General features: G+C 39.9%; 2 protein-coding genes across 2 annotated transcripts; one reads left to right on the top strand and one right to left on the bottom strand.

Moving 5' to 3' along the window:
* Positions 1 to 1025: 1025 nt before the first annotated feature.
* ubl3a (ubiquitin-like 3a) lies at positions 1026 to 45593 on the top strand. The gene is made up of 5 exons (XM_047379799.1): positions 1026 to 1741; positions 38283 to 38391; positions 41573 to 41659; positions 43166 to 43243; positions 43900 to 45593. Exons 1-5 carry the CDS (start codon positions 1715 to 1717, stop codon positions 43950 to 43952), a joined length of 354 nt encoding a protein of 117 aa, XP_047235755.1. The 5' UTR covers positions 1026 to 1714; the 3' UTR covers positions 43953 to 45593.
* A 9663-nt stretch (positions 45594 to 55256) lies between these two features.
* On the bottom strand, positions 55257 to 56994 carry or30bu1 (odorant receptor, family 30, subfamily BU, member 1). The gene is made up of 4 exons (XM_047379918.1): positions 56658 to 56994; positions 56399 to 56576; positions 56012 to 56315; positions 55257 to 55938 (listed from the first exon to the last, which is right to left on the bottom strand). Exons 1-4 carry the CDS (start codon positions 56878 to 56880, stop codon positions 55699 to 55701), a joined length of 945 nt encoding a protein of 314 aa, XP_047235874.1. The 5' UTR covers positions 56881 to 56994; the 3' UTR covers positions 55257 to 55698.
* Positions 56995 to 60948: the final 3954 nt, after the last annotated feature.

The following is a 60948-nucleotide window of genomic DNA, read 5'->3' as shown; positions in this document are numbered from 1 at the left end:
GATTACAAGGGCAAGTTAATTGTGAAAAGGGGCTGCAAATGTTGGTGTAATGGTATCGAGCCATTCCTGAACAAAGAAACAAGTATCGTGGGCTAAAGACTAAGATGACTGGACTGTTGCTCATGGTCCAAAGACTTATTTTCAGATCAAAGTAAGTTTTATCTGTTTTGATAATCAAGATCCTAGAATCTAGTTGCTTGAGGTCCAGAGTGAAGTTTCCATTTATGTTTTGGGGAGCCATGTCATCTGCTGGTGTTGATCCACTGTGTTTTTATTAAGTTCAACAATAGCCCAGCTGCTACCAGGATATTTTAGGGCAATTTGTGCTCCCTTCTGCTGAAAAGCTTTATGGAGATGCTGATTTTATTTTCCAGCAGGACTTGTTACTTTCCCACACCGCCATAAGTACTAATATCTGCTTTAATTATCGGGGTATCACTGTGCTTTCTAAACCTCACAGAAAATATAGGAAGTATTGTCAATATGAAGATTAAAGATACCAGACAGAACAATGCAGATGACTTTAAGGCTGCTTTAACAGCAACCAAGGGTTCATTATCACCTCAGCAGAGCCACAGGCTGATTGGCTCCACACCAAGCTGCTCTAAAGCAGTTATCTATGCTAAAGGAACCCAACCAAGTATTGAGTGCACATAATTTACTGCAAATGGAAATACTTTTCAGTAAAAACAGTGTTTTTGTTTATAGGTGTAATATTCCTATTTTTTGACAAACAGAAGTTTGGGTTTGCATTAGCTGTAAGGCGTCACCTTTAAAATGAAAAGAAATAACTGCAAAACTATAAATTGTGCGTAATGGAACTTTATAACATGAGTTTCATTTTTTGTTTAATTCTTACAATAAAATAACTTTTTGATAACATTTAATTGACTAATAATATATATTAGAATATTTATATTATTCGGTACGATTTTGCGTCCACTTTTCAGTGAAATAAATAAATAAAAAAAATCTCCATGTATACCTTATTTTGAAAGTCCGTACCGGAAGCACTATTTCTGGTTACGTGACGAACTTGACGTTACGTTTGAGGCAGAATGACAGCTGAGTGTGTTGTAAAGGTGCAGCAGTGCGGTCCATAACGCCACCGACAATTATCCGCGCAGCCTAAAAACAAGGACCGACAACATCTAAGCCTCTCACGCTCCTTGTCGGTCTCCCCCGGACGCTTCAGGGTGAGACAGGAGACAGCAGCCGTCATTTCTATCCTCTTTCTTTGCCGTCAGACAGAGAGAGAGAGAGAGAGAGAGAGAGAGAGAGAGAGCGAAGGGGGAAAAGATCCGGATGTAACAGCAGAATTGGTCTTTTTTCGCATGGCGTAGACACCTTTCCTTCAGCGGAGTATTGTTGATGATTGGAGGGTCGAAGGAGGCCCTCGGGTCGACAGCTAACACCACTAAAAATATCCTCAAACCGACAGACACCTATAGTGGGATTAATTAACGAAATGATTGTGCAGTCCTATTGAGGAAGAAGGCTTTTAAAAAATATATTTTTTCTTGACTACCTCAGTTTTGTGACTGGAGAGAGAAAGAAAGAGCAGAAGTCAGCAGGAATAATACATTGGGTGTCTGTCTCCTGCCACAAACCCCACTGAGGACGCGTTTCTTCTCCAAGACCGAGGAAAAGAAGGGGACATTTGCTGTGTGAGATCGGGGGTGTATGAACGTGTGATCACCAGAAAACCTTCAGGATGTCGGGCAGCACCTCAGCGGACATGGTGAGATAAATGCCTGAATGTTGGTTCTGTGTCATATAAACCCAATCATTTCCAGAGGGCTCCTGACTCTAGAAGCGCAACCCCGAAGCAGGGCTGATGTCTGGTTTTATTGCTCTGGTTTCCAGCACAAAGCTCTGCTTTGTCACTTAACTTCCCTGTTAGGCTCAAAGTTTGGATTAGGATTTTTATATATATACAGTTCCTTGTAAAATAAACTTTGTCAACTTGACTGATGGGGAAATATTAGTTTCTTTGTATTTTGCAGTTCTAAGCAGCTATTAGGTCCAGCTGTAAGGCTCTCCACAGGTCTTCTGTTCTTTCATTTATGATGTTGAAATAGACTTTTGGTTGGACCTTGTCGTGTCAGGCTCATAAGAGATTACACAAGGCACACATTTATAAGGAAACGCTGTTCCTCAAACTATTGGGTTTTACTTCTCTGTTTAAAATAGCTGCAAATTAAGTATACAGAGCCTGCAAAAATATGTATTCCCACTTTATCTTTTCCACATTTTGTTGCATCACAACCTCAAACTCCTGTGTATTTTGTTTGGAATTTATGTGGTGGACCGAAGCAAAATAGTGCAAAATTGAGGTGGGAAGAATATGATACAAGCATGAAAAATCCACGTAAAGTGTGGTGTGCATTTGTCCCCTTTACTCTGATACCCTTAAACAAAATCCAGTGCAACTGATTGCCTCTAAAGTCAAGTAATTAGTCACAATAGGGTCCATTTGTGTGTAATTTAATTGTCCTATAGATACAGCTGTTATGTGAAGGCCCCAGGGGTTTGTTAGAGAACAGTGGTAAACAAACATGACAGAGAAAACTGGGGAACACCAGGCTGGTCAGGGATGGTCACCTAAACCGACAGGCCTGGTAAAGAGACCTTTAATTGTATAAGCAGCCAAAAGGCCTATGGTCACTCTGGAGGAGCTGCAGAGGTCCACGGCTCATGTGGGAGAATTTATTGACAGGACTAGATGCCACAAATCTGGCCTTTATGGACGAGTGGAAGGAAAAAGCCACCGTTAAAAGAAACCCAAAAGCCCTGTTTGCAGCTGGCCACCCGCTATGTAGGGGACACCAGAAACACGTAGAAGCATGTAGTGTGGCCAGATGAGAATAAAACAGAGCGTTGTGGCCTCCATGCAACAGTCTGTATGTGCCAGAAATGCTAACACTGATCAAGACACTAAATATTTCATCCCCACAACGGAGTATGGGGATGGCAGCATCATGCTGTGGGGATGCTTTTCTTGCCAGATGGTGGGGTAATGGATGAAGCTAAATACAGGGCGATTATGGAGCAAAAGCACTTCAGTCTCTAAATGTCTTGAGACTGGAATGAAGGCTCACCTTCTGATAGAACAACCACTCTAGACACAGCAAGAGCTAACATGGTTTGGTTTAGAGTGGACCATTTTCATGAGCTTGAGGGCCCAGTCAAAGTCCAGAACAAAATCCATTTGAGAATCTGTAGTATACCATGAAACTTTATGTTAATAGATGCTCTCTGAACAATCTGACTGAGCTTGAGCGACTTTGCAGCCAAAATGGGCAAAAGTCTCTACCTTTCTGTTTCTTGATGAGCAAAGCTGGTAGAGAAATACCTCAAAACACCTGCAGCTGTAGTACAACGTGGGTCTAGTATTACAAAAACCCAGGGGGCTGAATACAAATGCACACCACAATTTTTAGATTTTATTTAGTTAGAAAATTTGATCATTTTCCCTCCAGTTCAGATCTAAGCACCACATTGTGTTTATCTGTGGCATAAAAGTGCTCCTGAAATACATTAACGTCACAGGAACATTAACACTTTCGCAAGGCATTGTGTGTGAGTTATGAACTGCTAGTCACCTAAAGTAGTTGTTTTTAACTTCAGTTGTAATGATTTATCTTGGACATTTTCTTATGTTTTATTTTTGAAAGATTTATAAGTGACATTCCGAAAAGGGCAACGTTACTTAGAGGAGTATGGCAGTGACATCTCTGCTACATAGTAAGAAGGATGGCCAGAAGGTTGTATTCACCATTTAGGTTTAATAGACTATGATGCTGCAACGTTGTTTTAGTGGGAGGAGGGTGTTTTTTTTTGGGGCAACTGTTATATAAGCAATGCCAGTTCAGTTTTTCAGTTCTACCGTTAGCTTTAACATTTAAAATGCCAACAGAGACTTTTGGAGCCTGAAATGGACTTCTTTGACTTTTACACTTTGTATTGCAAGATCTGATGTTTACCCACAGAGATAAATTGTGGGTCCAGTTCATATGGAATTGACCTTCTAACTTCTGAATAGTAGATAAGATCATTGCTGTCATCTTTCCACCTTGACATTGTGTTAACACCCAGCACCTGGATGCAAATCAACCTATTTCCCGTGCTTTCACTATTTCAGATTTTCTTTGAGATTTGACCCGCCATTTTCCAGTTTGATCAGTTCTGTTACATATAACGGGAAAAATAGGCTACAGGCTTTTTGATAAATAGGAAAAATAAGGAATTACAAAATCGTCCCTCATAAAAGCCCTATGTCCTTAACGTTTATCTGATGTTTTTTTTTTTTAATTGCAGCATACAGTTCAGGTAAAATAAGTGGAAATGAACAGAAAATCCAAATGTTATTGTATATGCTACTTATTCAACATTAGCAGTGCTTCTATAATTTTCAGGATCTTTTTCTGTGTTTTATGTTTGACATGTTGTGACTGTTCAGGGTTATTTTACTGCCACCATAACAATGGCCGATTACAGAGTACTGTTTGTGAGGCTGACTCTTTTGAATATAACATAGGTTCCCCAACAAAGTGCTCATTTTCCCCTGTTTTTTGGGCAGGGGGCATTTGTACGCATGCATATGTTCAAAGAAAATACTGCCTACTAGTGGTATGACAGGTTAATTACACCGTTTTCAACGTTTATGCTAGTTTGTTGTGCGTTAAGATGGCTTTAAAACATTGTCATGTAGATGTGTTAACAGAACCGGCAAAACAATCCAGTTTTTAAGGATCGTTGTCATGTGCACAGGGCCACGGCTGTCACGTTACCAGTAAGACGATGTAGTGACAAGTTACACGGAGGCCTCTTCAGACCATGGTCATCATCAGCTGACCTAAAAAGCATTTTCAGACTCTTTTAATCACCATTCTTATGTGACATATTAACTCATGTCACACCAGCTCACTAACAGTGGTTTGTTTTTTATGAGCTCTCGTCATAAAGATTTATGTCAGGCTCACATGGGTAAGAAATTCCACAAATTATGGTCATAAAACGCATCTAACTGGGTTGAGGTACTCTAATTCCCCTGAGGTTGTTGCATGTCCGTCATCTTTGCTCCGAGTGGACGTTCGGCACTAAGAATACTGCCAGGTCTATGTTTAGAAAGGATAAACCACGTAATGTGCCCCTACGTCGAGTTTAGCTATGCCAGCTGTGCATGTGTTGTTGCCCGTCCACACTCAGCTGATCCCCCCGGCCCCACCTCCCACTGAACAGCAGGTCCTTTTTGCCGCCATAGCCGTGAGCTGACCTCTGTCCATACACGGTCCAGTCGGTGCAAATGCATCTAATAGCTCAGCATGTGGAATTCCCACAGATTATGAGCTGCATCTTTCGTTTTCTGATCCTTCCTGACTGACAGCCTGATCCCGGTGACTCTGCAAGAAGATTGCTGGAAGGTTTTGTTTTATGCTGTATGGAAAACTATAAGATTTGACTGATGTGTCCCTGGTCCAACATACCTGAATCCAGTAGCTGATTGCAGCCAAATTCTACAGAGTCCTGCCAATGACCTCATTATATGACCTCGAGTGTGACATCCTTGAATTAATCCATTTAACCTTTATCAACTCCTCCATCCATCCATCCATCCATCCATCCATCCATCCATCCATCCATCCATCCATCCATCCATCCATCCATCCATCCATCCATCCATCCATCCATCCATCCATCCATCCATCCATCCTCTCCTTTCCTTAGTCTGTAATATGTTTCTAATTATTAACAGTTTAGGTGGTGACCATGGGGGGAGCTTTGTGTTTGAGCCTCTAGCGTTTCATTAAACATCCCTCCAACTCACATTGTTATTACATAATTTGTCATCAACATCAAGCTCAATGTTAATTTACTTTGTGGTAAATTCCAGATTTCCCCAACTTCCTAGTTTCAGACGTTTCTAATGGATTTTATTCAGTCCAGATCATCGTGTACCTGGCTCATGCTTTTAACATCCCCGTGGCAGAAACATAAAGGTCACATTCTGCACATAAGTAAGACATTTAAGACTTCCTAATCTCCAGAACAATTACTTCCCTCCATAGTGGAGCTCTGTCTATACATCAAATGAGCTCCTTGTGTTCCCCAAGGAAAGTTAGGCTAATATCAGCGATCAGAATCTCACTGATCCTGTGCTGCTGAAATCGACAGCAGATGCACATTCTCTTTCAATTTCCTCCAACTCTCTCAGCCGGTGGAAGGACCTTGTTGTATACACATTCTTAGAAAGACTCTATGGAGTAGGAGTTAGAGTAGGAGGAGAGGAGACTGCTGGTGCCAAACACAGTGGGTGAATGAATCTGAGAGAAAGAAAAGGAGAAGGAACAGTCATTTCCCTCAAGAATGGAGGCAGGGTTCCAATGGAGTGAAAGGAGGGAGGGGTGAAGGGTACAAAAACTGTGAAGAATGAGAGGTGGGGGGAGGCATACCCCAGAAGTGCTGACAGGGTCGAAATGTTCCCCATGGTAACACTGGGTCGCCTGGACCGCAGGTCGGAAGGCGAGCATGTAGAGGAGGCACTGCAGGTATGTGGCAGGTATGAGAGGAAATATCAAGACTAAAACCTGATGAATGAACCAACAGGAGACATGGTAGACTGTGCATTTAGTGTACAACCCAGCAGATAAGGCAAGGAGATCCAGCTTCAGAGACACCTCTGACATTTGGTTTAAACATTTGGTTTAAAGTTCGCCCATTTACAGTTAAGCCCAAAATTATTCACACCCCTGGCAGATTTATATTTAAAGTTGTATTAAATTAACTGAGTTTATTTCTGACAGGAAATGACAGCCGTGTCTCACAAAAGATACTGAGACAATATGCAAGGGGTAAGATTTTTGAAAAAGGCAATTTATCTGTTTTTGTGTATGTTATAATAAAAATGGCATGTTAAGAATTATTTATACCCTTCGCAATAAACAGTAGAAAATACTTTATTGGCATAACAGCAATCAAGCTTCTGTTATATTTGCTGACCTTGCTTTTGCACGTTTTCACTGGTATTTTGATCACGTTTTTGAGGTTGGAAGGTTTCCTTGCAATCACCCCAATCTTTTGGTCCCTTCACAGTTTCTCTGTTGAATTTAAGTTGGATCTCTGGCTGATCTCTTCAAAATGTTAATATTACTTCCTGTAATAACAAACAAATTGGTAAAATTTAAAATTTTTAAATTTTAATGATGTATACCGTGGCTGCAAGACATGCTTCTGTTTACCTTAAGTTTGATGGAGAAGTTGTAAAGCACAAAATTAAAGAGAAATTGCCAAAGTGACATTAGTTTGAGACTATTTTAAACGAAAGAGAAGCCATCAGGCTTTACTGTAAACAGACTTTGCATGGCACAATAACGCAACATCAACAACTCTGCAGACGGGTGCTTTACATTCGTAATGTGGTGTTTCCTTTGGGCATATTCAGTCTTTTCTATAAGAGCAAAGGGCAGATGCAGCATCCCAAAACGTCATTTATAAGCTGGAGTACAATCAGCCTGTGGCACTGCTGAGGTCTTATGGAGGCCCAGGATGCTTCAATAGCGGCCTTTAGCTCATCCAGAGTGTTGGGTCTTGAGTCTCTCAACGTTCTCTTCACAATATCCCACAGATTCTCTATGGGGTTCAGGTCAGGAGAGTTGGCAGGCCAATTGAGCACAGTGATACCATGGTCAGTAAACCATTTACCAGTGGTTTTGGCACTGTGAGCAGGTGCCAGGTCGTGCTGAAAAATGAAATCTTCATCTCCATAAAGCTTTTCAGCAGATGGAAGCATGAAGTGCTCCAAAATCTCCTGATAGCTAGCTGCATTGACCCTGCCCTTGATAAAACACAGTGGACCAACACCAGCAGCTGACACGGCACCCCAGACCATCACTGACTGTGGGTGCTTGACACTGGACTTCTGGCATTTTGGCATTTCCTTCTCCCCAGTCTTCCTCCAGACTCTGGCACCTTGATTTCCGAATGACATGCAGAATTTGCTTTCATCCGAAAAAAGTACTTTGGACCACTGAGCAACAGTCCAGTGCTGCTTCTCTGTAGCCCAGGTCTGGCGCTTCTGCCGCTGTTTCTGGTTCAAAAGTGGCTTGACCTGGGGAATGCGGCACCTTTAGCCCATTTCCTGCACACACCTGTGCACGGTGGCTCTGGATGTTTCTACTCCAGACTCAGTCCACTGCTTCCGCAGGTCCCCCAAGGTCTGGAATCGGCCCTTCTCCACAATCTTCCTCAGGGTCCGGTCACCTCTTCTCGTTGTGCAGCGTTTTCTGCCACAATTTTTCCTTCCCACAGACTTCCCACTGAGGTGCCTTGATACAGCACTCTGGGAACAGCCTATTCGTTCAGAAATTTCTTTCTGTGTCTTACCCTCTTGCTTGAGGGTGTCAATCGTGGCCTTCTGGACAGCAGTCAGGTCGGCAGTCTTACCCATGATTGGGGTTTTGAGTGATGAACCAGGCTGGGAGTTTTAAAGGCCTCAGGAATCTTTTGCAGGTGTTTAGAGTTAACTCGTTGATTCAGATGATTAGGTTCATAGCTCGTTTAGAGACCCTTTTAATGATATGCTAATTTTGTGAGATAGGAATTTTGGATTTTCATGAGCTGTATGCCAAAATCATCCGTATTAAGACAATAAAAGACCTGAAATATTTCAGTTAGTGTGCAATGAATCTAAAATATATGAATGTTAAATTTTCATCATGACATTATGGAAAATAATGAACTTTATCACAATATGCTAATATTTTGAGAAGGACCTGTATATTGATCTCTGTTGATTTGCACCACCAGTAACAATGGGGTGCCTTCGAGTGTTTGCTTATAAGAGACAAAATTAAGTCCTGTTTTAAATACTCCTACACGCTTTGGTGGACTTGTCAACAGGTTATTTATAATATTCTCTGAAACAATAATATAAAAATAGTTTTAATCAAAAAACCAAATTCCTGTCGAATCTCTAAATTCTTATGGCTTCAAACCTGCTGATTATTTAGCATGGGAAAAAACTGTTGCTTTGTGTTCGAGGGGCTAAAATGTTCTGTCGTACCTCCTGGTCTGCCTGAGTCAGGGCTGTCGCTGTCACCAGCAACACAAAGTAACATGTTCTCACCACTGCACAAGTGACACAGTGTCTGACTACTAGCCACTGAGTGTGCAAAGACTGAGAGCCAAAATGCTTTATATCCTTTTCACAATCATGCTTCAGAGTAGCTTCTTCAGACTTCACCGAAAACGTACTTCAATAGAGATTTATCATGTTGACCGCAGACATGTTTTTTGGATTCTGTCATGTTTCTAATCTGATTCCGTTACTGCTTGGCAAATTATTTCTCTTCTTTTTAACTGCCAACACAGCTCATAAAACTCATAAAATGAGTTGCATGCTCTAAACTACATTTACAGAGGACACATAAACCAAATAAAGTATTCCATGAAAAGTACCTAATATCCACTGTGAAGCACAGGGCTAGAAGTGTCATGGTTTGGGGATGTTTTACCGCAGCAGGACCAGGTCAGCTCCCCTTCATAGAGTCCACCATGAATTCTTTATCAGAGGGTGCTTGATGAAATTGTTAGATCATCTGTAAAGAAAAATAAAGCTGAAGGACTTGACCCTGTAACATGACAGTGACTCAAAACATACCTGTAACTACACCAAGGACTGGCTGAGAATTAAATAACGGACTGACCTGGTCCGAGTCAAACCATAGTTTTTGTTTTCCGTTAGATGCTGTAGGCTGACTTGAAATGGGCTATACATGCATATACATACACTTGTCAGCATTATTTCCTACTTTCTGCATAAGGACTTTATGTGGTTTTAGCTTTAAACGAGTGTTAGTTTTAACCTGGACGTACTTTAATGAACTTAAAATCTGTTTCGGATAACATATTACTATCAACTGCATCACTGTGGGGCTTCAAGCTTCTCTGTGTGTGGCTCAATCTCACTTTGACTCTGTAGGCTGCACAGAAACACACAAAGAGGCCAGAGGTCAGGGTCAGAGGTGAGCAGTGTGTTGGTCTCTGGTGAAGAAACAATGAGATGGGGATTCCTTGCTGCTGAAAACAGCCCTTCGTGTCCTGAATGGCAACTCCAGCTTAACTCAGCATGCATGACACGGAACAGCCAGAGACAGAGAGAGGTCTTCAGCCTCGGGCCGACGCTGCTAACCGGACTTTGACTGACACATTTTAAAGAGGGATGGGGGTTGGAGATCCACAGAATCACAAGAATGCCAGTTGGATGAAGCATGTTGGTGGATGTGCTTGTATTACTGATGCCATGTGTTGGCAGTCTGAGTCACACATCAGGATTACGTCATGCTGCCCTAGTGGCGCAGCTGATATATTGACTCTGACACTGTCACATGTGGGCCTCGCAGAGCCACGGATGGTCTTGTTGGCAGTTCTGAAGGGGCAGGAGCCGCAGTGATTCATATTCATTAAAAATGTGTTAGAAAATTGGTGACATGATTGTGAAACACTAAACGGAAGAAAACACCTGAAGATTTTTGGTGACTAACACCATGCTGCATCTTTACAAGATGATTGCATTACCTTTAGTTTTTGTTTGACAGTAGCTGTTATTAACAAATAAGTTGTCAGTCCAGCAGTCCTCTTTAATTGTTCAGAGTTAATTCAGTCTCGTATTGATGCGTGTCCACAGCACCAGCAGGAAGTCCCATTGACTGCTTGCGCAACAGTTTTTTTTCACATGTGTTTGTCATTGTAATGTTCATGTTCTTATGTTCCTTCGGAAAATGAAACCATGGTGCTTGATGACCAGGTTCAGAATAAACTAGTGAAAGGATTATGGTCTCTATTTATTACTTACAGGGGTTGGACAATGAAACTGAAACACCTGTCATTTTAGTGTGGGAGGTTTCATGGCTAAATTGGACCAGCCTGGTAGCCAGTCTTCATTGATTGCACATTGCACCAGTAAGAGCAGAGTGTGAAGGTTTAAGTAGCAGGGTAAGAACACTGTTTTGCTCAAAATATTGAAATGCACACAACATTATGGGTGACATACCAGAGTTCAAAAGAGGACAAATTGTTGGTGCACGTCTTGCTGGGGCATCTGTGACCAAGACAGCAAGTCATTGTGATGTATCAAGAGCCACGGTATCCAGGGTAATGTCAGCATACCACCAAGAAGGACGAACCACATCCAACAGGATTAACTGTGGACGCAAGAGGAAGCTGTCTGAAAGGGATGTTTGGGTGCTAACCCGGATTGTATCCAAAAAACATAAAACCACGGCTGCCCAAATCACGGCAGAATTAAATGTGCACCTCAACTCTCCTGTTTCCGCCAGAACTGTCCGTCGGGAGCTCCACAGGGTCAATATACACAGCCGTGCTGCTATAGCCAAACCTTTGGTCACTCATGCTAATGCCAAACGTCGGTTTCAATGGTGCAAGGAGCGCAAATCTTGGGCTGTGGACAATGTGAAACATGTATTGTTCTCTTATGAGTCCACCTTTACTGTTTTTCCCACATCCGGGAGAGTTACGGTGTGGAGAAGCCCCAAAGAAGCGTACCACCCAGACTGTTGCATGCCCAGAGTGAAGCATGGTGGTGGATCAGTGATGGTTTGGGCTGCCATATCATGGCATTCCCTTGGCCCAATACTTGTGCTAGATGGGCGCGTCACTGCCAAGGACTACCGAACCATTCTTGAGGACCATGTGCATCCAATGGTTCAAACATTGTATCCTGAAGGCGGTGCCGTGTATCAGGATGACATTGCACCAATACACACAGCAAGATTGGTGAAAGATTGGTTTGATGAACATGAAAGTGAAGTTGAACATCTCACATGGCCTGCACAGTCACCAGATCTAAATATTATTGAGCCACTTTGGGGTGTTTTTGGAGGAGCGAGTCAGGAAACGTTTTCCTCCACCAGTATCGCGTAGTGACCTGGCCACTATCCTGTTAGAAGAATGGCTTAAAATCTCTCTGACCACTGTGCAGGACTTGTATATGTCATTCCCAAGATGAATTGACGCTGTATTGACCGCAAAAGGAGGCCCTACACCATACTAATAAATTATTGTGGTCTAAAACCAGGTGTTTCAGTTTCATTGTCCAACCCCTGTATATTCTCAATATCAACGTAACTTAAAAAATAATGTATCTTCTGTCCAACCAATGAATCTTTCTTTGCTTTGAAAAAACATTTCTAAGGCCTGCCTGTATGGAAGGGCTTCAGGGGCAAACATGCAGCAAGGGGCTCTCCTTGAAGTTTGTTTCGCAGATCAGGGTTGATCTGAAATAGAAACAAACTTGCACAACCATTTTGGAAAATTAACAGTTTTCACATTGTGCTCTCTTGCATTATGGTATAAAATCGCTTAACCTGTTTAATGCCGAATGGTCTCGTTCACAATTTACACTTGACACAGGGATGACTTGTGCAGTTGCAGCCAGTTGACTTCGGCAAGGGTAGATGTCTGTGCACTCATCAAATCCACTCTTGGACAACTGTGGCATCCTGTCCAGGTAGGAATTTGTTTGTGAGGGTCGGTAGGTGGGCAGTGTTGGCAGCATCATTCAAGGTTGGTGCCTGTGGAACCAAGACACTGAAAGCTCCAAGGATGTGGAGTTTCTCAAATCTTCTCTCGAAATAGCTGATGAGGCTTATGGTGTAAGGTGAAAGGACCTCCAATAATGGATGACAATAAAACATTTTATCAGAAAAATGAGTCAAAAGTAAGTTGCTCAGTAATTTTGAAGGACCCAGGTCTAACCGGGTCATCTAGATCCTGATGAATTTGGGATAGGACCCAGGGGGTCGTGTACCACCTGCCTGGACATAGTAACAGTTTACCATATGCATCATATACTGTATGCATTGGATCAGTTACAGACCTGGCAAATGTTTAAATCAGGTTTACCTTCAGTTTGGTAAAATAGTCACACCCCTAAACCTCAGCCAGACTCAGTAGTTTTGGGTAGTTGGTGTGATGTGCTATTTTGTTTTTAACAAACAAATACAGACACTTGAATCCTCCTCTAATGGCTTCATGTTCAACAATAATGTTGGGTTTGAAGACCTGCACCACTGAGTTACCTATAAAAAGAAAACAGGAACTAATTTTTAATTTATGTAATTGCATAAGATAAATTATACCATACCAGATGCTAGTGACACTTGTTTTTCCATGCTTTATGAGGCTCAGAGGTGATGTGTTGCTCCAAGTAATTTTAACGGAACACAAGAGCTCCAACTTTAATAAAGACCCTTTGTGCCGCGCCTGTTTTTGCCTTCACACGTGACAAAACCTTCTTGGGAATAAATTAACTAAAAATAATACATAAAGCCATTGATCAATGAAATGTGGTAAAATTTTAAAGTCCAACACAGATGCTAACAGCCCTGATCATCACATGTACCATACTTGTGAGGTACAGCCATGATTTGAACTGTGGCATGTAATGCCACTGTGGGTTCTACTCAGATTTCCAGTGCTTGGGATCAACTGAAATGAATGCATTATGTTTGAAGTCAATATTATAATTACCTACATTGTCACATGAACTTTCTCTGGTATTGTGGGAGACCTGTAGCTTCACTTGCTGCCTCCACTGTTAGCCATTCTGTCTCTGCACTTGTCCCTGTCTCATCCACTCCACTACCCTTTGCCATACCACTTTGCCCTGCACTAACATCTGACGTCTGGGATCTGGAATATTGTTTCAATTATTTGGTTGCTAATTTCCAATATAATTCACTGGGGTTGAAGGCAGGAATATTGACCTGATGTCTAAAATGGGGCATGTTGCCAAATAAATTACAGCCCTGATTTTATATTCATTTCAATGTTGGCTTTTAAGTAAAACAATTTTGTAATTTAGTTTTCTAACAGCATATGGTTTGACATTTCCATTTTAAAATGTCTGCATTCTACCTGTGGGGTTTTTAACTTCCTTGTTTGTGGCATTGTCTTTTTCGCTTAAATTAGCTCTCAATTGGTTTCATGGCTGAAAGAAGGAAAAAGTCACAGACTCGTTATGTTAGTCCAGTTGTCCTCGTCACATACCAGCATTGGTAGTAGTCTGCTTGTTAAGCTTGTCTAAGGTATTTTAATGGTGCTGCTGGTTTACAACATGAGCTGAAATTGTCAAAAATCACATATTATTAAGGATCCATCTATCTATCAATGCTTGCTTTTTAACAGCATTTCAATTTTCTTCATACCGCTCACTTGGTTCTTCCTGTCCTGCTTACTGTAGGCATGCTCAGCAGATGATTGAGAGAAGCTACATAACTTTAAAACTAACAATGTCTGTCCACTCAAGCGTTGTAACAACATCCCAGAAACTGCCTCTGCTAATGGAAAACTTTAGCTAACTAGCTTAGGGCCCAATGAAATCCATTTAAATTTTTGGGAATTTCCATGTTTTAGAGTATAAGGACATTTTGTCATCAGAAAGGGTGTGTTATCATGTTGTGGATGAATATCTCAACACTTCAATTAGAAAATATTAATATATGAATTACGTTTTCTTTATATAGTGCCATTATAGCGATGTACCGGTCGGTCTACGTTCCTACCCTCACCTATGGCCACGAACTTTGGATCATGACCGAAAGAACGAGATCCTGGATACAAGCGGCTGAAATGAGATTCCTCCGTAGGGTGGCCGGGCACTCCCTTAGAGATAGGGTGAGGAGCTCGGCCATCCGGGAGAGGCTCGGAGTAGAGCCGCTGCTCCTCCACATCGAGAGGAGCCAGTTGAGGTGGCTCGGGCATCTATACCAGATGCCTCCTGGACGCCTTCCTCGGGAGGTGTTCCAGGCACGTCCCACCGGGAGGAGGCCCAGGGGACGACCCAGGACACGCTGGAGGGACTATGTCTCTCGGCTGGCCTGGGAACGCCTTGGGCTCCCCCCGGAGGAGCTGGAGGAGGTGTCTGGGGAGAGGGACGTCTGGGTGTCTCCGCTGAGTCTGTTGCCCCCGAGACCCGGTTCCGGAAAAAGCGGAAGACGACGAGTACGAGTACGAATTATAGCGTCTCCTGAGTCTGAGGTTTGAAAATTGGTCGAAGCCTATTTCACAACAGCTATCTCACTATTCAACGACATTCAAAATGCTTGTCTTTAGTAATAATTTTCTCTCCAAGATTAATGTTTCCTTGTTCTCTGGCAACTGTGAGATATGCCTTGTTCTGGCCTGGTTTATTTGATGACCAGTTCAGTATGCTGGCGTCTCACTCAAACTATTACCTTAAATTGGTTTTCCTGCCAATGATGATAAAGTTAAGGGTTTGAACTCTAGTTCTCATGATAATTTAAAGTGCTTTTGAATTTACAGACTTCCCAGAGCAAACCTTTAATATTCACCAGGATTAAATCTCTTTCCTTGGCCTTAAAAGTTAGAATCAGTCGCTTTGCTGTCAGTTTGCATTTCTGATCAGTCCGGTTTGATAACTGATACCTCTGTGACCTAATCAGATTGTACCCAAAGAATGTTAGTGTTTAAATGTTCGAATGAAATCTTGTTCCTCCAGAAAGCTTTGCACAGGTTGAGGAATGAAGTCAGGGAGAAAACATTTTCAAGAGAAAACATCTGTTAAACTATCTAGATTCTTCCGTCCTGATCACTTTTGACAGTTTATGGACATTTGTTGTATTTTTGACTTCTTAAATACTACTACATTTGAAATGCAACATATATGAAACATGTTAGTGTCTGAAAATAAAACCCAGGTGTTTAGTTTCTCCTTCAAAAAAACAGTAAATATCTTCAATTCATTCTGGAAAACAAAGAAGGAAAAAAAAGTTGAACCATAGTTCGGCTTTTATGCCAAAGATTTTAGAGTTTGAACGTAACATACCTGAGTGGGAGTGGGTGTGAGTAATAAATCGTTCTCTAACACACCCACTCCTTTAGGCCCGCAGCCTGTTCTGATCTGCCTGTGTGTGTGTGTGTATTGTCTGCACATTATGCATGTTCACATTAGCTTAAAAGCACAGCCAAAGCACAACCTGTCCTTCTTGTTGAGCGTGACGTGTTTGCTGTCGGCATCGCCGGTTGTGGAAACACCCACACTGGTTCGTTGTTGCTCCACATCCCGGTACAAGCTGAGCTGCATCCAAGTGTTTGGATGAAACATGGGTTTGTGCACAGTCTTGAAAACTGTAATTTCCCTAGATCTGGGTAAGTATGGATATAAGAAATGTATATCTATAAAAACGTTTTCAGACATTTGTTTCATTCCACATATTTTTCTTTCTAAGTGCTTACTTAAAGGGGCAACTGGACTTCTCTTGTTTCTTGAAGTGAAGACATCCAGTTGACTTCTAATTAAGCACTTAGGATTGTCATCTACTGGATGACTCCGAATCTACAGCAGCCTATTTTCTTCAGCATTGATTGTGAGATAGAACTGATCTAAACTATTTTAGATGCTTTATTGCAAAAGAGAGCAAAAAAAATAATTTAGTTGTAAAGAAAGTGGTTTTTGGAGATAATCTTGATTTGAAAGTAAAAGGAGGAATAAAAACTGAACTTGTGAAAAGTCAGAGTGACATGTCTAAAGAAAACACAACTAAAACTACAATATATTGTAGGATTGTGTTTATGTTATGTTGTCAATGTGCGCAACATTGCAATTGCAAAGAATGGCTTGGATGAAGCACTAGTTAGGTTCCTATATTTCAAGAGTGTCGATAATACATTTGGCCACTTGGGTTAAACTCAAAGTGCCTAAAGTATGTTTTTTGTGACTAAGATGGCAGCGCTACTGAAGGACATTGTTTAATGGTAAAGAAAATAAAGACTCAAAGTATGGAATTTTTATAAGCAATGTCATTATCATACTTTTCAGCAGTGGTATCATAATTCTATTTTTTCCTGATATCATGCAACCCCTAACCAAGACCTAAGAAAAGCTTTTCATTCTGTTCCTTGCAGAGATGCACCAATTAATCAAGCAGAGACCACATTACAACTAAGATCTCCTAATATTTTCAGTCTGTAAACTCATCAACCAACCACATGTACTTCGATCCACATTTTAGAAAATTTGATTGAAAATTAGATGGAAGTTAGACATACATTGATCCGGATCATCTTGTAATTTATTCACTTTTTGTTTAGCTTAAAACCACTATCTCAATCAAAACACATAAAGGAAATTTTTTTATTTCACTTTTATGTGTAATAGTCCCTAGAAAATTAACCGAGATTAAAATCGGCAGGTTGGATCTGAAAGAAAATCTGTATTGGCCAAGAAAAGCCTGATTGATAGAGCTCTACTTCTCAAAGTTGTCACTGAGGTAACGTTAGTAATCGCATGTTAATTGACATTCTGCCAAGCAATCATCATGAGTAGGGTGAATTATTATTGCATACTATAAGTTCTCCTCAAAGGTTTTGGTTTTCCAAGCATTGCTTTCATTTTGGCCAATTTTTTGCTGGTTGTTTGTCTTTGCATGCAACTGAGGTTGTGACAGAGGAACTCTAAATATATATTTTAAAGCTGTAATAATTTGAATGTTGGTTAAACAAAATACACAGATTAACAGCCTATCCCGATTGTGTGTGTGTGTTGGTGTGTGTACCTTTGTATGGAGGAAAAGTAGAGGATGGGAAGGGGTTGGTCTTCTACCAGCTCAATAAAAGGGGCCTTTCAGCTGCACTGGAAACAATTTCCAGCTGAGGGGACATTTTTATTAAAGCTGTGCTTTAGCACACGCTCTGTGTGTGTTTTTGCATCAGAGCTAGCCAGCCGACATGAATCAAATGTCCCTTTCGGACCGATTTTTGGTACAAGTTACCGCTTTTAAATTGGTACTTTAATATGTCTTGAATTTTGAACGTCCTGTGCTTGTGCAGTTACAGAATTAGAGGAACTCATACACAGGGCAGGTGTAAACTACAAAAATGTTCAGGCATTACTGACCTCCACCTACCTCTGATCACCACTAACCTGGCTTTACCTTGGTGGTTACTCGGCTGTATTTGTCAGTCATGAAAACAGCTTTTTTTAGTGCACTGAGAATACAAATAGAGTGTGAAGCTATAGTGCTGACCAGGACTGACATTCACTGGTGTTTATATATATATATATTTTTATCTCCATACCTGATGTACATCTCAGTGATCAATCAGTGTCTGCTTTGTTAGAAATTATGTGGATTTAGTCATTTAAATTACAACATAGGGAAACATCTAGCTTCCTCCTGTGTTTGGGTATGAAGTATTGTTCCAAAGGTTTAGACTTTCCTGTTTTTATTAATTTAAAAGTTGAACCTTCACAGCACCATTGCTTATGACTGTTTAAGCAGGTATTCGTATGTTAATGTGAAATTGATTAACTGGAAATATTTGTCCAAAGTCACTTTTGTCTTTTAGTAGGTTTGCATCACGAAGAACTCAGAAAATGTATTTCATATATATTTCTATCATCAAGTCAAGACATTACACTACCTTGCATAAAGGACTTCTGAAGGCATTCAGTTGTGATGGATTTTATTTAGGGGTATCAGAGTAAAAGGGGTTGGATATAAATGCCCAACACTTTTCTGATTTTTATTTGTAAAAAAATAAAAAAATAAAAAAAATAAAATTCATTTATTGTCTTCTTTCCACATCATTAATCTGCTACTTTTTTGTTGGTCTGACACATAAAATTCCAAAGCATACATTAAACTTTGTGGTTGTTCTTTGACAACATGTGAAAACTTCAAGAAATATGAATAATTTTACCAGGTACTGTATAGGGCAGTGGCAGAAAGCACTAACCTTGATGAAACATCAGTCTGAGGTTAAGAGCTAAATTGAATCCTAATTTTTTGTTCATAGTCATTCTCTAATCCATTTTCAATGCTCACGCAGAGATCTTATTGTGGTAAATAGACAATGGAGGCTGAAGAGGCTGAGGTCACAGAGGAGTTGAAGAGAGTTCAGAGCAGAGGGACTTCTCCCTCTCTCTCGCTCTGTGTGTGTGTGTGTGTGTGTGTGTGTGTGTGTGTGTGTTGGAGAGCAGGGGACATGGACAGAGGGTATATTTGACCTACATGCCATCTTGCACACATTTGTCATTGCATCGTGGATGCTATGGAGCACTTTGACTATGGATGTCTGTAATGAGTGTGTGTGTGTTCTTCCTTATCTGAGCTAGCTCTCTGTAATAAAACAGTGGACATTGGACTGCAATGATTGAGGGCTTTTAAACTGTTCTTTTTCATTTTCTTGTAATGAGGAACAGTTGTTTATCCAACACATCAGACAGGTCAGGGAGAAAGTTGAGGAGAAGGTTAAAGCAAAGTTGGATAAAAAACAAAACCCCAAGCTTTAAAAATCTCATTAAGCCCTGTTGAATGCAGCATTGCAAAATGGGATGACTATGGCACAACTTCAGACCTACCAAGACATCAAATTAAGTGTTTTGAATAAATAAGTCTGTATTTGTGCTCACTTCTCTGCATGCAACTTGTCAGTTTCTCAGTTTTACAGTAATGAGGTGTAATGTTATTCCATGTTTTTAACTGCCTCAACTGTCACCGAGTAAAAGCCTCCCCATCAGGCAACACAACCTGGCTGTGGTTTTTGTTTGTTTATCTGCGAGAGTCTTTGCACAGAACGTGCATTATACCAGATTTAGCTCCAGGCTAATTTGAGTCTGCATGTTTCCATACGTTTAGCTGCCTTTTAACTGATACAACTCCATGGAGCTTGACCGCCCTGCTCCGCCTTTCATTGCCGCTCTGATTTCTCCCGTTGTATCCTCTTTCATCTGGAAGCCTCTACTGTCTCCACACAGAGCTTCCTTTTTCCTGTTGTGCAAAATACATGATGACCTGAAACTCAAAACCCACTGGGAAACGTTCATGTTAAGATACTGTAGACACACTTGTAAAGCTCGTTTCCAATGTTTTTACACAAACATAAACATGGAAAAATATGCCTAATGTCCGTGGAGACTTAGTTTGACCCCCAGTGAATAAAAATATACTAAATATTTTTTTTAAGTTTTGTGTGACTGAACAAAATATAAAAAAACAAAAAACAAAGATTGTTCTGTTTTTATCTATAAAATATATTACAGATACCTTGTCTCAGTGAGATTACCTGTATAAATAAAAATTTCAATTTTTTGAAGCATGAAATTTATTCCCAAGCTGTTTATACTAGCATAACCGTTCCAACACATGAATGTGGTTCCTTCAGGTGTGTGGAAACTGTACCCAGTGAAAACTCAGACTTGTGGTTGCCAAATGTTTCTCTTGACATTTACGCTAATTTCTTTTCAATTCTGTTTTTAATGATGTCACAGAAGGAAACGGCTTGTTTGCAGGTGTTGGCTTGAATGAAATCCACTGTTGTGCTTCTGTTTAACTCAAATGACAGCATCCTCATCAGGGTTTTTCCAAATTGTTTAAAGACCATAATCTTTGTGCATGTAAACATCTGATTTCAAAACGTACAACTTGCTCATTATTCTAACATTTAGCTAATGTAAATTATTTTGCTCACTTAAAAACCGGAAAGTCTGACTTATTGTCAGATAGTGAAGAAAAAAGTATAATCAGAAAAATAACTAAACATTTAGCTGCCTTGGTGGACAGAAAAGCCATGGCTAACTGCTAAGTTAGCTGGGCCCAAGAAACCACTTACAGTAAATGTTAAGAATAATAATTTGATTATAAAAATACTCTTTGGACAGCAGGTGCCTCAGTAGAACAAGCTTAGGTTGCAGTTAAATATTTCCATGTGCTCAGAGAAATCTTTAGCAGACATGAACCACACTAAAGCAGTCAAGATGACTTTGGGCTCAAGCTAACTTCCCAGCTGAACCAGAGACGGCCGCATCTCATTTTTTCCATTGTTATGAACTGGTCTAGTTGTAAGATGTACAAGGATAAAGTAAAAAAGCAGGTTGAACTTGAAAGAACAGTAGGCCATTTAGCTTTCTGCCTCTGCTTAAAGTTATGCTCATGAGTAATAGTCTTGGTTTGTGTTCAATACCATCTGGTAAATTCCAGCACAAAGGGCAATTCAGCTTGCCAGTTATCTGTGTGTGTGTGTTTTACACACTCTCTGATATCCAATAATACTCTCACATTTACACACACATACACATACACACAGTTTTCTGCACACACTCAGCATCACGTGAATTGTGACTGCAGGGCAGTGCTCTTTTCTGAAGGAGAAAGGAAAATGCAGCGTTGTGGGCATAACTGCTGTCTTGCAGCCATTCCTGTCCTCGTCACGGATATCTCCTCTGTCGTGTTATATCAGAATTTCCTTAAAATAACACATAAATGTGCGCTTTTTAGTTTTACGTTTTAAAACCTGTCCAAAACAAGCTTCCAGAAAAAAGACTTGCCTCTGAAAAATAATTATATTCAGGAAATGTTCACATGGTAGAGAGAGAAATGGACATGCTAACCTTTTTGGTAGAGCGATGAGCTTGTGCTTTAAAAGGACAACCTGAAAGGTTACAAACAAGCTAATCCTGACAGCAGGGAATTGACTACACATTGCTGGGGAGAGACCACCTAGGAAAGAGGACACGTGGAGTTTCTGGAAACGTTAGAGGGAGGAAGCATGGGAGCACTGGGGAAAGAAGAGGTCACCCATTACTGTGCAGGGGGAAGCTTTACATGACTCCAGGGTTTTCACATAGCATGGGGGCAGGAAAGCACAGAGGTGGAAGTCACATTGGTGAGACACCAAGTGATGGCAGGGGAGTAACGCGGGGGATGGAGGGAGCAAATGGTAGGATGAGTGAGAGGAAGGACAGGAGGTCCTTTTATTTAGTGTGATCATCAACTCTCTGTGTGGCCCCTCCATACCAGCAGCATGCTGCTATGTGGGACGTTGGCCTTTGAGTGTGTGTTTTTGCTGGTGGCTGGTTATCTTTGTGATGCTTAATCAAACAGACTCAGACAATCAGGTGAAACCTGGTTATTTTTGGAAACAAAAACAACAATTCACTTCGCTGGTTTAAATGGATATTCATTCATAAGGAAGCTGTCTTGCAATCAGCCACTGGAATAGCTTTAACGTTCTCTAAGTTAGTTCTGTTCAATGAGTAACGACCATGACGTCGCATCAGTAGAACATTCAGAACATTTTCTTCAGTGGCTTTCACAATCTCTTATCCTTAAATAACACTCTGCAATCACCAGCGGTAGCTGAAATTCTAGTTGCTTCAGACTAGTTTGGGCTACCTTGAAAAAGCAAACAAGGGACTGAAATAAAGTTTGTACCAGCCACCATATGCTTCAAATTTATGTTTAAGCAAAATAAAAAATGCCATCTAAAAATAGCCATACTTTAGGGCTGCATGTTACCAGGAAAACATGTAATTACCATTTTCTTCTTCTTTATCAGAATGTCCCCACCATTCTTTGTGAGCTTCACTATCACAGCCACTAATAACATAGATCATGTGTCTGTTGATGGCAGTGAAAGTCCATCCAACAGGTTAAATGTATTATTGGCATGCATGACAATTAAAGTATAATAGCCCACTAAATATTGTGTCCAAACAGTCTTTTTTTAATGGTTATATTGCACACATGAATTTTGCGGAGATGATCGCAATTACATATATTGTGTAGCTGTACTACGCTGTAAAAGAAATGTAATGATATACCATGCATCCATGCCAGTTTATACCCACACGTTGCCCTCTAATCCCTTTGTAATATTAGTATTTTTATTGCAAATGATAAAGTCTTATCAATTTTGAATAACTCTGAGCAGCCTTTCAATTAGAAATCTGTTTCTTATTATAGTCACATAAGAACATATCCTTTCAGACCTGAATAGATTAAAGAACACAATAATCATTTGTAAACGTTTCATCATTTCTGTAATAAGTTTGCCTACGTATTTTTCTGATTCATCACCTTTAACATTTTAAATTTAATACACAAATATTTCTTAATCATTATTGGAAGTCAGATCATGTAGTTTGGTTCTTCTCTGTTTCACATATTTGAATTTCTGTCAGTGCACCATGGTATTGATAAACATGTGTCAATGTTAACTAGATCAGTCCAAAGACACACTTACTTTATACTTGGATTATAACTGTCAGTTGGTATTAGTAAATTAAAAATATCAACTCTGCATTTAAAGGCTAACTTTGTATCACAGACTCATAAAATTCAATAAAATTCTACAGTTTGCTACGGTACCGCCCATAATCCCCTCCACAGACATTCGTCACAGCAGGAGCTCTTGGGAAAAGTGATAAATGGGAGGTCGGTTTAAATCTCCTTGGAGGTTAACATATGTTGCAGAAATCCTTATCAGCTCCAGATGTGTTTTCTTAGGTGACCTTTCTGACTCAATGACAAAGCAGGGGAAGTACAGGTTTAGTACTTGTTTTGGACTCCATAGTTTTATTCTTAGCACCAACTGATGTCCACTGATGCAGTTCTGTCCTACTGATTAGTATCTTGGTATTCATGCTTTGTCTCATTTCTGGTTTTAAATCTCGCTGGGAGAGGATAGTCTAGACGCTGACAAAGGACGAAAGGGGAAATCGATTGAACCATACAAAAGCAATTTCACGTCTTGGCCCATGGATTCAAAAACAGAGCCTCAGCAGCATCGCTAGCAGTCATTTGCAAAAAAAAAAAAGATTTTTGTTTGCACATTCTGTGCAAATGTAACCACCAACTACTCAGCATATAACAGATAGGGACCTTCTGTAATTCAGTGCCTGTTTGACGTAATCCTTCCTCTTCTCTTTGCCTCTCACTGACCTTTGCTGTCCTTTCTTTGAGTCTCTGTTTCCTTTCATGCTTTTTCTTTTTCTACGTTGGTTCCTCTTGCTCGCCTTCGTTAGTCTCAGTGATTCCTCTGTCCTTACAAAACATTATAACTCACCACCCCTGCAATGTTTTCAGTCTACAGTTAAATAGTGTTTTGCACTTTGGTGTCATTGTTGACTCTGCAGTTCTGTTTTATAACTCTTATATCATCAATTTTCTCTCTCAGGTGTTTTTGTTTGTACTGGGGTTTCGTTATTTGTGATTTGCTGTGTAAAAGTGGTTGTGTTTAATTTTCGTTTCTCTGTATAACTTTCAGGAGTCCCTTCATTTTATGCTCCACATATTTTCAGAAATTGTCATAAATTTTAACCTGTTTGTCAGTTTTTAGTTTTTAGTATTTTTTTGTTATCAACTGATCTCATATTTTTTTGTTATCAACTGATCCCATATTTTTTTGAAGTTGCCAAAACCTACCTAGTTTAAAACAGTAATACATGACATTTTGAAGGGATTTGAACACATCGAATGAAAAACAAAACAAAAAGCAAGCTATAAACATATTTTAAATTCTGTTCTTACATCTTCTTACTTTTTAGTTCTTAAGCAGAAATCTGAATTGGCTACAACCGTTAACGGCAGGTCAAAGCTTTAGAAAAAGGCGCTAAATGTTCAATGTTCACATTTTACTTTTCTTTCCCCCTCTAATTATAGCATGGATATATCCAGATTCGGGAAACAAATATAAGTAGTAGTATATACAATGCTCAAAAAAATAAAAGGAACACTCTAACACATCCTAGATCTGAATGAATGAAATATTCTCTTTGAATACTTTGTTTTGTACAAAGTTGAATGTGCTGACAACAAAATCACACAAAAATCATCAATGGAAATCAAATTTATTAACCAATGGAGGCCTGGATTTGGAGTCACACACAAGATTAAAGTTGAAAAACTCACTACAGTCTGATACAACTTTGATGTAATGTCCTTAAAACAAGTCAAAATGAGGCTCAGTATTGTGTGTGGCCTCCACGTTCCTGTATGACCTCCCTGCAACGCCTGGTCATGCTCCTGATGAGACGGCGGATGGTCTCCTGAGGGATCTCCTCCCAGACCTGGACTAAAGCATCTGCCAACTCCTGGACAGTCTGTGGTGCAACATGACGTTGGTGGATGGAGCGAGACATGATGTCCCAGATGTGCTCAATCGGATTCAGGTCTGGGGAACGGGCGGGCCAGTCCATAGCTTCAGTGTCTTCATTTTGCAGGAACTGCTGACACACTCCAGCCACATGAGGTCTAGCATTGTCCTGCATTAGGAGGAACCCAGGGCCAACCGCACCAGCATCTGGTCTCACAAGGGGTCTGAGGATCTCATCTCGGTACCTAATGGGAGTCAGACTACCTCTGGTGAGCACATGGAGGGCCATGCGGCCATCCAAAGAAATGCCTCCCCACACCATTACTGACCCACTGTCAAACCGGTCATCCTGAAGGATGTTGCAGGCAGCAGATCGCTCTCCACGGTGTCTCCAGAGTCTGTCACGTCTGTCACATGTGCTCAGTGTGAACCTGCTTTCATCTGTGAAGAGCACAGGGTGCCAGTGGCGAATTTGCCAATCCTGGTGTTTTCTGGCAAATGCCAAGCGTCCTGCACGGTGTTGGGCAGTGAGCACAACCCCCATTTGTGGATGTCGGGCCCTCATACCATCCTCATGGAGTCGGTTTCTAACCGTTTGTGCAGACACATGCACATTTGTGGCCTGCTGGAGTCATTTTGCAGGGCTCTGGCAGTGCTCCTCCTGTTCCTCCTTGCACAAAGGCGGAGGTAGCGGTCCTGCTGCTGGGTTGTTGCCCTCCTACGGCCTCCTCCACGTCTCCTGGTGTACTGGCCTGTCTCCTGGTAGCGCCTCCAGGCTCTGGACACTACGCTGACAAACACAGCAAACCTTCTTGCCACAGCTCACATTGATGTGCCATTCTGGATGAGCCGCACTACCTGAGCCACTTGTGTGGGTTGTAGAGTCCGTCTCATGCTACCACGAGTGTGAAAGCACCACCAACATTCAAAAGTGACCAAAACATCAGCCAGAAAGCATAGGTACTGAGAAGTGGTCTGTGGTCCCCACCTGCAGAACCTCTCCTTTATTGAGTGTGTCTTGCTAATCACCAAAGATGTCCCCCTGTTGTCTATTCTATTTACACAACAGCTGTGAAACTGATTGTCAATCAGTGTTGCTTCCTAAGTGGACAGTTTGATTTCACAGAAGTTTGATTTACTTGGAGTTATATTGTGTTGTTTAAGTGTTCCCTTTATTTTTTTTTGAGCAGTGTATATTGTGAAATACTTCTAAAGGCAAAAGAATGGGCCCAGCTACTGATTCGAGCATTGAGACACGTGGTCGTGCAGGGAGCAGCATTCCTCGGTGGCACTCCTCTGTTTGGTCTTATCTTATCTAAACCCGTCCCTTATTAAATAAACGGCAGAGATTAGGCCGCTTGGGAAAGACTGTGTGGAGGTGTGTTTGAAAGGAAGGAGGACAAAATGGACTCAGGAAGAGCAAATAAAACACATGCTCTATTTTAAGTAGTTCTCAGGCTGCTGTCGTTTTTCACCACATTAGTAAACATATTGGTGTTCCACACTGTCCAACATTGTCATCTTCACATCATTTCATCTGTTAATAACCCACTTTAACAGTAGATAGAGCTCCATTTCATCCGTCTGCATCCACACTCTGTGTCCTTTAAGTGTGAGGGTTTAAAGCGGACTTTTCTTGTTATGGCGTAGCTCCCATTTGGCATGTTAATTCATTTGGCCCGGAGGGGGTTGAAAAGCCTTTTTTAAAGTGTGAAGTCTCTCTGAACAGAGCATTGAGAATGAGGCAAGAGGCAGCTGTGAAGGGGGGACCTGCCTCTAGCCCTTCTGACAGCTCTGATCGCTCACAGGAACCAGTATGTGGAAGGCTATGATCAAAGGCAGCTACCTGGCGTCTATGCCAGTCATGGTATGGATGTGTGAGTCTTAAAGGAGGGAGATGAGAGAGGGGAGGAGCAGCTGATGAATTAATCGGTTCTTTTTATGTTAACAGGTAGAAGGGGAAGGATGGCAGGAGAGCTGCTGCTTGTGACAGGAAGCGCTTTTGGATGTGATGCAGATGTTGTATCAAAGGATATTTCTATCTGAATGACTGTAGAAAGAAAGGGGCCTGGAGAGAGAAGTGGGAGGTACAGTGTGCAACAGAATAATGAGACATAAGACTGATGGTTGAGAGAAGCTCAGTTTGTATAAAAGTATAAAAACAGAAAATCTGGAACTTAGCATGCCAGGGACTTTCACAATATCATTACAGCATTACAGCTTAATTCTGAAAAAGATACATTGCAAAAGAGTTTCTAATTAATTTATATTTTCAGTCTTTACAGAGGAGCTCCGGGAAGATTGTCTCTTTGCTGTATTTTAATTAAAATGCCTCAGAATATCCGAGGCTTCTATGAAGATAAGAAAACACTATTTAACACCATTAGACCTGCAGTGTAGCTAATAGTTGCCTGTGCAACATGTCACTACCAGGGAGCTTCAGAAAGTGCATCTGATAAGCTCTGTGCTGTTGTTTCTTTCCATCTCTCTTAAAGTAGATGATCTCTTTAATGATTAATGACTCTACTAGATGCTGAGTAGGAAGACAGTTTGTGTTTTCTGGTCACTGAGGACGAAACTGACTCTATAAGAAAAAAGACTGTGTAGGGTAATGCAGACCAGAACCATATCCTTCTGTTACAGATTGAAATGTTGCAGATCTAATGGCTTTTAGTTAACCCGTTAATTTTTTTGTTGCTGTCATTCTTCAGACAAGGCACTGAATTTCAAACCAGTATTTCAACGTACACAGTCTGTGTAATTACAATAAGTAACAATAAAATATTATGGCTTTTGGACTGAGAGTTGGAACCAATTTCATCCAGCATCAGTATGTAACTAATACCGGTGTCATTTTTGGGTCAGATATCGGCTTCAGGCCTCGATCCAAACTTCAGGCTTGTGTTGCTACTGGTCATGTTTTGGGGAATTTTTACCCCAAAGTTTAAAGTTATAGTCATAATGTTGTACATGTGGATATAAAAATATAGATAGTATTCTCACATAACAATATTTCTCATCAAAGTAAACCATGTCTTGCGTAGCACTGTTAAGTTACTGCAAGCGTATCACTTGTGTTGAAGCAAGTACAAACGAGTATTATGGGTCCCTCATACAACAGGGTGTCGTTTAAGCTTATAGCCCTGTGTCAATGTTTGAGACTCTTAGCAGTGACGTCACAGCAAAAGCAACATATTGACATAGTTGGACACTTTCTGCAACCTTCATCCCAATATACACCCACTACTCGAACCAGGAGGGGATCATAAACCGTACGCATACTTTAAACATGTGACAGGACATCATGTTTAGACCTTGATGTGTTATTTTTCAATACATCAACAAATCAACTGTAACAGCAGCTTTAGACTGATTACACCTAAAATGGATTATTCAACGCTGAACAGAAATTCTTTAAAACACAATATTTGACTTATGAAACCTTTATTCGATTTGTAAAAATCTCTAATATAGGGTATTTAAATGCACCTCTAGCATTAATATCATGTTAAACTGAGATAAGCATAAAAATTACAACATATGGACCAGTAAGACCTGGACTGATATTATCTACACTCATTGCAGATTCTTTAAAGTTTGTGATTTCTGAAAAACAAAAATTTCTTAGCTTTCCCAAAATATATCTATAATTTTGTCTCATCTTGTGAACTTGATGCATATGAAAATATGCATCAAGTTCTTCCTAATAAGATAATTTGTCAGATTACTTAAACATACAAGCAGAGCCTGTTAATAAAACCTGCTCATAGTACAGAATGGTCAGTCAGCTTCTCAACATTGCTGCATTTGGAGATATTTTCACCTGTAATTATGCGTTTGTTGCAAACATTTAGACCATAGTTGTTCCTTCATTAACTGAAGGAACAACTATGGGGCTCTGCGTAGTAGCGACAAGGAGTTTCCCCAGTCAACAGGAAGGTTACCTGTATTTTATTTGTTGGAGCTTTTATCCTCATCTAGCAATAGCATTGGGACTAATCACTTATATAATTAACTACTCTTTTACTAAGTTATTTTTCTGTTTAATGTTGTGGTTTTTCAGTTAACTTTACCAACATTTTACACCCCAAAAAAGAAGCATCTTTTTTTTTTTTTAAATATAGCCCCTCATTCTCAACAATCTGTAGTTTAGATTTAAAATATCTGCAGCTAAACCAAATGTGAATAGAGGAACACAAATTAATTCTTCTGTTGTCAATCTTCTAATTTTAAATACAGCTGTTCTTAAACCTATGCCCGTCTGTCTCTGTGATAAATTTTGTTTAATTACAACATGTGTACGTCTTAGTACAAAACATTTTGGTTGTAAAATGACTTTTTCTGCTTCCAGGAGTTCTGACAGAGCACACAGACAAGAACAGGACAAAACGGCACACATAACTAACTAGCTTCATGGTTATCACAAGTGTTGGCATGGCAACCAGCAGGGCATGACTATCGGTACTGAAAAATAAGGCAAAATGAAGCCTGGATCAGTCAGATTGCTTGGTTGGAGCCTTGTTTTATAATGTGTGCTGTTTTAAAATAACAGTTTGTTCAAAGATATAAAGTTTATGGAATATAAAATTAATGTTTCCTCAAAGTCCATTGCCTAATGGGACAGTTAGTTTTTGTTTCTTTGACATGATTGTGAAATTCAGTTATCACTCATTGTCTTTCTGTACCCACATTTTAGGTACTTTGTTTTCTGTATTTTATCAAACAGGGTTCAGTTTGGTGCCTAAAATTAGTTTTCTAGTGTTGTCATGTGAAGATTTTAAAAGTGCCTGAATTTTGAATAAAATGCTTGAGACTGTAACCTTTACTTGTCTTGTTGGGGCCCAGAAGAGCCATATACGTGAACAGCAAAGCTTTTCTTTCACAAATCATCACTTTGGTTCTTTCCAACAAAATAATCACCTCTTCAATTAGGGAAGGATGTTAAGTGTTATCATTTGCATTTATCCAATTTATAAAATTTCAAGAAAGTCTCGAATGTTTTCTTTTTAGAAGTGCTTTTAATTTGACTCTGGCAAAGATTTTAAGAACCTGGATGGAAACACAAGGCCTGAAACAACAGCACAAGAGCCATTATATATACTGTATAAACAGGGTAAAGTCAAAAATGAACAAACAAGGTAGGTCAAGGTTCTTACTGTAGCTCTTGTACCCGTCAGCAGACTTAAGTGAGGCAGACACGGTAAAAAGAAGGCTTTTATAATCCTTCCAGTTTTGCTTAGGTCTCTTCTGCCTTCATCATATAATTTCTAACAAGGGATTTCAGCATTTATTTAAAATTTCTGTTATGTTTTTGTTGTGCAGATGAGTTTGTTTTTCAACCTGTGTCCAGTGGGAAAAAAACAGTAAGGAAAGGTTACTAAAAATTGTATCACTATATTTTTTCACCTCAGTAAAACCTGAATCAACATCAAGAGCTGTTTCCTTTCGAGTTGCCAAATAAATAATTGGCAATCGGGGTGAATGCATCGCACTTGAAATATGATAATAAAAATAAAAATAGCATCCAATCAGACCTTCATGATTGTGAAAATAAACATGTTGGGTGATGGTTGTGATTACATTTATTCTGCAGCTCTTAGTCTGCTTTGTGGTCATGAATTGAAGCACTGTTTTTAGAGGTGCTGTCCGCACTTATACCAATATTTTGCAAACAGATTATTAAACTTGAAAATATAAGCTGAAGAAGTGAATGCAGAGAGGAAAAGATTAACAATATCACAGAAAACATCTTTAGCCTAGCACGCTTTAGCTGTGCTTAGTGTCTTTTTTTCAGTGTTCATGTTGGTATTGTCAACTTTATTGTCACCTGCTGGTGCCACATTGGTATTTTTGCCTTTTTTTTTTTTTTGCTGGAATCCTATAAGCTGCATTTATTTTAGAAAAAGAACACCCGAGGAGAGGAATAAATATATAGTTTTTAGGACGCCGCAATCAGTCGGCGGAGGCCATTGAACCTAAAATGTGAGCTGAAGAAGTTAATGACGGAAAGGAAAGAGGAAATATGATCTCAAACTTTTATGTGAAAGTGAATTACGATATCTGATTTGATTCATGATGCAGATCTAATTGTGTTTAGTTTTTCTGTGGAAAATCATAATATTGAAGTGGTGCTTTTTTGGGGAACAGCCACTATTTACATCAGTTGTTTGCATGCACTTTTTTGTATTGAGTGAAATGGTAAATGGACTGAACTTATATAGCGCCTTTCCATTCACACGTCCCACTCAAAGCACTTTACACTAGAGCCATTTTCACCCAGTCGCACTCAGAAACACACCGATTCATACACCGATATGCAGATCGGTAAGCAACTTGAGGTTAAGTGCCTTGCCCAGGGACACATTGACATGTGGCAGGAGGAAGCTGGAATCCAACCCACAACTTTCAGATTGCAAGACGTCTACTCCTCCTACTAAGCCACAGTTGCCTAAAAATTTGATAAATGTTGGAAAGATATGGTTGAAATTTCTGTTGGATTCAATGTAGTTCCGTGATGTGTCAAATTCCTTGGAAATAAAATGGAAATTGGTCAAAATCTGAATCGGCACACTCACCTTGGGACAAATAAGCCATATGTCTGTTGCAATTTGTAAAACAAAAATTATGCTTAATAGCAAGACAGTTTGAATTCTTATGGTAAAATTTGCTGTTAAAATATAGAAGCATGGTTTATAAATGAATACATTCAGCAGTTTTTCTTGGTATTTTTGCTCCTCGTCAGATCAAAAATGGCTGGTATGTGTCCTCAGCTGCACAAAGTCATGTTTTAGGCCTCAAAATACCCAATAAAGGCCCCACTTTTAATGAAGACACAAAGATGAGCTTTGTGAAGCTAATTTAAAAACTGATGGAGTATAGCTATTCCAACAACGTTGCCAGGCACACGCTCATGCCCAGAGAGGTTCTGAGAGTACAAATCCTTGCCTGAAGCTTTGTTTCTTCTATTTTATTATCATTCAACCCCTGTTGCATAGCTCCTCTGTAAGTATGTGGGTGCAGAAGGAAAAAAACATGAACAAAAAACCTAATATTTAATTAAAACTAATCAAAAGTCTTTTTTTCCCCTTGAGGATGCTTACAAATTTTAACTTCTGAAGAAGTGATGCTGCACATTCATTTATTTACAGCAAGTCTCTAAAGATAATGTGCCTTCTAATATGTTTTTAATTAAAGAAACAATGACTCCCTTCACACAAAACGCCAACCTGGATGCCCTTTTGTTCAAACTTTGTCACGCAAGCAGCTTATTCTTATTTGCTGTTTTTAGGGGTGCCAACAGCTTTACATCAGTGCCACACAACAAAAAGTGCAAGTTCGTGCAAAATCGGCCTACATCCAGTGAATCCAGCCGCCTCACTCATGATCATTATATAAATAGATATATAACATATAAAAATTTTTTGCGGCACTAGTGGCCTTTTATTGTCTCAGAAGATCAAAAAGAAAGGGGTGAAGAGAGGGGGAAAGAATGCAGCAAATGTGCCTTGACCAGGAGTCGAACCAGGTCACAAGCTGTCGAGGACTGACGCCTGTATACATGGGTCGCGTGTTTTTACCCCTGTACCATCGCCGCGCCCAGCTGCCTCGCTCATAGTAACACCGCAGCTCTTAAATTCATTCATACTGTTAGGCATCCACCCTGACTGCTTTGGCTGCTCTAATATATTCCCACAGGAAGGCTTCCCACTCTATAATTTGTTGACTGTTGCAGAGTGTCTAAAGAGCAGCAATACTCCTTAATGTACTTGTAAACGCAGGCATACAGATACACACATACACACAATCCGTTGCCCCGAGAAAGAGTTGAGAGCTGTACTCAGGCTGGAATAATTACAGACAGCACTGAATTTCCTGCTCTCCTCTTTTTATAAACAGTGTTTAGCAGAAAAGGGTCTCTCTTGCTTCACATGTTCTCACAGTACGGCGCTCGATGGCGCATCATTGCGTCACAGTGAGGAGTTTGATGACTTCAGAGCCGTGTTATCTGTTAACCCTGCACAGGCTACGTGTCTCTTTGCTCTTAAGGTTTTAGAATCAGGAGAGGAAACGGCAGGATTTTTTAGCATTGTGACACTTTCACATCCTCACATTGCAACAGAGAAGCATGCACTCTGTTCCTCCTTCTTTAAAACCCAGCCACAAACTCTGCAAAGTGGTGAAGCTTGACATATGATTGACATTCATGTGTTGAAGCATAAAGTGGTGCCCTACCCAATACCTAAAGCTTGTGTATTTGTTAGAGAAAGTAGATTCTAATTGAATATCCTTCCTTCGGCTGCTTTGAAACCTCGTTACCGCATCGTTTACTGAGGAGAATCCAGGAAGAAGGCGCAGTGACCGTCAGGGAGAGGAGGAGAAGATAGGAGAGGAAGAATAGCATAAGTGAAGTACAATGCTGGGCAGAAGTATCGAAACCACAAACCTGTAGTTTATTGGAATTTTATATAATAGACAATCACAGAGTAGTATCAGTGGCAACTCTGTGAAGTGGAAGTAAAATATTACAAAAAAAAAATGGGAAAAGCATGTGTGTCTACCTGTGTTTTATTTATTCTCAGTGTGGATATATCTGTTCTGTGAAAGCCCCAGAGCTTTGTTAGTAGAGGCCTTTGGTAACTCTGGAGGAGCACATAGATCCACAGCTCAGGTGGGGAATCTTTTGACTGAACAACTATTATACCTCTCTAATAAGCCAAATAAATCTGGGTTGTGGCAGCATTATGCTGTGGGGATGCTATACTGTGGATAGGTAAGACTGTCAGAGTTGACAGGAAGATGGATGGTGCTAAATACAGGGCAATTCTGGGAAAAAACAATTGGAGGTTAACCTTCCAGCAAGACAATGCACACACACACTGTAAACATACAGCCAGAAATACAATGGCATGGTTGAGTTTAAAGCATATTCATGTTTTAGGAATCATCGAGTCAATGTCCAGACCTAAATTAATTTGAGAATCTGTGCCAAGACTTGAAAATTGATGCTCTTAATCTAATCTGATTGAGCTTTAGATACCTTTGCAAGTATGATGGGCAGATCAGTTCTTTGATGTGCAAAGGTAGCAAAAGACTAACTGTGACTACCATTAAAGTGGTTCTACCAAGTTTTGTCTCAGAGCAGCAAAATAAAAAATGAAACACAAATTGAAAACAATGTATCATCTGTTTTACAGTTTGCTGTTATGCACCATTTTCTCTCAGGCTATCACATAAAATCCTAATAAAATACAATAAAGTTTGTGTTTGTACCCTGGCGAAGTGAAAAAGGTTCAAAAAGTTCCATTACAAGGCACAGTATATTCAGTTCAGGACACAATTATGTGGAGGAGAGGAGCTCTCACTTACAGATACAACCTGATGAGAACAAAAATCACAACCTGCACAGCAGAACTGACTCCAGATTTGCATTACATCTCCATCCAGCCGAAGTCCAAATGCTCCTAACGCCTCGCAGCAAATCATGTACAAAGTATGGAAGCATTTGCAATTAGGCTTCACCTCTTCACTTAGGCGTTTATTAAACTGGCTGAGGAACGGGAACAGAAACAAACTTACATTAAGCAATACTGAAAAATAAGAGCATGTTCTTGGTTACATATTCTGTCTGGTGTGCAGTCTGCTGCGAGGAGAGAGTAAACGTCTGAGCCCAGCTCTGTGCCTCTTGGTATTCCAGTCTTGCACATCGCTCTACTGTATGCTGCGCAGACTCGGAGCCTGACGGAGTGAGGCAGAGTGAGTTTCAGAGTGAAGCAGGGAGACGGAGCGAGTGAAAGGATGCATAGAGCGCTGCGAGGAGAGGAAGCAAGTATGATGTGACGAGCAAAGTGGGCAGAGGGTTGTGGGGAGGGGGTTAGTGAAGCTGTGTTGTAAGTGTTATCAGGTTAAGCCTCCCACGACTGCCTGTCGCCATGGTGACTCCATGGTTACGACCAGGTGTTTAGCCAGGAAGAAGCAAGAGCGTCTTTGTGTGAAAGGGCTTCTTCAGTGACTTTCTTCATTCTTATATCTGCCAGTGTGGACAATAGTTCAACTGAGACATTCAGCTGTTACTTAGAAATACTCCTTTGTCATCTGTGTAGTTGAAGATTTATCTCACGAACTACTGCAGGGAACAGAGGGGTATTTGTTAATTTACTGCTACATTTTTCTTCTAATAATTTTTCATAGATTTGTAGCAAACCAACAAAAGGTACATATTGTGCAGTGTCTTGCAAAATTATCCATCCCCAGTGAACATTTTAACATTTCATCACACTACAATCACAGACCTAAGTTTGTTTTTGGGTAATTTTATGTGTCTCTCCAATACAAACTGGAATGTAGAGCTCAGTCAGATTGGATGGAGAGCATCTCTGAATATGGACTGTCCAGTTTTGTCACAGATTCTCTGTTAGATTTACTTGACTAGACTAACCCTAGACTTTGACTAGGCCAAAGTCTTCTTACACATGAACATGCTTCGATCTAATCCATTCCTCTGTAGCTGTGGCTGCATGTTTGGCGTTGTCCTGCTGGAAGGTTACCCTCTGCCCTAGTCTCAAGTCTTTTTTTAGCTTCTCTTCCAGAACCGCTGCGTACTTGGCTCCATTCGTCATCCCCTCAACTCTGACCATATACCACTGTCCTCTCCCCGTGGCATGATGCTGCCACTGCCATGGGATGGTGTGTTCACTGTGATGCAGTTTATTTTTGAACACATAGCATTATGCATTGTGACCACTTAAAATGGTCTGGTCAAAAGATTCTCCAACCTGAGCTGTAGGCATGGCTGCTCTGCAGCTCCTCCAGAGTTACCATAGGCCTCTTGGCTGCTCTTCTGATTAACACTCACCTTAAATGTGTGTGCCTGATGTACAGTATGAGGTTCAAACTCAAATAAAATTAGATGTTTGCTGCAAACTCCTCTGGAACCTACTGAGCAATTTTTTAGTTTCATCATAAGCCAATCAGAGATGGTTCAATTATGTCAAAGTATGTTCACTATGAGATAAGCTTATGCTGATAATGACAAAAAAATACCATCAGTGGAGTCCCTACTTATTGATTGTCCACTGCAGTGTGTATATAGAGAGCAGGAGCCTGTGTTTTAATCTGTTTGTGTATGCGTGGGTTTGTTTACGTCTCTATATGCCTGGTCCGGGTTTAACTTATAAGCTGATTTGGCAACGTGTTTACAGAGATCTCGGTTTCAATCCGTCGGTGTTAGCCCTGTTACATCACCGCGCATGAGTAGTTGTGTATGATTTCTGCATGCAAACATGTGTGTGTGTGTGTGCGTGTGCGCTTTGCTGAACTGGGTAGGGGGTGTGGAGTCGAGGCTCCAGCACATGGAAATACCCCACCGATGATGACACACGTGCTTTCGCCATGTGTGCACTGCAGGGCAGACGCACATATACAGTCAGCAAGAGGCAAACACAGACATGATGGCTGCTGCTGCTGTTGGAGCTCATTAGGGCATACTGTGCCAATACTAAACAGAAATCATGCAAAATATGAGAAATGTTTTGATATTGACCCTAATAGGATTAATGCAGTAACTGAACTCCTGTGTGCCAACATCTCCCAGGACATTTTAAATGTCTAAACTTTCAAATGTAAAGAGAGGAGGTGTTTAAGGACACATTTTCTAGTTTCTGTGTATCTATGGCAAAGTTACTCTGATTAAAAAAATTAAAAAGTTCTTTTAGGAAAGCTAAAATTTACCAGAAATGAGCAATAAAATAACTTCTTCAATTCAAAAAGCTTCTAAATCTGGCTAAGTAGTTTCATCCTTGAATTGAATTCAACCTGCATTAAATCTCATCCTAATTTCTGCTCAAATTGTACCTTATATTGTGCAATGTTTTTTGTGAAACACCTCCATTCGACCCAGTGCTCCTCCTCATAATCTGACCTCCGACCTTTCTTTGTAGCTTGCCCCTTGGGTCCAGGGATGTGGCGTTATTAGTCACTTTTACTGCTCGTTCTGGCTGCTGACGAAGATATTTGCGACAGCATTGACATTGCAACAACTTTTACTGTCACACACTAGCTACAGTTACAGCAAGACGTTTACATACAGGCATCATGAACAGTCATGTTCTGTCATATTTTGGGCTTTTAAAGACTTATTTTAATCATTGTTTTCAAGGTGGGAATTTATTTGACTGCACACATTTCATGGGAACTTTAAAAAAAGAACGGGGTGAAATAGCGGATTTTATTTATTTATTTATTGTGCAACCAAACAGGAACAGTTTTAAGCAGCTTATTGTTACTTAGTGAAACTTAGTAAAGCTCTAAAAGAATTGTGAGGTTACACAAGTTCGGACAGTTTTTGCAGGCCTTCCTACACAGCAGTTCAAACCATACTACGTAATTGCAAACCCACATCGTACCAATTTTACGTTCCCATGGACTGAAAAGTGCTCACCAAGATAGATGCCCTGTTCCAAAACCTGTAACCTTGATGGAAATTTGCAGCTGTCCGCATGGTCACTTCCTTGTAGAGAAAGAAAAGGTTTTATGGTCAGACAAGACAAAGATTAGGCTGTTTGGCGACACAGAGAAAAGCTGAATGTATTGAGGGGTCGAGATCAGGCTTTACCATACCACTATCAAGCAGGGTAAGATTAGGCTGCTGGAATGACTTTACCAAAACCCTTAACCGTACTGACAATCTGTAGGCCATGCCTCGAAATCGTGTCTATGCCAGAAAGCAACCAATTTAAATGAACTCTTCCAATAATGACAAGAAACAGGTTGAACATGCAGCCAGAATTGTATCAGAAGCTTGTTGATGCCTTGATACCCCTTGCTGAAAGAAATTTATCCAGAAGTAGGGTGTTTTATTCATAGATATCTGAGCCTGCGTGCGTGGGTTTGACACTGTGTGGATTACATTTTTATATTCAACTTTCATTAGGAATCATTGAAGTTGAAAACAGTTTGAAGATCGTTAAAAAGATAAAATTATTGCGATTGTCATGCCCCAAGGTGATGTTAACTTCTGACTCCACCTGGTAATGTTGACTTTCTGACAAACATGTTGATGCCGTCCCTCCCATTCTGTTCATGCTTTACATTAAAACCTGTTGAAATGCCAGTAGTAGACAAAGCTGGGAGAACCAAAGGTAAAAACACATATATAGTTACAGTGGGTAGGAGGAAGCTTGGGAGACAGATGGGAGTTGATCCAGCGGAAGGAGGCTCTGCAGGGTTTCCATATCCTCCTCCTGTTTCCTATTAAATTACTTCGCTTGAAGTATGAGATATCTGTTTTTCACTGCAGTTTTTAACATTTCCTTTATTGAACCATACGTTCATCTCTAACACGTTGTCTGTCTTTCTCTGTGTTCCAGATAAATCTGCGGCTTATTCTGGTCAGTGGGAAGACGAAAGAGTTCCTGTTCTCTCCCAACGACTCAGCTGCAGACATTGCCAAACATGTTTATGACGACTGGCCAATGGGTGAGTAGCCCTTTATTTCTTTTCCCTTTATTTGTTATTATAATGACAGTTTTCTACTGATTCATGTGTCATGGAAAGTCCCTTAATATTAAACAAATTAAATCTGGAATAATGCCATTTCTGACATGTATACTTTTAAATAAACCTAGAATTTGTGCCATTTAATCCTAGTCCTCAGGGTCCTGGGTACTGCATGTGTTGCATTTGTCTCTGCTCCTACATACCTGATCTAAACAGTGAAATTACGTCGTAATCATGGCAGCCCAGCTCTGCAGAGGCCTGTTAATGACCTAATTTAAATCAGGTATGCTAAAGCAGGGACGCATTTAAAACATATAGGTCACCAGCCCCCCGAGGACTGCCATCAGACACCACCACCTTTAAATGATCCCAAACCTCTAGGTTAGCTAGAAGGGGCTTTGTTATGCAGCTCGGCTCAGCTTTGTTTTAGTAGCTTGGCCTTGATTTTCCTACTTTAATTCAGCCTGCCCTCCAAAAAAGCATTTTTAATTAGATGTCCCACTTTAAACAAAACAAAATGAAAAAATAAACTGAACTGCAGTGTATATACACCGTCAGGCGCATTTCCTGCACACACACGGGCATTTTGACCAACAGAAACAGCATCCTGAATCATTATGTGCAAATTGTAGCTAAAAGTTAAAAATAATCTTATGGTTAAGCAACAAGGCAGATTAAAACGTGGTTCGTGGGTCTTTATGCACAGGTTTGCAACTTTGTTTGAGAGGAAGTAAAGTTCTGTTTTACTGATGATTACACAAAGCCTGCTTATCAATGGAGGTGTCACACTGAGCCCACAGAAAAGCTCAGCTGGGATGACCTCACCTGATTTCATGCTGTTTCCAAGTGACAAAGGCATTTTCAGGAGCACGGTACCAAAATATGTTTTGTATTGTTAAAAGATAAGCTGACATGATCAAAGTGACCAATGTGAGCTTATTCTTTCATTTAGTAGTGCATGTCTGAGAATCTGGTTTGATATCACAGCAATATAACATCTAACAGCTGCATCCTGACATCTGATGGATGCTGGTCATCTTCTCCCCTCGCCCGTTCGTACTTCTGCAGTTTTGATTGTACCTGACTTCTTCCGCGCCGTCTAACATCGGACGTTTCATACCGACCGTGCTTCAGTTCCTACACACCTTCGGGATGTTTCAGGCCCGCTTAGACAACTCTAGTATCTGCTCATAGTGTACTGAAGGAAATGAGGTAAAGTGAGCTTTAATATAATATAGGAGGTGTCTCACTTCTTTTGGTGTCATTAGGGGTTATAATCTGTCATGTTTCATGTTTCAAATGGTCCACTTGACAGTCAGAACCACAATCAGTGGATGTAGGTGTGATATAAAGTCTTTGGAATATAAAATACAATGGAATTAAATTAAATGGGGGATTTTTTATTTTATTTGATTACTTTTACTCTGCAATTCACCTGAAGTCTTTCAAAGGCCTTAGAGTCCACAAGTGTTTTTAAAATAAATCACAAATGCAGTGAAAATAAAGTCCGTTGTTTGTGGGAAGATTTATCAGTGGTCTCAATAACCTAATTTTCCTCATGTTTTTGATATTACCCAAGTTAAACACACTTGATTTAACTGTTTGAGCTCCTCTGCTGACCTTGGTGGTGTGGGGAAATTATTAATAAACAGCTCAAGCTTCTGTGTTGCAGCAGAAAAACATAATAAACATGCAGGAGAGTAGGATCGAGAACCTGGGTCAGGGACATCAGTGTGGTGCTACAGAGATACAGAGAGCAATATATTATTTGTTATATATTATTCATATTATTTACATTCACCTGTAAATTCTGATGATTCTTGCGTGACCACAAACGTCGTCTCAAACCTTCTGGTCTTCTTCTCTTTGATTTTGATATTTTTTTTTTTTTTGAATATTTGGTCGTTTATGTGTTTTTAAAGATCAGAGCGATTTGAACTATAGGAGGACTTTCAATTTTAACTTCATTAATTGTACCTTGGATAACAGACTTCAGCAGCTGACTTCATGTCACTTAAAAATACACCATAGGTATTTCTACAGATGACCTTTGAATTTTTTCAGATTATTGGAGTTCCTGTTCTCACATGTATTTCTCACATCTCTTTTTGAAGACTGCAGGACTCAGCTGTGCAGTTTTTATTGCCATTCTTGGGCTTTATGCATCTGCTGTTTTCACATAACACTTTGCTGATAAAGTGTCATTTTTATCAATTAGGCACACTGTCGTACAAGCAATGAATGATGAATGAGAATCTGTCTAGGTCTTTGGTGTTAAGTGACAGAAGTGAATTCCTTTTCCCCTGACTATCATTGCATCCAGGAATATGGGATCTGAGTAATAACATCCACCCTCTAACCGCTGCTGCTGCACCAGAGATAGAATGCATTCGATACTCTTCATCCTGAACTTAACCAAATGTGGCGTTTTCCCACGGAGCTGGGAATGTAGTGCTCTACCAGAGGGTTAGGATTAAAAGAACCCAATAACCCCCCCCCCCCCCCCCCAAAAAAAAAAAAAAAATTTCCCAGATGATGTTGGATTCTCCTCGACAGCTGGAGTTTTCTGTTTGGGAAGCGCCCTGTGGTCCTCCCAGACAACAGATCAGTTGGATAGCAACAACACCCTCGACTCGGCAAGAGATAAACATCTGGTGGCCAGACCCTGCTGCTGTGAAACTCCCTGCACTGTTTTTTCTCGCATTTAATGCTCTTTCAGTTTTTCCAAATCGACACCTTAGGCTCTTCTTCTACCGCCTTTCTTTCCACAGTCCTGCAGCACATCTCACGAGGGCAAATGTTTCACATTTTGGGTATAATGGGTAAATTATGGATAGGTAAACGTGTAAAATTATCTTAAGTCTGGTCAAGTGTCTTCTGGGACAGTTTCATGACTCTGAACAGTACTTTAATTTTCACCATGTTACCATTTGCTTCTAATTTCCTTTGATTACATGGTTTGTTGCCTGAACCTGTACTTCCATAGTTTATATGCAATGCAATAAACAGGGTTTGAAAATTGGTGAAACACTGGGAAAGTTTTGAATTAAAGAAGCATTTTGAAAAGATCTAACAACAAATGCAGCACATAGGCAGCTATTTCCTTTCATCTGTCTCCATAATGCTTTTTCTCCCATCTGTCTCCTTCTGTTTCTGTCAGACTGGGAGGTGGAGCAGGTCAGCAGTCCAAACATCCTGAGGCTGATCTACCAGGGACGCTTTCTACACGGCAACGTTACACTAGGAGGTGAGAAAACACCGGAGCTGCAGCCGCCCAGGGAAAAACGCCTGAGTGCTTGCAGGCATGCACACAGAAATCACAGCAGTTTGCTGCTGGAAAGTTCATGCTGTTCTCATCTTTTTCCTGAGCCACAGAACAGAGGTACCTCAGTGCTCTGGACAAGCTGGCTTTCATGGAGGGAGGGAGGAAGGGAAAGCAGGGAGGGAACAAGGAAAATCAGAAAAAACAAGGTAGATTGGCATTGGAGTAGACCTTAGGAAGGACAAAGAAGACACAGAGGAGGGAGGCAACATAGCTTCAAAATGAAAACCACAAGTGAAGAAAAAGAGAGGATGCCCATTTTTGTGGCAGACCGACCTTACTTTTCTTTTTACCACTCTTTCTTCATTTTAGGTGGACTTAAAACAATGTAATTCAGTAATCCTTTCTGTTATACCTTCATACTCATCTTTTTGTGTGGTTTATCACATGGTTTTATGGCTGGTGTGAAATGTTAAGACAATACGGAATCCTCTTACTTTTAGGCCAAATTTTTCAGGGGTTCAAAAATGCAAACACAGACACAATAGGATGGATGTTTTAGTTGTTATTGTTAGAGGGGATGGCTGAGTCAACTCAAAGAGTCTAGGACAGTTAGTCTCAACGGTCCTGAGTTAGCATATTTTAAGTCTCTTTGAAACTAAGGAGGAGTCTGACTTCTTTTCTCATGTTTGTTCATAAAAGTCCTGGTGAGTCTGTTATAAAAAGGCTGAAAGTTCTGATGTGTTTGGGATTTAATTAAAATGCATTTATTGAATATAGAATATAGAAGAAGACCATCTTATCATTCATTAAATTTAAGAAGTAAAAAAAGAAGTTTGGGTCGCCTCGCCTTGTCATTGAGGGGTCACGTTGGTCCCAAAGCCAGAGCAGTTCAGAACCACCAGTTTTCAGAGTTGGGTTTTGCCTAAAAGTCTCAATCTGATACAATATTCAAGTTTATAAATTCAACGCCTTGTAAATGCTTAAATGTGTAACAACGAAGTGTAGCAAAATGTGTCGCATTTAATCAATCTGGTTCCTTTCATAATATTTATTCTTGATGTTTTGTTGATGTTTTTTTTTTAAGATTGATAAACACTGAGAAGAAGTTTTAAAAAATCATTATATAATGATTATAGTGTTCATTTTTCCAAAAGCTGAGCAGTTGACGAACTAAAGAGATGCGGAGTCAGTCAATAGATGGCACTATTTGAAATCCTTAAGTATATGAGGTTCTAATATTGCATTCCTTTGAGCCATTTTCAGACTGTAAGTTTTTATTATTCAGCCAAAGACCTACCTGCCAGTCTTATATTTTGACACCTGCTGAAACAGCTTTATTTTCTTTACAATGCAGCACAACCCTTTGAAGTCTTTTTTAATTTGTACTCAACTCTGGGAGGCTATTGAGGAGTGAAATGACACTGATGTTGCATGCCGTTGCTCTGACTGAAATTGACCTTTACAGCCTTTTTTTTTTCCTCTCGCTAGCTCTCAAGCTGCCCCTGGGGAAGACCACAGTGATGCATTTAGTTGCCAGAGAGACTTTGCCTGAGCCAAATTCCCAAGGTAACCACATCTCCGTCTCCCCTGTTTCCATTCAGAGGGCTTTTCCACAAGCTGAAGAACTTTTAAATGTTCTGCTCCCACCCATTATTTATTTCTACAAATGGCTTCTGTTTCAGGAACAGCTAGTAGTGCAAATAATTGGCTCCTTTAGGTTTTCCCCAAGACACAGCGCATTGTGCAGACAATGGAGCTGATATAAACCATGTAGGATGACAGGTTTCCTGTAGATCACTGGAAATCGCAATACATCATCAGGACAGAGCCCAATAAAAAAAACTTGTTTTTAAAAATAAAATTTAAATGAAACTTTTAGAGTGAATGAGGCTAACAATATTTACTAGGTTCTAAAATGTGGCTTGTGACCACATTTCACCACCTCATTGTTTATTAAAAGAAGATAAAGCCAAAGTATCCCATCCAAAATCCTAGAAATGTACAAAATACATAAAATCTCTCCTCATTTCTTACCTGGATGAAGCATCTGCAATTATTCCTTTTGTTCAGCCAGCCTCAGTAGATTGTTGGTTAAACCGCCCCTCAGATTATATTTATTAGACACTTTGTGTTGAGTCATTGCTTGTCTCTATGATGAAGCTTTATCTGTGTGTGTGTGTGTGTGTGTGTGCGTGTGTGTGTGTGCGTGTGCGTGCGTCTAGGTCAAAGGAATAGAGAGAAGACCGGGGAAAGTAACTGCTGCGTCATTCTGTAAATACACACCTGTGCTGTAGCCCTCCGTTCTTCTAGTCCGTTCATGCCATCAATGTCCTGGACCCGATGAGCTTGTCCTAAGTCTTGGAGCCTGTCTGCCACCCGGATGCACACCTCTCCTTCCCCGGACCTTGCCACCACTCACCCCTTCATGCACACATTTACACGTTTAGTAGAATGACAGCAGGCTCAGGCTATAACCGAGACAGTTGGGTAGCAGGAAGTTGATTAACAATAGAGTTGATTCCTATGCTGTACTTGATTTGTTATTATATCGTAAAAGTAGAGGAAGGAATTAGATTTGCATGTGTTTTTTTTTGTTTTTTTTTTCTTCTTTCCTAAGCCTTCTGCCATACCCCGTCACACGTCTTCTCGCCATCTTCGGCTGGTCTGTGGATTTGGTTTCCGGCAGACTCTTCATCCTAGCTGCTTCCCGTTGCAACACAGTGGCCAAGTTTTGTGTGTGTGTGGCCTTGTTATCTCATACAGACCGCCTGACAGTTTTAACCACTAAGCTCATGAAAACCTCAATGTGACGCTGGGTGTAAAACCCTGTTTGTTTGTGTGAAAGCACCTCAGTGCAGCAGCTGACGAAGCGTTAAACGTGCCTGATCAGAGAACTCAAACTGGGACTCACTCACTCACTCACTCACTCACTCACTCACTCACTCACTCACTCACTCACTCACTCACTCACTCACTCACTCAAACTAACAGTATGAACACATGTGCCCTTTAAGGTGGCAGGACAGAAATCACAAACTTGTACAGAAATAATCCTGTTTTAGACAAATAAAGCCTAGCAAGCAAACAAATATACAACCAACCAGAGCTGGTGGTCTCTTGTCTTTGGAGACTGGGTTCTGACAGTCCATGTGTATTACTGACCAACTAAACTGGTGATTTAATAAAGCATTATGTGAATTTTTTCCCCTCTCCTGCAACATCACAATCTCATCACTTTTCTATCAGTGTTGTGAAGGGTCTCTCTGAGATGTGACCTTAAGTTTGGAAAATGAAAATGCTCTCCCTCCTTGTCTTAATTCTCTCTTCTTCTCCTTCAGCATTAATAGGTCTATTTTGCACAACAGAAGCATGTGCTCTTTTATCAGATTAATGCAAATGTATGAAATGGTTTTATTTTATGTTTCCAATGGAAGTAATGTTCCAAACTAAGGTTAACATGTGTAGAATATATTTAATATGAATCTTTATCTAGATCATGGAGATTTTAGATCTTGGTGATACCATTATATTGGTGTTTAGTCTATGATTGTGTATACGGTTATCTTCTAGCCAGTTCACAGGCACTCACTGATGTCTTTGTGTTTAACAGCAGCAAATTCTCCCTAACCGTTCATGGACTGAAGGGTTTTTATTCTTTTTTCTTCTGTCCAGCTTTGTTCATTTGTGTATAATTTAATGTAATCATTTTTTGTGGTTTTTTGCTTTAAAAGAATTGCTTTGTAACAGCACTAGGTCTTAAAAAATATTGTTTATATTGGTCAGGGTTCAAATCTGTACAGAGAAAAAAAATGTTTTAAAACCAATTGTAAATAGCATTAATGCTCCTCTCTACCCACCCCTCTAAATCTTCAAAATGGAATACATCTGTAAACTAAATAAAGGTTATTGAAGTGTACTTTGTTCTGTTGTGGCTCATTGCCCATTAGATGTTAATTATAAACAGGAATCCCAGAAAAGCATCACATTTGTTAGAATTACCTTGCAAATCTGGGCAAGTGTGAAAAAAGAAAATGGAGTGTTTCTAGACTATTTCCTCTCCAATTTCTATCTGTCCATCCATCCCCTTATCAATCATCAGTCCATCATTTGTCCATTTTTCATCCATCTGTCTCTGTCCATTCGTCTGTCAGCCCTCATTCTCCATCTGTTTTTCCTTTTTTATTCAAACCCTGACTTCTGTGGAAATATCTTCAACAAATTCATAGTAAAGTTTTGCACTTATGCTCTAGAAAATGAGCTAAAAACTCTGGCGGAGGACTCTGGAAATTCAGGTTTGGAGAAGCAATAAAATACAACGGGGTCCAAGCATCAGGTATGTTATTTTGCTGGCAAAGAAGTGGCTGGCCTTGTAATAAACATTTTTCTAGAAGATTTATAAAAGTTGCTTGAAATGAATGATAAACCCATCTCAGGCTCTCTAAAAGGCAGAATACATTTTATTCGTAACTTATGCTCTATAAGAATTTTCATACAGAACTAAAACAATAATGTAAAATACGTTACTTAAGTGACGTCCACCAGGATTTGTTTTCACAAGAACTAGATTTTTTATATTCCAATTTGTAAGAGATAAAATATTTGTGTACAAGACGCTAAGAATGTTGAGATGGCTTCCAGATCTCAATCCTCACCTGCCAACTTACAGGACGTAAAGCAGGGGTGGCCAACTCCTGTACTCGAGAGCTATTCACCCGCTTTTACAGGTTCTTCTCAAAATATTAGCATATTGTGATAAAGTCCATTATTTTCCATAATTTCATGATGAAAATTTAACATTCATATATTTTAGATTCATTGCACACTAACTGAAATATTTCAGGTCTTTTATTGTCTTAATACGGATGATTTTGGCATACAGCTCATGAAAACCCAAAATTCCTATCTCACAAAATTAGCATATTTCATCCGACCAATAAAAGAAAAGTGTTTTTAATACAAAAAACGTCAACCTTCAAATAATCATGTACAGTTATGCACTCAATACTTGGTTGGGAATCCTTTGGCTGAAATGACTGCTTCAATGTGGCGTGGCATGGAGGCAATCAGCCTGTGGCACTGCTGAGGTCTTATGGAGGCCCAGGATGCTTCGATAGCGGCCTTTAGCTCATCCAGAGTGTTGGGTCTTGAGTCTCTCAACGTTCTCTTCACAATATCCCACAGATTCTCTATGGGGTTCAGGTCAGGAGAGTTGGCAGGCCAATTGAGCACAGTGATACCATGGTCAGTAAACCATTTACCAGTGGTTTTGGCACTGTGAGCAGGTGCCAGGTCGTGCTGAAAAATGAAATCTTCATCTCCATAAAGCTTTTCAGCAGATGGAAGCATGAAGTGCTCCAAAATCTCCTGATAGCTAGCTGCATTGACCCTGCCCTTGATAAAACACAGTGGACCAACACCAGCAGCTGACACGGCACCCCAGACCATCACTGACTGTGGGTACTTGACACTGGACTTCTGGCATTTTTGCATTTCCTTCTCCCCAGTCTTCCTCCAGACTCTGGCACCTTGATTTCCGAATGACATGCAGAATTTGCTTTCATCTGAAAAAAGTACTTTAGACCACTGAGCAACAGTCCAGTGCTGCTTCTCTGTAGCCCAGGTCAGGCGCTTCTGCCGCTGTTTCTGGTTCAAAAGTGGCTTGACCTGGGGAATGCGGCACCTGTAGCCCATTTCCTGCACACGCCTGTGCACGGTGGCTCTGAATGTTTCTACTCCAGACTCAGTCCACTGCTTCCGCAGGTCCCCCAAGGTCTGGAATCGGCCCTTCTCCACAATCTTCCTCAGGGCCCGGTCACCTCTTCTCGTTGTGCAGCGTTTTCTGCCACACTTTTTCCTTCCCACAGACTTCCCACTGAGGTGCCTTGATACAGCACTCTGGGAACAGCCTATTCGTTCAGAAATTTCTTTCTGTGTCTTACCCTCTTGCTTGAGGGTGTCAATAGTGGCCTTCTGGACAGCAGTCAGGTCGGCAGTCTTACCCATGATTGGGGTTTTGAGTGATGAACCAGGCTGGGAGTTTTAAAGGCCTCAGGAATCTTTTGCAGGTGTTTAGAGTTAACTCGTTGATTCAGATGATTAGGTTCATAGCTCGTTTAGAGACCCTTTTAATGATATGCTAATTTAGTGAGATAGGAATTTTGGATTTTCATGAGCTGTATGCCAAAATCATCTGTATTAAGACAATAAAAGACCTGAAATATTTCAGTTAGTGTGCAATGAATCTAAAATATATGAATGTTAAATTTTCATCATGACATTATGGAAAATAATGAACTTTATCACAATATGCTAATATTTTGAGAAGGACCTGTAGATGCATCCTTTCCCCTACATATCTGAATCAAATGGCTGAAGTCCCTCAACATGTCATTCAGTTCTGCAGAAGCCTGTTAACAAGCCATTCATTTTATTCAGGTATGTTGGAGAAGGGATGTGTCTAAAGGGTGCAGGATAGTTACGTTCAACGATTGGAGTTGGACATTCCCTGACTAAAAGAATTTCATGCAAACATCTTGTAGATACCAACGCCACCTTCAGTGGTCTACAGGAGTCTGTTCCACAACAGGAGGTTGTTTTTTTATTTTATTTGACAAACTAAAGAGGGATCAAATACCCACTATGAGATGGTCATAAAGTTCGGCTTGATCCGTGCATATATGGTTTGCCTGTTGTATTTATGCAGTAACAGGGTGCAAGGATCCCCAGACCATGATGCTTCCACCACCATGCTCACAGATAAGATTGGTTTCTTTATTAGAATGCTGTTTACTTCTCTCTAAAGATAATACTTAAAGCAAGAGTGTCCAGTCTGGCAATTAGTTTTACCAATCACAATTCAAATTTCCACAGGATCTTTAGTTAATAAAGGTGTAACAGTTTTTTAAAAAGCAATATTTGTCATGCTCACTCAGGTCTGTTTGTCACCCTCATTAATATCTGGTTTATTTAATATTGTCACATACTTTATTAAAATAACATGAAAAGTCCATTTATTTTAACTAAATGGGAATATCATTTTTAACTGATGCTGAGGGTCATGTTGATCTAACAAATAAGGTGAAACAAACAGATTTTACAACCACACACAAATTTCATCCATCCATCAGTCCACTCAGTATTAGTGTTAAGCATTGGTGTACTTTAATTTGCCTGACAATACTAGTGTTATATAGTTTCGTATTTCACTCCGAAATGTGGGGAACCTCAATTTAAGACCAAAATTGTTTTTAACTCTAGCAGATTTAAATATTAAAAATTTCACCAACATGTTTCTTCTGAAGAAACATTCTTCTGGAAGTAATACTGTCATTTTGGAGCAGCCCAACTAGAGTCCTGATGAAACTGTGGAGAGGGCTAAAGATAAGGTTGATGGCAACGAGGGCGTCCAACCTAAACAAACAGAAGGTCAAAAAGACCTGTGGAAACATCCAAAATCTTGTCAGCAATTATTGTAAGCTTTTTTTTTTTTGCTGTAATTACGAAAAAATTTACTTTTCTTGATTATTGTGAAGGAAATAAATAATTTTCAACATACCATTTATTTTTAAATATAAATAAAAAGAGAGACATTATTATTTTAACTTTTTTCACCCCTTGTGTGTTGTCTTACCTTTAAGGAGATGCCTGTTTCCAACTAGAAACCACTTTCTTTGTTGAATAAAAGGACTCCAACTAAACATTAAAATTGCTTCTAGCGTGAAAAAACATGTTGGTAAAATTTATATTAGCTCTAAATCTGCCAGAGGTATGAACAATTCTTAATGGTAAATATGTTATTGAATCAAATTCCTCAACCGACACAGATTTGAGTAGGTTCCCAAATCACAGAATTGCTGCAGGTTTTGAATTGAGATAATTATCCTTAAGCTTTATTCAATATGTAAAGATCTTCCATCTTTATCTTTCTGAGAAAATTTAGTTCAACATGCAAAAAAACCTGCTAACTTGTATCATTCATTCTCAAAGTGATTCATACAACATTTACCCCACTCAAAATATAAATGTTTATGTTAATGCTTGATTTCTGCATATTTCAATCAGGAATTACTTTTATATTTTTTATTGTCTTTGTTATGATCCAACTAGCTTGGAGAGAGAATAAGACATCAGAGTTTAATAAGTTTATTTTGTGCTGAAATGACTCTGCATGGCCAGCTGCTGATGAGGGTTTGAACCTATCAAGATGACAAGATGATGTTACACAAAATGTGGTTTGCTTGGAGATTATGGGGCACCAGAACCGGTAACTGGATCCGGCTTAGAGCTAAACCTGTGTGAAACAATTGCGCCATTCCTTCTTTCCTGCTGACCTTGTTAATGTTCCTGTCCTTTGGACAACAGGATGGGTTATTTACAGCTGCAAGTAGACATACAACATGCATACTAGCAATCAAGAGACGTCTGTGTTTTTGTTTACACTGGCTCCATGGCAACATCTCTGAATCTGTGCGTGTAGACTACTTTTGGGCTGGGAGCTAACCACATGCAGGATAAAAAGCAGTGGCCTCCTGCAAAAACTGTTTCATCATACACTGGCAAATACCTGAGTTAACACTAGAAGTGGTGAAGACGTCTACCTCCCATTGGCCAATAGAGCAGTTGGTTACCATGGAGACTGAATGAAGGCTGGAGGACAAGAGAAATGAAACTTTATTTAACAATTATCTTGTCAAAATACAGTCATTTATTCAAAAACTTAGATCAGCTCACTGAATTCTCAATTTGTAATGAAACTGAGAAATGGGACATGAGTGGCGGAAGTCATGCTGAGGCAAACCCGGATAAATACATACAGATTGATAAAAACGTGACGATACAGAAGAGTGTTTAAATACAGGAGACCTTTGGGAGAATTTCAATACTTGAGTTGGTCGTTCACCGTGTAACAGTGAAACCACGCGTGAATAATAACAGAACAGTCCTTTTGGTGAGGACAAAGGAATGATTCCCTATTTCCTTGCCAGAAAAGTAAAGTTTGCTAAAAATAAACATTTTAGAAGCACGGCCTTTGGAATAATCAGGTTCTCAGATGTATGCTTTGAGAAAAAAGCATAAAGAATTTTCTGAAAAGAAATCTGCTGTTAACTCTGTCTAATAATTAAACGTTGTTGATAAGAGAACAAAGCAAACATTACAATGTGTGCAAAGGCTGCGAAAGGTAATTTCCCTAAAAGGAAGAAATTGCTTCTACTTTTGCCCTTGATTTTCCAGTCAACTACTCAAACACTGTTGACAGTAGATAAATCACAAAACAATCTTACAAAAATGGAAGTCTTATAAAGGAGGAACTGACTAAATTGAGCTGATCACTCTTGCAAGAACTGTTGCCTTGCAGCAAGAAGGTCCTGGGTTCGATTCCCGACCGGGGGTCTTTCTGCATGGAGTTTGCATGTTCTCCCCGTGCATGCGTGGGTTCTCACCGGGTACTCTGGCTTCCTCCCACAGTCCAAAGACATGTCTGTTAGGTTAATTGGTCTCTCTAAAAATTGTCCTTAGGTGTATGAATGAGTGTGTGCGTGGTTGTTTGTGTGTTGCCCTGCGATGGACTGGCGACCTGTCCAGGGTGTACCCCGCCTCTCGCCCATAGACTGCTGGAAATAGGCACCAGCTACCCCGTGACCCACTATGGAATAAGCGGTAGAAAATGACTGACTGACTGACTCTTGCAAGAATCAACATTTACAAAAATGATACTTTTGAAGTACTGGGTGTTCAAAGTTTTCCACAGAGGTAATCATGTGTTCGTTTTTAGTTTGTTTTTTGGCTGTTTGTTAGCATAATTACCCAAAAAGTACAACCCCAACTCCAATGAAGTTGGGACTTTGTGTAAAACGTAAATAAAATACAATGATTTGCAAATCCTGTTCAACCTAAATGTAATTGAATACAGTACAGCCAGTACAGTGGCTTGTAAAAGTATTCACACCCCTTGAACTTTTCCACATATTGTCACATTAGAACCACAAACATAAATGTATTTTAATAGAATTTTATGTGAAAGACCAACACAAAGTGGTATACAATTGTGAAGTGGTATAAAAATTATACATAATTTCTTTCTGTTTTTACAAATAAAAAACTGGGCGGGTTTTTTGAAAATATTCACTCATTTTGAATTTGATGCTTGCAACACATTCCAACAAAACTGGGACAGGGTCATGTTTACCACTGTGTTACATCACCTTTTTGTTTAACAACCCGGATAGTCCTTTTCATCTTTGGCCCAAAGAGCATGACGTCCATGATTTCTAAAAACAACTTGAAATGTGGACTCATCAGACCTCAGCACACTTTTCCACTTTGCGTCAGTCCATCTCAGACAAGCTCGGGTTCAGAGAAGCAGGCGGTGTTTCTGGGTGTTGTTGATATATGGCTTTCGCTTTGCACGGTAGAGTTTTAAACCGCACTTGTAGATCTAGCGACGAACTGTGTTATCTGAAAATTGTTGTTTCTGAGCCCACATGGTGTTGTCCATTACAGAATGACGTCGGTTTGCAGTGAAGCATCGAAGGTCACAGGCCTTTACTGTTGCTTTTAGGCCTTGCCGTTTACATGCAGAGATTTCTCCAGATTCTTTGAATCCTTTGGTGATATTATGGAAAATCCCTAAATTCCTCGCAATTCTACATTGCAAAATGTTGTTCTTAAACTGTTGGACTATTTTCTCATACAGCTGTTCACAAAGTGGTATACCTCGCCCATCCTTGCTTGTGAACTACTGAGCCTTTTGTGGATGTTCCTTACATACCCAATCATGACACTCGCCTATTTCCAATTAACCTGTTCACCAAATAGGTGTTTTTTAAACATTCCTCAACAGTTCAGACAGTTCAACTCATCAGCTAGAACAAGACATATGTCTTTGTAGTGTATTCAGTTGAATAAAGTTTAACAGGATTTGCAAATCAATAAATTCTGTTTTTATTTATGTTTTACACAACGCCCCTAACTTCTTTGGAATTGGGGTTGTATTTGCTGAATTTGGATATGACTATAAGCGTTTTGTTGTTGCCAAACCTGTTCTTCTGAAACTTGATTTACATCCAGGTATTCGTTCCTTTGCCCTCACAAGTGGAACTTAATCAGATCGGCAGAGTGAGGTGATTGTTGCTGTTTGTCTGAATGCCAGAAAGTATGTGGAAAAAATAGATAAAAATAAACAAAATCATGTTTTAAAACGTCCGAGAAACAAAAATGTAGAAGAAAAAACAATCTTATGTTAAAACCAAGGAAAATTATGTTAGAAGATAATATTTCACTTTGAACATTTGTTTTCTTGCAGTAAAACCATGAAAGTTGGTGAAGAAAACGTTTGTTCAAACTATTTAGAAAAGTCTTTCCTCTTCGTGTTTTTTTAAAATCTGGTCATCTTGTAGTTGACAAACTGGTAACTAAGATGTTGAACGGGTTGCCAAAATTTCCTCACAGCACAGGAGTTACATTCCCAATTGTGCATTAAAGTGATATTTCTACTAGATAATGCGTGTTACAGTTACAGACATCCCTAAGTTTGAACTTTGTCAGGTAAAAAACATTTTATGACCTATCAATTTATGAGACGATGAGCAGCGGCCTCTTGAGAAAAAGAGCACTCTCCCCCTCACTCATTTGTGCAGATTCAGCTTGTGTAACTAGAAGAAAAAGATCAAAGTACTGCAATAACCAAACGTGTTGCTGTAAAGTTGTGTGCCCCATTTGCACAGCAGTCAACGGGCCAAAGTTCAGCAAGCAAAGCCGTGTTGAGCACCAAGTACAACCCAGCCTGCCTTCCTGGGAGCGATTTCTAACATGTAATGCCTCATGAACTAAGTTAATGACACAGGGAACAAACAAGGTTTCATTACTGTGTGGGTTGTTCAAAATGAAAGAAAACAGTCAAAACAGTAAGAAGGCAGCCTTAAAAGGCTATTTAATGATGACTCTCTGTCCTGTGTAGACTTCTCCCTTCCCCCTTATAAACTTCAGTTGAGTTTTCTTTTGTAGATCAGAAAGGTTTGAGGATGCTGCCATCTTCTGGCTAAACACTGTTATGCCATCTTTAAGCACCACCACTGCTTTGATGTTGGACTTTTACCTTGAAACTTTTTTTTGCCAAGGTAAAATTAAACATTTTATAAACTGAATTTAGCAATTTTGTATGTTTATTGTAGCTTGGTGGATATTTAATCAGTAATGTGTGCCAATATCACCAAACCTTTCTTATCTCCGTCCTTCTATTTGCTTTCAATACAATGTTTTATTCATGTCATGTTCAGTAAATTAGGCTGGTGTTTTCAAGCCTTTATTCTGTAAAATATTTTGATTTTCCATTTACAGCTAATGAAAACTGTAGACATTTAAGATTAATATGAATATTACATCAGATAAATAAAAACTATTTTAATTCAGAAATGTGGGCTTAATGATGAGTATGTTTAATACCTGCTATAAGGTTGTTATTTTTAAGATCATATTAATCCAACAAACAAGACAGATCAGAATACTTATTGTAATTTAATATATATATAATATATATATATTATTTATAAATCCAGTCTGAAGTGCAATCTTTTAGCAATCATTCAGAACTCGACTTTCTGTATATACATAAAATTTTTCTTTTTTACATTTATTTGGTAGAATTTAGTTATTTATGTACTTTATTCCAAAACAAGTTTTAGGTGTAGAAGACAAAGAAAGAAATGTGGATATCAGGATCTCTGATATATGGACTGAGGATACCCCGTCATCACTAGTGAATGATCCCTCCACTTACACTGTAAGTAATGCCAGGTATTACTTATCCTTTGAAGTGAAATAAAAAGGGGTATAACCAAAGCCAAAAATGTTACCAGCACCAATTATCACTTTTAATATTTATAGCATAAATCTTCTTTTCCACTATGACTTTTGCAGGCTACCACTGTCAGTGTGTAAATGTGAATATGAATATGTGGATGATAGGTTGTAGTGTAAAAGATTTCTGAAGAGGATCTAAAGACACCGCACTTTTAATTTTACAACATCCAATAGGGTCCCGACCCCAACTTTGTAAACCACTGCTATATGATGTGCATGTTTTAAAAAGGCTTGTTCTTTTTAACTTTCCTTCACAATCTGCAGGCTTATTATTATTATTACCTTTTTTATACAGTTTTTTCAAGTGATATACACATATAATCACAGTGAGTAATGTAAAGGTACTGTATATACTATGATTTTTTGGGCTGATTTAATTTTTTTATTTTTTTTATTTACCGTCATTACATTTTTTTGTAAGTTGATTGACAAATAATGGGGTGGACATGGGAAGACGAGCAGCTAAGTTTTAACAAACATAATACCTGCTTCCATGTGACATTTTAACATTTTCCTCTAGTTAATATTTTCACTTGAAATGCATGAAATTGAGAGAATACATTTTAAATGATGAAAAGTATACCTCTTTGTGCTTGCTTTCATTTATTTGCTATTTTTTAAAACAGTAAACATATAATCTAGGTGCTGCATTTCTTAGTGGATACAATAGATGCACTATCTACCAAGGCTCCCATAGAAAATGCTCAAAAGACAGTTCATAAAGTATGCAAAAAAAGGCAAGGTTAAGACAAAATAAAATGTTAAAATTACCTTTAGGGAATGATAGACAAATTATTAACTAAGTCCAAAACATTTCTCCAACTAGAAAATAAAATCAGGTCTACTTCAGTACAGTTTAAATAAATTTAACCTGCTGTCAGCAGGTAACTGCATTTCAAAGCATATTTCAAGTATTAGATGCATATAGGACCAGCATAGTTTACTGAGCTCTTATTGCATACATTTAAAATGATATAGTTATGGGCGTAGAATAGTTATTTCTAGTTTCATGTGACAGAATGCCGGTAAAGCAAAGTGGTATTTTACCAAGCAATATACAAATATAAGCACAGAAAGATGCATTAACCTAAAACATGGTGCTTTAAGTTTTTTCATTTTAATTTGGGTGCAGTGCCCATTTTGCTGAACTTGGGCTCAGCATTTTACAATCTCTGAACCCAGCGGCTGAGTATTTCCCGCATCTCCTTGGTTCTTAGAAAGTAGACAAACGGGTTTATCAGCGGAGGGAAGAAGCTGTAGAAAAATATTGTGGCTATTCGGCTGTCGGGGGTCATCTTCATGTTAGGAATAAGTGTTATGGAGTAGACAAAGAAGCGTGGTATGTAGTAGATCACAATGATGCAACCCTGGGTGGTACAGGTAGAAAATGTCTTTATTCTCCCCTGTAGAAAACAGCAGATTACAGTTAGGCAATTTTAAAACAAGGATAAAAAGTATGAAAAAGTTGCAGCTTACCTGCCAGTTGGTCATTTTATAGACTGAGATTATAATACAAAAGTAGGAGAAGATCACAAAGCCTAAAGGAACAAGAAGGATAAACATTGCTGTGGCATAAGAGGCTCCTGTGAGATGGCTTTTGTCCTCACATGCAAGAGCTGCAAGAGATGTGGTGTCACAAAAGGCATGTATAATTTGACTTGGCCCACAAAAAGAAATCTTGGTAAAGTTTATGGAGCTGACTCCAGGGAAGATGTGTGCCACTAACCAGGACAAAACCGTCAGGGCGGTCATTGTTGGGACCGTCATCATCATGGGGTATCTGAGAAAAGATAAAAAGAGAATGTGATCCATGTTTACTAACAGGGCCCAGGCCAACAATTTATACTGTCCCTACTTTTTCACCTGAGAGGAAAACAGATGGCCAGATATCGATCCACAGCCATGGTCAAAAAAATCAGGGAGTTCAAACTGCCAAAATAGTGGATCATGTGTCTTTGGAAATGGCATGTGTAAAAGCCAATAATCCCATCATTCCACCAGTAACGAGCTATAAGTTTTGGTAAAGCCACTGTGGTAAAGCCTGACGAAAAAAACAACAACATTTATCAGAACCATTAAAGAAATTTAAAATACGTTTTGACATAAATGATGCAATATTCACCAATGTCCGAGAGAGCCAGACTGACCATGATGATATACATGGACTTCTGGAGACTGTGCTCCAAAGCAAACATCACTACCAGTACCAGATTTGCCATCACTGTGGTCACATAGAGGATGAAAAAGAACCATGCCACCATGTGAAAATACTCCAGCTGGAGACCCGGGAACCCCACAATAAAAAAGTTTGACACTTTAGTGTAGTTCTCTTCCACTTGAACCATGCTGCAGGCAGAGTGGATCAAGTATTTCTGTCAGTGCAGCAGCAGCAGCACCAGCAACGTTTGACTGAATAACATCCGGGAAATGTGAACAGTCCGAGTGCTTACGTCTCCCAGTTTTCTTGACAGTGTGGTGGATAAAATGAGAAGACTTGCAGTTCTGTGTAGGGCTCTTTTTAAACATGCGTAGCATAAACTTTGTTGATGCAACTTAGTCTCACAAGAAAAAATATAATTGGCTCTCTCAAGTTGTCAAGGAAACATTTGAATAACAATTCAGTCCTAGAAACTAGTTTGTCATTGTTGTTTTTACAGATATGACATCTTCAGCGCACTCTAAGGAATGACAGAAATTTCAGAAGCCACTGCACCTTTCAGATTAATTTGAACTCTTATTAAGGCAAGGTCTACCATCAATTTCTGAAGTACAATCTGTAAAAAGGTTCACAATAACGGTCTTACTCAGGGTTAAATATGCATATAAATAAATAAAACTCCATAACTTTCATACATGGTGGAGTGTTTTGGCAGCAGAAAAAAATGTTTGGCATTTCCTTCGCAGTTCAGACTGATGTCTTTCCTCCTTGTAAATAGTATCGAGAGCATAAAATTTCTGTTGACAGTAGTAAATGCACCAAACTGTGGAAGAAGCTGGAGACTAAGTTCATGTCCACTATTTCTAAAGTTCTTGTAACTTGCAAGGCTTGAAATGTATATTTTTAAGGTATTAAGTTGCGTAATTAGTTAGGGGGAAAGAACACATATCATTATTCATTGTGTGTAAAATGGCTTAAACATTAACATGTAGAGGCTACATTTGATTGACCAGATAAAAGCCTGGGAAGCACACAAATGTGCACACAAAAAATTTTAAGTTAATGCTAGGACAGAAGTTGAGTAGTTTTAGCCAAAGAGTGGGTCCGAAATCTTGACCTGATTTATTGGGTGTTGAAGTTCCTCTTTAAAGAGGCCTTCTGCGCATTTGTTTATTCACCATAACCTGGAGGAATTTACACACATTATAATAAATCACACGGAGACAGCTGTATGTTATTCAAAGTACCTGGACCAGGGAAGCTCTCATGTGATCGGGCCACACACCGAGACGACTTCAGAGCTTCTCACTGAGCACATTGTTTTTATTAAAACACACATGAAAATGGGCAGCGCCCTTGATTACAATATTTTCTCACATGTAGTCACGTATACACTTTTTCCGGCTTTACCATATTTAGACAGTCATTGTTCCAGCACCTGCACTCGTATCTACTGATATAAGCAGGGAGTAAGTCAGTCTCTACTTTTCACACACTCCTTCAGCTCTCAGTATTTTTCTGCTTCATCACACTCAAGGCCAAGTTTGTGCAATAACAATTCTGCAGGCCACAATGTCTTATACTAACACAGGTTATACATTTTATTTCCCACACTGGTTATGAACATAATAATAATGATGCACACACATAATATATATCCACAATTTCCCCCTTTTGAAGTCTCCTAAGACTTCACCACTAATTGGAGATACTGCATAAAAGATTTTAACAGTCATTACAACCTGTGGAGCAGAAGGAAATGTTTGTCATCATGCTTTTTGACCCTGCCTCCAATGCCATGCCATGTGCCCAGGGACTATTGCCTGTCCGGCCTTTGTAGTCCCAAGGATGCTTACAACCTTCTATGTCTTGACAGGGAGTATTGACCCCTCTAACTGGAGGGTGTCTATCTGTGCTTTATTCCATAGTCTGTCAAAATATGCCAATATAATATTCTACCATCCTTCTGCTCCCTAGACAGTAATACATATCAGACGCCCTGTAACTTACTCTTACGGGTTAATCTTCGTCCTCCTCCTCGTTAGCATCCACCGCAAGCAAAGGCATCATATGGGAAGGAGGAGGTGCGGTTTTCCCTTCAATGGTTGTAGCAATAAAGCGAACAATCAAAGATATTATACATGGTACACAGCAACATCCACAGGTAACCATAATAGCTACAAAAACAGCAATGGATATAAACAATGACATAATCAACCCTTTCCAGTGTCCAAACATGCCCGTCATCCAGTCTTCGAACGGATTGTCTATTCCTGAGTGCTCATGCATGGTCGCGGAAAGTGTTTTTAACCCTTCTAAAGCTTTTGAGATGGAACCATCAGGGGCGGTATTATTGGGTATGAAAGTACAACACATGTCTCCAAACATAGCAAATACGCCCCCTTTTTCAGCTAACACCATGTCCAGGGCCATCCTATTTTGTACTGCCATAAGGGATGTGGGGCCAGTTTGTAATTAATGCAGTCCACATTTTTATTGGGAGTTACCGGAAAAAAGGCTGCAATAATGGGAAGGTTTTCGAAGCCTGCTGAGACTTGTTCCGCCAATTTATACTCATTGGGTACGCCTTGGGGGACTCCAATTGCGTCAATGTAGGTGGACGTGCCTTCGGTCAGGTCAAATGCGTTTGTGCTCCGCTTCATGACATGTCTACGCCGTCGTCTAGTGAGAGCCGTGCTTTGTGCATGTTTCGAGGGAAGATACTTAAAGTCTTTACCTAACAGAAGGAGAGGTGCCTGCAACCTAACCATGGCACACATTCCAATAGTATTATTTTGAATCCTAGTTAATAGCCGATGTCCTCCACAATAATAGTAGAGTCCTGATCTTGCCCAGGGACCTATCACTGAGCCTGGCACCGTGATGTTACACCAATCCTGAGGAATTTGTCCTACATTTGCCTTGGGTGTTGTGGAAGTGAAGGTAAAGCAAGTGTATGTGCCATTTCTTCGTTGAGGGGTGAAAGGGCCTGCTCTGGTGTTATTGGCAATGGGTGGGAACAGACTGGCCAAAGTGGTACAGTTTACAGCTATAACCCCACTGGTCCTCTGGATACAGAGGAGCAGGATCAGTAGTTAAATGTGGTCTTGCAGCGGCGCAGGCCACACAATCTGATTTACTTTGTTCTTTGGCAGTCTGAGCTATCCATTGGAGTCAGAGGTTATCTTCAGTATATCCTGTGGCCATCTGGATAATTTCTATGGGTTTTAAGGTGTTGTAGTCTATCTTTATCCTTCCCTTGTCTGACTCTGCCTGATTGGAGTGATTTCCGAAATTTATCATGATGATGCCTTCCGGATTCTGTGTGTTCCATCCTCGTCGAAGACCAACCATGAAATGGGCGTTGTGTGTTCCTAGGGGGTTGTGTGTCAAGGCTTTAAGGGTTAAAAGAAATGGCTGTTGCCCATTTGAGGCGGTATTCAGTAAACTACCACGTATCAGGGATATGTTTAGCGCTTCAAGTTTAGGTGTCGGGTCAGGTTTAAAAATATTGGTATTCCATGGTCTGCTGTAATGTATATTGTATTTCCCCACCCCCTACCGCACAAAGGGGTGGGTGTGTCTGCACTTGTGGACTCACAGTGTTGGGAGAGTTCAACATTAGCGCATAGGTAATAGTGGAGCCTCGTCAACCATGTGCTGCCTGAGATTTGGTAAGAGCTACAATTGATAACGTCGCAGAGATCAAAGTGGAAAGTCGTGGTCGCACCGAGAGTGTAATTTAATTCTATTCCCCCAAACGCCTGGAGGCATTTATCTGGACCCTGGGGTTTGGATTGTCTTTTATTGATCCTGGGATGACTGGAGCATGTCTGGAAAGGAAGTTCACAATACAAACCTAAAATCAATGTGACAATGAAAAATGATAAAACACCTATACCTCCCGTGACCCAACCCTTAAGGGGCCTGGGTCCTAGATTTTTACCTCCCATTCTTTTCCAAGGTACCTGCAAAGGAAGATAAGGATTAACAATATGGTGAAACACAAAATACCTTTTTTTTTTTTTTTGAAAGTTCAGAGTGTTCAGTTCAGTTCTTCAGTGGGAGAGCAGCTACGACCACCAGTGAAAGAGAGGAAAGCTCGATCACATCCGCCTCTTCTGTGTGATGTCCTGGTCTTCACTCACAGGTGTAGACTGACCTGGAGCTAAGTGATCTCACCAGAGGATTATTCTGCCCCTATTGGTGGGACCACTGATCTGACGGTGCACCTAAGGTGTAGACTAACCTTTAG

This window comes from Girardinichthys multiradiatus, chromosome 11 (assembly GCF_021462225.1).
Source record: "Girardinichthys multiradiatus isolate DD_20200921_A chromosome 11, DD_fGirMul_XY1, whole genome shotgun sequence".
In the NCBI taxonomy this organism is placed as follows: domain Eukaryota; kingdom Metazoa; phylum Chordata; class Actinopteri; order Cyprinodontiformes; family Goodeidae; genus Girardinichthys; species Girardinichthys multiradiatus.
This window is presented reverse-complemented; position numbering and strand designations above follow the sequence as displayed.

Bases quoted from the DNA above. Each gene is read 5' to 3' on its own strand.
- ubl3a (XM_047379799.1), top strand. From the start codon at position 1,715: ATGTCGGGCAGCACCTCAGCGGACATG. The intron at 1,742-38,282 runs GTGAGATAAATG...TCTGTGTTCCAG, and splicing joins GCAGCACCTCAGCGGACATG to ATAAATCTGCGGCTTATTCT. The intron at 38,392-41,572 runs GTGAGTAGCCCT...TGTTTCTGTCAG, and splicing joins TTATGACGACTGGCCAATGG to ACTGGGAGGTGGAGCAGGTC.
- or30bu1 (XM_047379918.1), bottom strand. From the start codon at position 56,880: ATGGTTCAAGTGGAAGAGAACTACACTAAAGTGTCAAACTTTTTTATT. The intron at 56,577-56,657 runs GTGAATATTGCA...TTTTTTCGTCAG, and splicing joins TCTGGCTCTCTCGGACATTG to GCTTTACCACAGTGGCTTTA. The intron at 56,316-56,398 runs GTGAAAAAGTAG...ATCTTTTCTCAG, and splicing joins GCCATCTGTTTTCCTCTCAG to ATACCCCATGATGATGACGG.